This window comes from Lathyrus oleraceus, chromosome 7, assembly GCF_024323335.1.
Source record: "Lathyrus oleraceus cultivar Zhongwan6 chromosome 7, CAAS_Psat_ZW6_1.0, whole genome shotgun sequence".
Lineage (NCBI taxonomy): Eukaryota > Viridiplantae > Streptophyta > Magnoliopsida > Fabales > Fabaceae > Lathyrus > Lathyrus oleraceus.
In genome coordinates, this window is record NC_066585.1 from 403459922 (window position 1) to 403532010 (window position 72089).

General features: G+C 40.5%; 1 protein-coding gene across 1 annotated transcript; it reads left to right on the forward strand.

Annotated features, from left to right (window-relative positions):
- Window positions 1–24725: 24725 nt before the first annotated feature.
- On the forward strand, window positions 24726–36730 carry LOC127104035 (uncharacterized). Its single transcript, XM_051041253.1, has 2 exons — window positions 24726–26384; window positions 36701–36730. Exons 1-2 carry the CDS (start codon window positions 24726–24728, stop codon window positions 36728–36730), a joined length of 1689 nt encoding a protein of 562 aa, XP_050897210.1.
- The last annotated feature ends 35359 nt before the right edge of the window (window positions 36731–72089 follow it).

Below are 72089 nucleotides of genomic sequence, written 5' to 3' on the forward strand. Positions count from 1 at the left end.
TTCAAATCAATTCCATCCATCAAATCATTGATTAAATCCACAGTTGACCAAGTTTGACTTTTCTAGGGTTTTGGATGACTGAAGCATTTCTGATGAATTCCAAACCCTAATTCCTTGAGACCTTGACTTCAAATGATGTCCCAAGTCATATGAACTCTTGATTATTGATCATGGTGCCCAAATTCTGCAAGAATGGCCACCATCCACTGCTTTGACTGACTGTTGACTGTCTTTGACCTAATTGGCTGATGATTGCTTCAGCTGCAAGTAACAAGGTTAAACTGACAATATTTTTGTACTTTTTGGTTAGTAAACATATGAAAAGCAAAAATATACAAATGCAAAGTATGCTTGGTGATCAAGAATCAACCCACAAGGCAAACTACCCACTAGGAGGGAAGCTAGGGCATGCAATGATCCTCGAGGCCATGATATGATATGATATGGGCCATGAGGGATCTTAGGGCCCAAAATTGGGGTCTTACAGCCCGATTCCACCAACATTGTCCACTGCGGGATCTTTTATCTCAATTCCAGGTTCAGACTTCTGATCCTGCACCACTTCTACTTTCAGTGGCTGCTCCACTCCAGGATCGTGCGTGTACACACTCCCCCCGTAATGCCAAGGAATGGCCCTTTCGCTGGTGAAAGGTAAAGGACCAGGGGTCGTGATGGTCATAGTGGATTGATGCGGTCGCACTGGTGGTATCGGTTGCGCTACTGGCGCACTGATCTGAGCGGTCGGGTAGAAAATTGTGATAGTGGCAACGTCACAGTCATACTCAAAAATCTCATTCATTAAAGTACAAACATCCAAAACATCGGAATCAAGTTTAGCAAGTACATCAGAATCAAACACCATGTTTGGAATATCAGCAACAACATCAAAAAAATTAATTACATCATTGGGAATTACAAAATCAGCAGGAACAACATTTGTAAATTCTTCAGCATCTTCAGGAAAAAGAGGATCAACATCTGCATTCTCAACAACCCCTTCAACAACCCCTTCAACAGACCTTTGGGAAGATAGGTCTTCAGCTTGAAGGATACCATCGTCAAGCAAGGCCTGGATACCCTGTTGGAGCTTCACACAACCCCCACTCTGTGCAACACAACCCAAATAACCGCTCCCACAGCCGGGGAAAACATCTGCCTTTAGCAAGTATTCTTTGATTTCTAACAGCGGAGTCTTCAGTTTCAACACCTCCTTGACTAATCTGGCTTCTCCTTACACCATGTTAACATTTGCTCTACCATGCTGCAGCATAGGATTGTTGACAACATTAGGAGTCAATGCAAAGTTAATGTCCTTTGAATCAATAAGATCCTGAACTACGTGCTTAAAAGCTTTGCAGTTCTCAATAGTGTGGCCAGGTGCCCCAGAGTGGAAATTACACCTAGCATTGGCGTCATAACCCACTGGAAGCCTGCCAACGGGAGGAGCCAAAATGCGTAACTGCACAAGTTGCAAATGTTGAAGGTTGGGAAGCAACAAGGCATACGACATCGGAAGAGTGTCGAAACGCCTATCCATCATCCTCTGTCTCTGTTGATAAGCAGGTCTGTTACCCTGTTGTTGTTGGTATTGATTTTGTTGACGTTGAGGTTGTTGTTGTTGCACTAGTGCTGCAGTCGGAATGGTCACTGCTACAACATAAGGTTGTTGATGGTCACTGCTACAGAACATGGGTACCGGAGGAATAACTTTTAGAATTACCATCAACATAAGGTTGTAGGAATAACTCTCTCCAGCGTTGAGCATACTCTTTGAAGCACTCGTTGCTCTTGAGAGACAGATTCTGGAGCTGAGTCCTGTCAGGTGCCATATCCGTATTGTACTGATATTGCTTCACAAAGGCCTCAGCCAAGTCTCTCCAGCAGCGAATATGGGCTCTGTCCAGCCTCATATACCACTCCAAGGACGCCCCAGCTAGGTTGTCTTGGAAGAAGTACATGAGCAGCTTCTCATCATCAGAATACGCGATCATCTTGCAGAAGTAAGCTTGTACATGAGTCTTCGGGCAAGAGTTGCCATTGTACTTATCAAACACGGGGACTTTGAATTTTGGTGGAACTCTCACACCTGGGACCAACCCCAAGTCAGCAACATCCAGTCTCCGAAACATAGGATCCATACCATGGCCCATGCCAAAGTCCTCCTGAAGCAGGGGGAATTGATCCTCCTGATCATCATAGATGGGTTGTTGACCAAGGTTTCCATGTGAGATTGGGATAGGCTCCGGTCCATTGGGTCCATTAGCCTCTCCAGCGGGAGGATCAGCCACAACCTCCGGTTGAGTAGTAGGGGGATTCCCCTGTACCAAAAATCTAATCTCCTACTGTCCCTGAGCCATTCCTTGGACCACTTCCATGAATTGATTCATGCGAATCCTCATCTCAGCGAGCTCTGCTTGTAAACCTTCCATTGCTCTCTGTTGATTCCTTCGGGTACCGTATCGGTGAATGCCTGAGTCAGCTATCCTACTAATGGAATACCAAACAAGATGAGAACACTGCAGCGGTACCTGTTATGCAAGACATGCTAATGAATATGCAAATGCAATGACATGTTTATCAATTTCAAAGGGTATTCTACCCCTTGATTCCAGTCTCACATTAGATAAACAGTGTAAGAAAACCCCGACTAGAATCAAGAAGAAGATATAAACCCCTAGGAATAGATAAACATGATGCATGCAATGCTTATGATTTAATTTTTATATCAGAGGAACTTTAGAGTCTTATTTGCAAATTTTGGAAATATTAAACGTTTATCACATACGGAAATATCACGTCAATTAATATTTGGAAATGTTTTTACGCCAAAGAAGTACAGTCTTGGTAACCAAATACAATACAAGAGAGAAGGAAAATGAACATTCTATGGATCCCTAGAAGCAATCGTCCAAAGCCCTCGAGACCGGAAGATAAGCTGCACGAAGCCTCTTCACCTCCCTCTCATAGGCTGCCTCCATATCTGCCTTCTCTTTGGCGAGTCGATCATACTTCCTCTTCCAAAACTTGGAAGACTGAGGAAGTAGAGAAGTCAATGCATCATCAGGATCATCAATAACCTGGTGCTCAAGGAACTCTATCAAAGCATCCTTCTCTCTGATCTGCTGAAGCAACTCCTCTCGTTCACGGATCCAAGCACGCGAACGGTCTTTGTCTCTCAACTCCTCTACTCCTTGGCTAGGGAGGGTTGAAGGCCCAGCCACAACCAAAGGTGTGGGTCTTGGATACTCATAAGGCATGAGGTACTCAGAAGCTCTCCTCCTAACCCAAGAGGTATAGGGTTCCAAAGCGATACAGTTCTTCGGACCTAGCTCCTTCCTTCCTTTCTTATGGATCTTGCGCCAAGCGCGGACTATCCTGCCCTTCAAGCCTTGGGGATCTTTATCCTCCTGGAAGAACACACCCTCTAACAGAATGTTATTGGGTTTATCCTTTAGGGGGAACCCAAGCTGACGACGTGCCAAAATAGGGTTGTAGTTAATTCCACCGCATGTACCAAGAAGAGGTACATTGGAGAATTCACCACAAGAGTCGATAATCTGCAAACCATCATATACACGGTTGTACCAAAAGATATCATCATTAGTGAGAGACATAAGTCGGATTGTCTGAAACTGTACTTCTTCGTATTCCTTCTTTGCTTATCCATGTCTAAAAATTTGCAAATAGACCTCTTAAGTTCCTTGAAAATTTTCTCATTGTTGATGATATGGATGTGTATGAATGCATGAATGCATGGATGCAACAATCACACTCAAGGTTCAAGCAAATCACACCACACAAAGGTTATGGGATGGATCAAGTCATCCTTAATATCAATCATCCATTTTGGTGGATTATGGTTTACACCTTATTAACACCCAAGTTCCATTGATATTAAGGATACACAAGAACGGGTCAACCACGAATCAAGGGTTTGTTGCGAGTCGTGAGCATGGAGTCTTGGTTAAGAACCACCCAAAGGGAGTGTACTATGGTTAAACCTGACAATCATGTTCTACAAGAGGTTCCCATAGTCATCATCCCATCTTTCGGATATTATTGGATAAACGACTACTCGTATTCCAAAAATATTCTCAAGAGAGACTCTTATGAGTGTAGTATCACGTAACAATCGTATCAAATCTTACACTTGAACGATCTTCGCACTACGTCCTAAAAATAGGCCAAGATGGGCGTGGTAAACTAAGGTCCTTGGCTTCTAAGGCATATATTGGAAAGAGTAATGCCTAACCACGACTACTCGTGTGACATTATTGATCCCACATAACCTCCACCAAGTGAATGGGCTTGCAAGTCAACTTGCTAAGGAATAACTCCACACAAGTCAACAAGACTATGCCATTCTCCTATCCTTAGTGCACTCGAGTTCGGGTATAGAACTCATCTCACAAAGATCACTAAGCATACAAGGAATTAATATTCAAACAATTCAATCATTACATACAATACAGTAATCCTAAATTGCACAAAAATATGTCACAAAGCAATATACCATACAATACAACAAATATGAAAAGTAGGCAAAACCCACTAGGCAAATGATAGGCCCCAGCAGAGTCGCCACTTTTCTGTAGCGGGGTATTTGTTACCATTAGAGATATTGACTAAATCCAAGGTAAACCATACAAGTCGAGTCGCCACCGCACTTCTATTTATCCAAAGGAATGGTTAGAAAGCGAACAAAAACCTAAAAGTTTTATCGAATCAAAAACTAGTAAAAATGTCAGAGAACTGGGTAAGGAGGTTGGTTATGCAATGGGAAGGTTTTAAGCACCCAAAACATCCTAGGTACTCCTAGGGAGCCCTTTTCATAAGTGTTGTTCTAGTCTAAAGGGTGTAGGTATATCTAAAGTACTATTTACTAAAAGGAAGGTTAAAAGAAAATGACTTGCAAGGATGTCGCATCCACTGCCTACGTATCTCATCTGAGTATGAGAATCAGAGTCTTCGTAGCTCGGATACCTATGGGTTACAGATAAGTGTGCTCGGTAAGACGTCGCGTCTTATGCCTACGTATCTCATCTGGAATGAGAATCAGAGCAAAACGTAGTTCGGCTAACTACGGGAACAGGGGTCTCGATTGCAACTAGGGCAAGAGAAAGGGAAGGTCTCGATCGCAATGAGGGCGAGAGAAAAGAATCGCAATAAGGGCAAAAACAAGCAATGATTAGTTGTTAGTCGTCAATCAAACTCGGCAAGACATCGCATCTCGTGCCTACGTATCTCATCTGAACATGAGAATCAGAGTTGTCGTAGTTCGCCTAACTAGGGGTTAAGGATCGCCATCTGAACATGGACTTACAAAAGAGGACACCAGCTGTGTCAAAGGAGGGTGGGCAGTGTGTTCAACGTCCTAGCAGTAGGTGTCACAGCTCGCTGGATCGAGTCTTAGGCAGTTACCTCTTTGCAATAGAACGGACTGACATGCCACAAGATTGGAGACGCACGGAAGGTTTAAAAGTGGGGAAGCTCTGCTCTAGAGTTGTCATGCAATATGGACCTATGTGTTAGGATTTACAAAGGGGAACATCTACCTAATGTTAGCATGCAAAGAATAGGGGAATTCTACCTATGTTATCATACAAAAGGTTCTACCTAGTGCTACCTAAACGAAACAAGAGTCGACAGATGGAGCGCGAAGAGGAATTACGGATAAGGGTAGATGGCGATGCCGGAGGCAATCGACTTACAGGTAGATGGTGATGCCTGAGGCAATCGACTTACAAGAGGATGGATGAATGCGTGTTGGTTCTGTTAAGTTTTGAAAATGATTACTCGACGTTGGATCGAGCTTTTGATCTTATTTTGAAATGGTTATCGGATATTCGTTTTAATTCTTATATTAACAGGTGACTAAAGAAATATAGAAATAAATATTATACACTTTATGGGAGAGGAGTACATTTGTTATGAATGGGGATTGTTCATGGAAAACAAACAATAAGAATATATGCCTCATGTAATACCACAAAATTTACCCTTCATTTTTCCTGAAAAAAAAAAAAAACGAAAAAAGAAAGAAAAAGAAAAGTTAAAAATAAATAAATAAATAAAATTAATTAAATAAATAAATAAAATATAACAAATTTTTTTGGACTTGGGTCTCCCTCATTTGAGCCCACTACCCACGAAAATCAGTCTATAAATACTGAAGTTTCAGTAGAGGAAAACACACTTGGAGTTACACTTGGAGATTCACTTGAGAAAAGGAGGGAAGCAAAATACTCTGAGGTTTCCTTGGAACAAAACCCTGAGGAAAAAGATAGTGAGAGAAAAACTAACAGAGTTCAGAGCAGCCTCCAAACCCTGAAGGGAACTCAACTGCACAGAATCACCTCTGCCTCACATAAACCCTAAAGATTGTTTTGTAAACCTCACGGGTGCAACTCAATTTCAATCAAGCTCTCCAATCAGGTTTGCCATATATCCATCATCTTTATGCCTTTAATTTGAATGCTCTAAATGTATGAGGTATTATGGATGAATTTGATACCCTTTTGATGCATGTGTTTGACAAGAGGTTTAGGCCTCCTACCCTTGATTGCTTTTTGTGAGCTTTTTGTGAATTTTGATGGAATTATTCATGTGGTTACATTTTGATTTAGGGGCAACTCTTGGTTACCCTATTTTGTTTCTCTAACCTGTTTGTTGAGTTTTTTTTGTGAGGGCTCACATGACGTTTGCAGGGATAACTGGCGTGGTTTCCCACTTTATTTGTGGGATACCCCCTGGAGGTTCATTCCGATTACCTGTACTGACCCACTTTCTTTGATGATGTTAGCTTGGAAGGATCTCAGGGTTTATCGTTCCTTTAATTGCTGTTACTTCGAATCTTTATCCGTGTGGTACTTTTACATTTTTCCCGCATTTTACTGCTTTCCTAGCTGGAAGACCTCGATAGGAGGCAATGTTTTTGTGTTTACTTTATGCAGGTTCCTTTGTCCAGGGTTAAGAGCTATGAGGTCTTATCCTCATTACCCTTTTGCATGCGCGTTCCTACAATGCAAACAAACCCTTCATTGATTTTTCTTCTCCATAACACACGTTTACTCCTTCTACTACAGGTGAGTAAGTCTCCAAAGGTCGAGCATCCGGTAGATTGCGTAGTAATGTCGTTCATCCAAAACCCACTCCATAACCCCGTAGTTAGTCGAACTACGGCTTGCTCTGATTCTCATTCCAGATGAGATACGTAGGCATGAGACGCGATGTCTTAGCGAGCACACATCCCCCAACCCATAGGTCAGCCGAGCTACGAAGACTCTGATTCCCATATTCAGATGAGATACGTATGCAGTGGATGCGACATCCGCGCGAGTTATTTCTCTTAACCTTTTTAGTAAATAAACACATTAGGTAAACCCATACCCTTTAGACAAAAACCACAAAAGTGGATCCCGTAGAGTACTATGGATGCGTAGGGGTGCTAATACCTTCCCTTCGCATAACCGACTCCCGAACCCAAGATTTGGTTGCGAGACCCCGTCTTGTCCTTTCCTTTTTCAGGTTTACTTCGAGCGTTTCCTTTCCCTCCTTTGGGATGAATAACGCACGGTGGCGACTCTTCTGTCATTTTCTTTCGCCGGTTGTTTTTTTTCGCATTCCATTTTCCAGGTTGCGACAGCTGGCGACTCTGCTGGAGACCAAGAAGTTGACCTCTTGCTGGTCCATCTTCCCTAAGCGAGTCCCTCCTAGCTTTTGTGATTTCTTGTTCATTGGGTGTTCATGCTTTTGTACATTTATTTACTTACTTGCTTGCATTCATCTGCTGTATCTGTTGGAGCTGTTGTTTGTTTGTTTGTTGGGATGGGATGTTCTATGAGAGATAAGCCCATTACCCAGGCTTGAGTGTACACACAGGTTTTAGAGTGGATAATCATGAGGCTTGCGTGGCATGTTGCTACGTTAAGTCGTTCGTGAAGAACCACACCCAGACGAGGTTTCTCTTGGATATATTATGTCCTACGGATGTTCCGTAACGACATGATGTTCCTTTAGAAATCGTCGACTCTGGTGACCATTTCCCGAGAACTCAGTCGAGGCCTCTCCTCCGAGACGTGATTATGTTAGCTCTGGTGGGCGCATTCTCGCTGATCAATCCGAGGACCCTGAGACTGGGAACTTGCTTTAGGATGTCCTGTTGAGGGGAGTCAGTGGAGGTCTTTTATCCCGTAATAATGCCAAACCTTCAGTGGTAAACGTATTATTCGCGACTGAAGGGCTGAAGTTAACGAACTTCTGTTCTTAGAACCTACCAGTGAGGGGCGGGCTAAATTCAGGAAACCTTAACCTCCAACCAACCCGGTTTTCTGGAGCAGAGCTTTGATCTTGTATTATATTCCTCAGTGGTTTTCTCTTCAGACAGTGTAACCCGGCAGATGTTCAAGCAGATACAGCAATCCTGATTGACATGCCACTGCATTGCATTCACATCATTGCATCACATCATTTTGAATTCATATCATTTAACACATGTTTATCCATTCCTAGGGGTTTACATCTTCTTCTTGATTCTAGTCGGGGTTTTCTTCTTACACTGTTTATCAAATGTGAGGCTGGAATCAAGGGGGTAGAATGCCCTTTGGAATTGATAAACATGTCATTGCATTTACATATTCATTTGCATAACATGTACCGCCGCAGTGTTCTCAGTTGTTTGGTGTTCCATTAGCAGGATAGCTGACTCAGGCATTCACCGATACGGTACCCGAAGGAATCAACAGAGAGCAATGGAGAGCCTACAAGCAGAGCTCGCCGAGATGAAGATTCGCATGAATCAATTCATGGATTTGGTTCAAGGGGTGGCTCAAGGACAGTAGGAGCTTAGATTGTTGGTACAGAGGGATCCCCCTATTACTCAACCGGAGACGTTAGCTGATCCTCCAGCTGGAGAGGCTAATGGTCCCAATGGACCGGGGCCTGTCCCGATCCCGCATGTCAACCTAGATCAACAACCCATTCAGGATGGTCAGGATGATCAGTTCCCCTTGCTTCAGGAAGACTTTGGCATGGACCCCATGTTTAGAAGATTGGAAGAGAGGTTGAAAGCAGTGGAAGGATAGAATCTTCTGGGAGTAGATGTTGCTGACTTGGGGCTGGTCCCAGGTGTGAGAGTGCCACCGAAATTCAAGGTCCCGATATTTGACAAATACCATGGCAGCTCTTGCCCCAAAACTCACGTGCATGCCTATTTCCGTAAAATGGTTGCATACTCTGATGACGAGAAGCTACTTATGTACTTCTTCCAGGATAGCCTAGCTGGGGGCATCCTTGGAATGGTATATGAGGCTGGACAGAGCCCACATCCGTTGCTGGAGGGATTTGGCAGAGGCTTTCGTGAAGCAGTATCAGTATAATGCAGACATGGCTCCGGACAGAACTCAACTTCAGAATCTGTCTCTTAAAAGCAATGAGTGCTTCAGGGAATACACTCAACGCTGGAGGGATACAACTTCTCGTGTTCAGCCTCCTATGTTGGAAAAGGAAATGGCCAACATGTTCATGAATACGCTGCCTGGACCTTATCTGGAGCGTCTGGTGGGGTGCAAACCTTCCAACTTTGCTGATGTGGTCTCTACTGGAGAAAGGGTGGAGAATTACCTAAAGACCTATAAGAGCCAGAGTGGAGGTGGATCCTCATCAGGGGCGAAGAAGCCGTTCATTCAGGGACAGAAGAGGAGAGAAGGGGATGCAAATGCCATATCTTCTTATCAGAACAGGGATAACCGGAGGAATAATTTTCAGAATTATCATCAGCAACCGTATGTTGCGGCTGTGACCATTCCAGCTGCAGCGCCACTACAACAACAATAATCACAACGTCAACCAACTCAGTATCAACAGCAGCAGCAACCGGGTAACAGACCCGCTTATCAACAGAGGCAAAGGATGATGGACCGGCGTTTCGACACCCTTCCAATGTCGTACGCTCAGTTGCTTTCTAGTCTTCAACAACTACAACTTGTGCAACTGCGCACTCTGGCTCCTCCTATTGGTAGACTTCCGGTGGATTACGACGCCAACGCTAGGTGTAGCTTCCACTCTGGGGCACCTGGCCACAATATTGAGAACTGCAAAGCTTTTAAGCACGTAGTTCAAGACCTCATAGATTCAAAGGCCATCGACCTTGCACCAGCTCCAAATGTCGTTAACAATCCCATGCTCGAGCATGGTGGTGCGAACGTTAACATGATAGAGGGAAAAGCCAATTCCATTAAGGATGTGTTAAAGTTGAAGACTCCATTGTTGGATATCAAAGGATGCTTGCTGAAGGCCGATGTTTTCCCCGGTTGTGGGAAGGGTTGTTTGGATTGTGCCACTCAGAGTGGAGGTTGTTTGAAGCTACAACAGGGTATCCAGGCCTTGCTCGACAAAGGTATCCTCCAGGTTGAAGATTTGTCTGTCCAAGAGTCTGTGGAAGAGGTTAAAGCGGGTGCCTCTATCTCATCCTTTAAGCAGGCACGGGCCGTGGTGGATTCAGGTGTTGCTCCCGGTTGGGGGCGTCTGTTGGAATTACCAAGGAAAGAAGATAAGTTTGGGATTGGGTATCAGCCAGTTTTGACTTCAACAACACTTCAGGGGCCGATCACTTTCTCCAGTGCTGGCATCATTCAGTATGGTCAAGTCTCTGCAGTCAACGAAGAAGATGGGGATAGTGATTGTGACATCGACAACTGGGTGCGTCCGAGGATCCCGGGTGAAGTCATCAACAATTGGTCTTCTGAAGAGATTATCCAAGTCACTCTTCTTGAAGAGTAATTTTCTTTGTTTATTCATGCATATTCAAGTCTTACGTTCCGCCCAGGGCGCAATGACTCATTGTAGGGCCCGTTTATGTGACACTTGCATTTTTATCATAAATAAAGGTCGTATTTTTGCATTCAAATATTTCGTTCCCTGTCTTTCTATTTTTCCAGTTTTTCAAAATAAAAAAAATGGCAATGTTTTGTTTAGTTTTCACTTCTTGTTCACACTCATAAGCACATACCATCACTCATGCAGATGCACATCACCGGATCCTATTGATAACGTTTCTGCTACGGCTCGTTTCGACTTTGAAAATCCAATCTTTCAAGCTGAAGAAGAGGGTGATGAAGACTGTGAACTCCTTGAAGAGCTTACCAGGTTATTAAAACAAGAGGAAAGGGTTATTCAACCGCATCAAGAGTCTGTTGAAGTGATTAATCTCGGCACCGAGGACGCCAAGAGAGAAATCAAGATAGGGGCTGCTTTAGAAGACAATGTGAAGAAAGGGCTGATTGAATTGCTGCAAGAATATGTTGACATCTTTGCCTGGTCTTATCAGGACATGCCTGGGCTGGACACAGACATCGTGGTACACCGCTTGCCTCTCAAAGAAGGTTGTCCTCCGGTCAAGCAGAAGCTCAGAAGAACAAGACCAGAGATGGCTGTCAAGATAAAGGAAGAAGTGCAAAAGCAGTTGGATGCAGGGTTTCTAGCAGTCACCAATTATCCGCCATCGGTTGCAAACATCGTCCCAGTACCTAAGAAGGATGGAAAGGTACGGATGTGTGTCGACTACCGGGATCTGAACAGAGCTAGCCCTAAAGATGATTTCCCATTACCTCACATCGACGTTTTGGTGGATAATACAGCTCAGTTCTCGGTATTCTCCTTCATGGATGGTTTTTCTGGCTATAACCAAATCAAGATGGCACCAGAGGACATGGAAAAGACAACTTTCATAACCCCATGGGGCACCTTCTGCTACAAGGTGATGCCGTTTGGTCTGAAAAATGCTGGAGCAACATATCAACGAGCTATGGTGACTCTGTTCCATGATATGATTCATCATGAAATCGAGGTTTATGTGGACGATATGATTGCCAAATCTCAGACAGAAGAAGAACATTTGGTGAATTTGCAGAAACTGTTTGAGCGTTTGAGGAAATTCAAACTGAGACTTAATCCGAACAAGTGCACTTTCGGGGTGAGATCGGGAAAATTGCTGGGTTTTATTGTTAGTGGAAAAGGGATTGAGGTGGATCCCGACAAAGTAAAAGCGTTACAGGAAATGCCAGAGCCAAGAACAGAGAAGCAAGTCCGTAGTTTCTTAGGGAGGTTGAACTACATTGCAAGGTTCATCTCTCACCTAACAACCACGTGTGAGCCAATTTTCAAATTGCTGAGGAAAGATCAGGCTATCAGGTGGAATGAAGATTGTCAAAGGGCTTTCGAGAAGATAAAAGAGTATCTACAGAAACCTCCAATCCTTATACCTCCAGTTCCTGGGAGACCTCTGATAATGTACCTGTCAGTGACCGAGAACTCGATGGGGTGTGTATTGGGACAGCATGACGAGTCTGGTCGAAAAGAGCATGCCATATACTACCTTAGCAAAAAGTTTACCGATTGTGAAGTCAAATATTCGCAGCTTGAGAAAACTTGCTGTGCTTTGGCCTGGGCTGCTCGCCGACTGAGGCAGTATATGTTGAACCATACTACCTTGTTGATTTCTAAGATGGATCCAGTGAAATACATATTCGAGAAGCCAGCTCTCACCGGAAGGGTGGCTCGTTGGCGAATGGTACTGACAGAGTACGACATCCAGTATAGATCCCAGAAAGCCATCAAAGGGAGTATTCTGTCAGACTATCTTGCTCAGCAACCGATTGATGATTATAAGCCAATGAAGTTTGATTTTCCAGATGAAGACATCATGTTCCTCAAGATGAAAGACTGCGAAGAGCCAGTTGTTGAGGAGGGACCTGATCCAGAAGAAAAGTGGACTTTGTTGTTTGATGGGGCTGTCAATGCTAGAGGAAGTGGAATTGGTGTTGTCATTACAACTCCGAAAGGTGCCCACATACCTTTCACCGCTCGTTTGACTTTTGAGTGCACAAATAATGAAGCTGAGTATGAGGCCTGTATCTTGGGTATTGAGCAAGCCATTGATTTGAGAATCAAGACTTTGGACATCTTCGGAGATTCAGCTCTGGTGATCAATCAAGTAAATGGTGATTGGAATACTCTCCAACCCACTCTGGTCCCCTACAGAGACTACACGAGAAGACTGTTGACTTTCTTCACAACAGTAAAATTGTATCATATACCTCGTGATGAGAACCAGATGGCAGACGCACTTGCTACTCTATCCTCCATGATCAAGGTAATTCGCTGGAACCATGCTCCCAGGATCGATGTGATGCGCCTTGACAGGGCCGCATATGTGTTTGCTGCTGAACTGGTAGTCGATGACAAGCCTTGGTATCACGATATCAAGTGCTTTCTGAAGAATCGAGAGTACCCTGCAGGGGCATCCAACAATGACAGAAAGACTTTGAGAAGATTGGCAGGCAGTTTCTTCTTGAACAAAGACGATGTGCTGTATAAGAGGAACTTCGACATGGTTTTGCTCAGATGCGTGGACAGACACGAGGCGGACATGTTAATACAGGAAGTTCATGAAGGTTCCTTCGGTACTCATGCCAGCGGACATGCAATGGCTAAGAAATTGTTGAGAGCGGGTTATTATTGGATGACCATGGAGTCAGATTGCTTCAAATATGCTCGGAAGTGTGATAAATGCCAGATTTATGCTGATAAGGTGCATGTACCGCCAAATCCTCTGAATGTGATGACTTCGCCGTGGCCGTTTTCTATGTGGGGCATTGACATGATTGGAAAGATTGAGCCGACTGCTTCCAATGGGCATCGCTTCATCCTTGTTGCCATCGACTATTTCACGAAGTGGGTCGAGGCAGCGTCGTTCGCGAATGTCACCAGACATGTGGTTGCCCATTTCATTAAGAAAGAAATCATTTGTCGCTATGGGATTCCCGAAAGAATCATTACTGATAATGGTTCTAATCTCAACAACAAAATGATGAAGGAGTTGTGTCAGAACTTCAACATTCAGCATCACAATTCTTCCCCTTACCGCCCTAACATGAACGGCGCTGTTGAGGCGGCAAATAAGAACATAAAGAAGATTGTGCAGAAGATGGTCGTCACGTACAGAGATTGGCATGAGATGCTACCTTTCGCCTTGCATGGGTACCGCACTTCAGTACGTACATCGACCGGGGCAACCCCTTACTCCCTTGTGTATGGTATGGAAGCAGTCCTACCTGTTGAAGTGGAGATTCCTTCTCTAAGAGTCCTGTTGGATGTCAAGTTAGACGAAGCCGAATGGATTCGGACAAGGTTCAATGAGTTGAGTCTTATCGAAGAGAAGCGAATGGCAGCCATTTGTCATGGGCAGTTGTATCAGAGTCGGATGAAGAGAGCCTTTGATCAGAAAGTGCGTCCTCGTTGTTTCCAAGTCGGAGATTTAGTGTTGAAAAGGATCCTTCCTCCTCAGACAGATCACAGGGGCAAGTGGACTCCTAACTATGATGGACCGTATATTGTCACCAAGGTTTTTGATGGTGGGGCTTTAATGCTTGCAACTATGGATGGTGAAAACTTCACTTCCCCTGTGAACTCAGACGCAGTTAAAAAATACTTCGCATAAAATAGACCCGCTGGACAGTAAAAAGAATAGTCCAGGCAAAAAATGGGCATCCCGACGAATCAAGAAAATGAAAAGGTTCGGGCAAAAATTAGGGATTAAAAATGAAAAGATCGTACACCCGGTAAGTTGAAAACCTGAAAAGGCAACTTAGGCAAAAATGGGTATCCCGGTGGATTGAAAACCCGAAAAGGGCGATCCAGGCAAAAGTTAGGGATTAAGCGAATGACTGCGTTCTGAGTTAGTTCTGAATCTCATCTCATGTCGATAACTGGAAATTTTCGAAAGGTAGGAAACAGTCCAATCACCTTTTCAGAAGGCTGATCATCTGGAGGATCTTGAAGACGGGCAAGTCATAACAGAATTGGAACCCAATAGAAATCCATTTCACATTGCCATTAGATTAATTTTTGTTTTTATCTTTTGTGCGATTACCTCTTTCCATGGATTGCTTCCTGATGTAAATGCCTATTCAGAGGCCATTCAATCAATAAAATCATGTTATTCAGTATATCTCTGTTTTCATTTTCATTTTACTGTTTTATTTGCAAAAATGACGTCCGAATTTTTGATAAACATTGCATCATGACACATAAGGGCTTTACAGGTACATGCTTAATAAACATTTAAAATTGCTGTAAATTTTAAGTGCTTTGGATCGTCTATTCAGAACAGATACCCTCGGGGCATTTCCTTAAAATCCCCTGCAGATGATCGTGAATATCTTCCCCAGTGAAGTCGCCAACAGACGAATCTGGTATCTTATCCCTGCAGAGCTGATCAGAGTGTTGGATTCTTCAATCCCCAGCAAGTTCTCACCATTGTACTTCCCCAAGCGTTTGTTTCAGGACATACACTCCCCAGTAGAGTTGACAGTGCCAGACTATATATCCCCAGCGGAGTTGACAGTGCCAGACTGTATCTTCCCAGCAGAAGTGGCTGCTCCTTAGAGTTCGAGGCCAGATCGATAATCCCAATGCCAGATCCATGGTTTCTTTCCTTGAAGCAGAACCTCGGTACCGTATCAGTGTTTTCTTCCCCTGCTGAGTCATCTCTCGCAGATCGTGGTTACCAGAACCACTATCGCTTTCCCCAACAGCAGGTGTTCAGTGTCGTTCTCTCCCCAATCAAAATCTCGGTATTTCGTCATTGCTAGAACACCGTGTGGCGGGTCATTTCCCCACAGAATTCTTTGCGCTGTGCATCTCCAACAGCCTTGCCAGGGTCCAGAAGATGGTGATCATTTCCCCAGTAGATCCCCTTGCCTCAGCTTGGCATTCTACCCAGCATTTCGCATCCCTGCATGTAGAATCATATTGCATTGCATCCTCCCAAATCGCGTAGCATTTCCATTTTCATGGAGCATTACGCCATTGAAAGATTCAAACATACGCATGTAAGCATAAAACATTCTCGGTATCCCAAGTGATAAGCTAGAAGTTGTTTCCAGTACTCAGACTGAAGATTGTTCATGACCCACCTTGGTTATCCCCATCAAGTGTCATTGGCCCATGCGCCGCCTCTATTATCATTCCCTATTTCTGCCAATGTTGACAGGCATGAAATTTCCGATATTCAGATCGAAGTGGCGTTCAGGCTAGTTTTTCGATATTCAGATCGAAGTGGCGTTCAGGCCAGTTTCCGGTATTTAGACCGAAGTGGCATTCAGACCAATTTCCGATATTCAGATCGAAGAAGTTTCCGACGTTCAGGTCGATGCAACTTGTGGCATTCAGGCCAGTTTTCCGATGTTCAGATCGAAGAAGTTTCCGACGTTCAGGTCGATGCAACTTGTGGCATTCAGGCCAGTTTTTCGATGTTCAGATCGAAGAAGTTTCCGACGTTCAGGTCAATGCAACTTGTGGCATTCAGGTCAATTTTCCGATGTTCAGATCGAAGAAGTTTCCGACGTTCAGGTCGATGCAACTTGTAGCATTCAGGCCAGTCTTTCCGATGTTCAGATCGAAGAAGTTTCCGACGTTCAGGTCGATGCAACTTGTGGCATTCAGGCCAATTTTCCGATGTTCAGATCGAAGAAGTTTCCGACGTTCAGGTCGATGCAACTTGTGGCATTCAGGCCAATTTTCCGATGTTCAGATCGAAGAAGTTTCCGACGTTCAGGTCGATGCAACTTGTGGCATTCAGGCCAATTTTCCGATGTTCATATCGAAGAAGTTTCCGACGTTCAGGTCGATGCAACTTGTGGCATTCATGTCAATTTTCCGATGTTCAGATCGAAGAAGTTTCCGACGTTCAGGTCGATGCAACTTGTGGCATTCAGGCCAATTTTCCGATGTTCAGATCGAAGTCCTTTCCAGTATTCAGACTGATGAGTGGCATTCAGGCCATGGTTATTTCTGTGTTACCATTTATTTTGGTATCCAAGTTAACATTCTTTTTCGGTATTCAGACTGACTCTCACCGTACCAGACAGATTCTTCTTTCAAGACCACCTCTTTGCCGATTCTGACAGACATTGTTACTTCACTTCACTTCAGTGCAAATTTTTGGGCTTTTATTGTATTCAATCCCTTGATACCTCGAAAGTACGAAAGCAGCTGCCATCTTCTTTCCGGGTCTCCAGTTGATTGAATAGGGGCAGCTGTAATACCCCAAAATTTACCCTTCATTTTTCCTGAAAAAAGAAGAAGTTAAAAATAAATAAATAAATAAAATTAATTAAATAAATAAATAAAATATAACAAATTTTTTTGGACTTGGGTCTCCCTCATTTGAGCCCACTACCCACGAAAATCAGTCTATAAATACTGAAGTTTCAGTAGAGGAAAACACACTTGGAGTTACACTTGGAGATTCACTTGAGAAAAGGAGGGAAGCAAAATACTCTGAGGTTTCCTTGGAACAAAACCCTGAGGAAAAAGATAGTGAGAGAAGAACTAACAGAGTTCAGAGCAGCCTCCAAACCCTGAAGGGAACTCAACTGCACAGAATCACCTCTGCCTCACATAAACCCTAAAGATTGTTTTGTAAACCTCACGGGTGCAACTCAATTTCAATCAAGCTCTCCAATCAGGTTTGCCATATATCCATCATCTTTATGCCTTTAATTTGAATGCTCTAAATGTATGAGGTATTATGGATGAATTTGATACCCTTTTGATGCATGTGTTTGACAAGAGGTTTAGGCCTCCTACCCTTGATTGCTTTTTGTGAGCTTTTTGTGAATTTTGATGGAATTATTCATGTGGTTACATTTTGATTTAGGGGCAACTCTTGGTTACCCTATTTTGTTTCTCTAACCTGTTTGTTGAGTTTTTTTTGTGAGGGCTCACATGACGTTTGCAGGGATAACTGGCGTGGTTTCCCACTTTATTTATGGGATACCCCCTGGAGGTTCATTCCGATTATATGTACTTGTCGCACCCCAAAATTTGACTTTGGATTTGTTGACCATATCCTGATTAATCTCGTTGTCTCGTATTCATCTCAATTTCTTAAACTTCGCATGACAACTGGTTTGATTAGGTTTTGTGTGTTTTCGTTGCTTACCGCGTTGTATTTCGTTGTTTTAGCAAAACCTGGCCGATATCGTTGCCTCGTATTTATCTCGCTTATCTCTTTTGTGCGTGGCATCGCTTCAATTAGGTTTTGTGCGTTTTTTTAATTGTTTGTTTGTCGGTATTTTGACTGTATTTCGAATATATTAGAGTTTTCGTATGGTCCGATTATTTGTGATTGTGTTTGTCAGTGTTTTCGTGATGTCGTGTTGATTTTATTACTGCCTAGGGTTGTTTAATTAATTACGTGTTGTGCCGTGTGATTTAATCGAGTCTGTTTGAGTCATGTTGTTGATTTTACTGGTTTACCGGTTTACTGGTTTATTGGTTTTATCAATTTGTCTGTTTTGCTGTGCAAATTGTCATCGTTTTTATCGCGTTCGTGTCGCTCGATTTTATCGTATTTTAATCGTGTGTCGTTTAATATTATTTGTGCTTAATATTAATTGTGTTTAGTTGTTAATTAGTTTATTTAATTAGGATTAATATTATATTAGTTTATTATTATTATTATTATATAATATATAAATTATATTATTAATTTATGTTAGATATTTTTTTAGGTTTCCTATTGTTTAAGTAATCTAAATATATATTATTAATTTATGTTAGATATTTTTTTTAGGTTTCCTATTGTTTAAGTAATCTAAATATATATTATTAATTTATGTTAGATATTTTTTTAGGTTTCCTATTGTTTAAGTAATCTAAATATATATATATAGATGTTGTTAGTAAGAAAAGAAGAGGGTGGATCAGTAAGAAAAAACGTGTGGTGAGAGAAACAGAGAATTGAAAAGAAATATTTTTCCAAAAGCATTACCGTATTTCACTTGTTGTTCATTTTCGGTAACCCAAAATCGTCCCGATTATTCACCGAAACACAAAACCGATTTCATATCTTTGAAGTTCGTTGAGTCCAGGTCACAAATATCCAAGGTTCATTTCATTCCGGCGTCGTTTCACCGATCAAAAGCGACGTTAAAGTCAGGTACTCACGAAGGCAGCCAGCACTGCGTCGGTGACAGTTTCCAGCTTTCGGTCGATCATTTGGACGATCAGAAGTTCATCCTCTTCACACAAGGTAATATTCTTCACTTATCTCTAAAATCGGCAAAGTTCCGGCTTGCCGACATGTGTTTTAATATATTATTTATCTATATATATATATATATATATATATATATATATATATATATATATATATATATATATATATATATATATATTATTTTTGTCTATTATATATCTAAATATATATATATATATATATATATATATATATATATATATATATATATATATATATATATATATATATACATACATATATATATATATATATATATATATTTTTGTCTATTATATATTATTTGTCTAAATGTACATATATATTATTTTTGTCTACTATATATTTATTGTCTAAAAATAAATAAATAAATATATATATATATATATATATTATATATATATATATATATATATATATATATATTATATATATATATATATATATATATATATATATATATATATATATATATATATTATATATATATATATATATATATATTATATATATATATATATATATATATATATATATTACTTTTGTTTACTAAATATTGTTTATCTTTTATTATTATTTTGCATATATGTTTTATTTAAGTGTTAGTTAAATTAATTATTTGTTTAAATGTTTATTTTAAATTAAATGTTTATTTATATCAAACGTTTATTTTGTCTAAAGTAAATGTTTATATTGTTTTTTTATATTTGTTTATGTTGTTACTAACCGTTTCGTTTCAGTTTCAACTCGATTAACTCCACTAACTATTCGTAATACTAACTATTCATAGCTAACTGTGTTGTAATAATTTACTTTCTCGCATTTTTTATTTTCTGTATTGTGTGTTTAATCGTATTGTTCACGTTTTATGTTAAAAAATCGAAAAATCCAAAAAAGAGAAACCCGATGCGATTCCAACGGTCGCCGTTTAAGAAACCCCTTTCACACACTCATAAGCTTACTCTTGGGCTTTCCTGTAATGAGCCCATTTATTTATTTCTTTAGGGTTTAGGCTCGTTCAAATCTAAAATCAACAAAACAGACTTTCCCCTTTTCTTTTGGGAGAACTACGTGGATTCTGATTTCTCCATTGCGCATTGGAGATACGTAGGCATGAAGTCTACGACTTTATCGAGTCCAAAAACAATAAAATCAAGTTCTTTTCTCATATCCCCAATCAAACGATCAAAGCGAAAAAAGCAAAGCATTCACATAAACATAAGCAAAAAGGTTCCTGTGGAGTACCACAGATGTAGAGGGTGCTAATACCTTCCCTTTGCATAACCAAACCCCGAACCCGTAACTCTAAAGGGATTTATCGTTATTTTTCCCTTCCTCTTTTTTGGATAAAATAAAAGACGGTGGCGACTCTTGCATTTAAAATATTTTTCAAACGGGTTAAGTTCAATCAATACTTAATCTCGTGAAAAATCCCGCCGCGACAGAATGGCGACTCTGCTGGGGAATTACATGATTAAACTTATTTGAGGGTTTAGCCTATCTTTGCTTATTTATATGTTTGCTTTGTGAATATTTGCTAAATTGTATTGTTTGTAATGTTTATTATTTTGGGTTTTGGGGGATACTTGTGATAAATCCTATACCCGGATTTGGGGCACATTTGAGATAGGATGGATGATAATTCAGGTTGACTTGATAGGAGACAATCCTTACCGAGTTGACTTGAGCCTTTGTCCGCTTGGTGGAGGCCTCTTTGAGGGTGATAGTGCTAAACAAGTCATTTGTGAGGCATTGTTGCTTTCGACGGGCCCGTGAAGCCAAGGACCTTAGTTTACCTTTACCCCATCTTGGCCTTACTTAGGATGTGATGCGGTGACCACTTCGGACCAAAAGTCTGGTTTGGTTGATACGCGATATCACACTCAAGCGAGATTCTTTTGAGAATAATATTGGAAAGCGAGCAGTTGCTTAACCCGGTATTATCCGAAGAAGGATCCATAACCTTGGGAACTTTTAGAACCCGTTTGGCAGGTGAACCTTATAACTTATCTTGGGGCTTTGTCCTAAACTCCATGCTGGTGATGAACTTTGAGCCTTGTATTGTTTGACCATGTTTGTGTTTGTTGCATTCATGCATGACATGCATTCATTCCCATCATTTCAACCTTTTTCCAAGGAACTTAAAGTGAGGATTGCAAATATTGCAGGAAACATGGATTTTGGATGGAGAAGTGTGAAAAAGTACAATCTCATCAATCCAAAGATAGATGAACTAAAGAAACTGGTTTCTTCGATCGCAGATCCTATTGGTTTCAGAGACAGATATGGGGAACTTATATCTTTATTGACACTTAGGATGGAAGAAGGGTTATTGCAGACATTAGTACAGTTCTATGATCCAGTCTATCACTGTTTCACACTCCCAGACTATCAACTCATGCCTACATTGGAAGAGTATGCCCAGTTGCTTCACATCCCAGTTGCTGATACAGTACCTTTCTCTGGTTCAGAAAAGTTACCCGAGCACAGTTCTCTTGCAAAAGTGTTGTACATGAAGAAGTCAGAATTCAAGAATAACTTCACCACCAAAGGAGGACTTTCAGGTTTCACTGCCAAGTTCTTAATGGGGAAGGTTTCTTATTTTGCCAGTCAAGGTTGTGATATTATTATGGAGCATCTGTTCGCCTTGTTGATCTACGGTTTGTTACTATTTCCTAATATTGAAGGTTTTGTGGATTCATATGCTATACGCATCTTCCTAAGTGGTAATCCTGTTCCAACTTTGCTCGGAGACACCTATCATTCCATCCATTACCGTACTTTGAAAGGAGGAGGAACCATAGTCTGCTGTATACCGTTACTCTACAAATGGTTTGTCTCGCATCTTCCTAAGTTAGCTACTTTTTGGGATCGCAAGTCAGGACTTCAGTGGTCACAGAGGATTATGTCTCTTACCCAGTCAGATATTGCATGGTATAGTTGAGTTTTAGATGATGTGAAGATCATTGATAGTTGCGGGGAGTTCCCCAATGTGCCTCTCATGGGCACAAAGGGAATCATTTCTTATAATCCAGTACTTGCTAGGAGACAACTCGGTTACCCTATGAAGGACAAGCCTCCTAACATTCTTTTAGAAGGTATTTTCTTGAGGGATAACGAGGAGGACCCTACCATGAAAGAGAGAGTAGTAAGAGCTTGGCATCGTGTTTGTCGCAAAGGGAGACTTGAATTGGGTAAGAAAGATTGTACCTCCTATGAGCCGTACCTCTAGTGGATCAGAGCCAAAGCTATACAGTTGAAAATGCCATACCCACATCATGATCCTATCAAACCCGCTCCGTTGAAGACCCCCTACCTTCCGCTAGATGACAAAGAAGAACTCCAAGCCACCTTGGAGAGGGTCAAGAAAGAGAGAGACGCTTGGAAGGATAAGGCCCAGGTGCTCGAAATGGAAAATGAAGAACTTCAGAGACAGTTAAAGGAGCAGAGTGGAGAAGATCGTGCAGGTAAACGTCCAAGGGTGCAAGAGGATTTATTTTCCTCAGGCACAACAGATTACTCCCAGATTCCACAGTCCTCAGGTGCATGGAAAGGTCTTGTAGACAGTTTGGTGAAGGAGAAAGCTTTTATGCAGAAGGCCTATGAAGAAAGAATTGAGAGACTTGAAGGACAACTCCTACTTGTTTATGCTCGTCCTGATGACACATGTCCTTAAATGGTTTTCTTGGTTGTATTTTGGGTTGATAACTTTGTATATTTTGATAAAAATGCTTAAAATGAAAAATTTTGTTTTGTTATCAAAAATATTTGCAATTCTATCTTTTCCTTCACTTAGAGTTCCTTGGAAAATCATTCATTTTGCATATCCATGCATCACGTGCATACAGGTTGTCTGTCTTGGTCCAGTCTTCTAACAGTTGCTTCCCGCCAGTAGATCCATTTCAAGCTGACGCATAATTACAACACAAGAGCCAACTACAAAAGAAGAATGGAGATAACAGATAACGAGAATCGAGAATTGAAAGCTCAGGTTGACCGCCTTTCTGCTATGGTCGAGACATTGATAGCAAACCAAGCAGCCCAAGCTGCTCAACTTCAAACAGCACAAGCTCAGGTTGCCGAAGCACAACAGATCCAGGCGCAAGCACATGCAGCAGAGATGTGCAACCAAATGTTAACCGCCCGTCTATAAGCAGAGGAAGCCCAGGCTAGGGCTCAAGTTCATAATTCAGGACAGACTTCGGCACCGAATCAACCTCAAATTCAGAATCAGACAACAGCAGCACCCGTCACTACAGTCATCGCTTCAGAAATCAACGCTGTCCCAGTCACTTCTGTTACCATCACAGCATCCCGTCCTTGGGAAATACCCAGGGATCTTAATCAAGATAGATATCAACAAGAGTTCGTTCCACCAAATGCTCCTGTCTTCACTAATGTGCCTCCCGTTGTTCACTATACTCCTCACCTAGGAGAACCTGTCTATCACGGCCCTACCCCAAGTGAGGATCCTGGTCTCAATGATAGAATGGATGAATTCCAGGATCAGTTTGCGGAATTACAAAAAGAGATAAAAGCTCTTCATGGGAAAGAACTGTTTGGCAGAGATGTAAATGATATGTGTTTGGTTCCAGACGTAAGGATGCCAGCAAAATTTAAACTACCAGAATTTGAAAAGTACAAAGGAAGTTCTTGTCCACAGACCCATTTGGTTATGTACGTGCGAAAGATGTCAATGTACACCAACGACCAAAGGATGCTCATTCATTGTTTTCAAGACAGCCTTACCGGTGCAGCTTTACGCTGGTATATGGGATTAGACAGTTCTCAGATCAAGACTTTCAACAATTTAGGCGAGGCCTTTATCAAACATTACAAATACAACCTTGATAATGTGCCAGACCGAGATCAGTTGAGGTCCATGCAACAAAGAGAAAAGGAGACATTCCGTGAATATGCGCAAAGGTGGCGCGAAATTGCAGCACAGGTTGTTCCACCTATGGAAGAAAAGGAGATGACGAAAGTGTTCTTAAAGACTCTTGATACTTTTTATTACGAGAGGATGATTGCAAGCGCTCCTATAGACTTTACTGACATGGTAAACATGGGAGTCCGTTTAGAGGAAGCAGTTCGAGAAGGGCGTCTAGTCAGAGAAGGAAGTTCATCTTCAAGCGGGGCAAAGAGGTACGGCGGTTTTATGAAAAAGAAGGAACAAGAAACTAATGCTGTGTCCTATAATCATCCAAGAAGGATCAATTATCCTTAACATTCCCAACACCAATATATAGCAGCCGTGACTCCAGTAATCACTTCCGCTCCAGTTCAAGTCCAATACCCTCAGCAGCGTACCAACCGCTTCCAACAGAATACTCAGTATCAGCAACAACATCAACCTCAACAACATCAACATCAGTTACAACAACGTCCACCACAGCAGCAAAGAAGAACCAATTTTGATCCAATTCCAATGTCATATGCAGAATTGTATCCAGCTTTGATCACTAAAAACCTTGTGCAACCACGACCACGACCTCCTGTACCAGAAGTGCTACCTTGGTGGTACAAGCCAGAGGTATCTTGTCCCTTTCATCAGAATGCTCCAGGTCATGACTTAGACAACTGTTTTGCTTTAAAGTTGGAAGTACAGAAGTTGACAAGAGCAGGTATCCTGATCTTCAAGAACATGGGTCCCAATGTGAAGGACAATCCAATGCCAAGTCATGGTCCTTCATCAGTGAACAATATAGAAGTTTGTCTCAATGAACAACGTGTTACGAAGATAGAGGAGATTCGACAGTCTTTGGTTGAAATTCATTCTGTTTTATGTGCTCATGGTCTATTCCAACATGACCACCAGATCTGTGGTACATGTTCAATCAATTCAAGAGGTTGTAGAAAGATTCAAAATGATTTGCAAGGTGTCTTTGATCAGGGTTTGATTCAGATTTCTAGACAAGTGAGTTCTCCAGAATCACAAGAACAAGAGGTGAATGTCATCATTCCTTGCTTCAACATTCCAGAGAAAGTAGAGATAGCTTATCATCCGAGGGAGCCAGTAGTGATTTGCCCTCCGGGCCCAATGCCTTACACTTCAGATAAAGCGGTCCCCTACCGCTATGCAGCAACTATTATTGAGAACGGTAAAGAGGTCGAGATTAAAACCTTAGCCTCAGTTACCAATATCACAGCAAATAGCCGAATGACGCACAGTGGCCGCGTGTTCGCTCTGCCGGTTATCCCAAGTAGAAATGTTGAGAAAGATCCAGTAGTCGTGGTACCAGTGACAAGAGAAGCAGAAGGGAAAACAAGCAATTCAACCCTTGACAAAGAAACAGATGAACTACTCAGAATTATCAAGCTCAGTGACTACAAAGTGGTAGATCAGTTGCTACAGACACCGTCAAAAATCTCGATCCTATCCTTATTATTGAACTCAGTTGTCCACAGAGAAGCACTACTGAAGGTGCTTGATCAAGCCTTTGTAGAACAGGATATAACAGCAGAGCAGTTCAACAATGTTGTAGGCAACATCACTTCGTGCAATGGCTTAGGCTTTTGTGATGAAGAACTGCCAGAGGAAGGAAAGAATCACAATTTCGCTCTCCATATCTCAGCCAATTGTCAAGGGGATTCTTTGTCTAATATCCTAATTGACACCGGTTCATCTTTGAATGTCATGCCCAAGTCTACCTTGTTGAAGCTAAAGTACAAAGGGGGGCAAATGCGGCACAGTGGAATTATTGTGAAAGCGTTCGATGGATCAAGAAAAACAGTCATTGGAGAAGTTGATTTGCCTATTGGTATTGGACCACACGTATTCCAGATCACTTTCCAGGTTATGGACATAGTGCCAGCTTATAGCTGTCTGCTCGGACGCCCATGGATTCATGAGGCGGGTGCCATTACATCCACGTTACACCAAAAGTTAAAGTTTGTCAAGAATGGGCAAATAGTGATGGTTAATGGGGAGCAGGCTATGCTGATTAGCCACCTTTCATCGTTTAGTGTGATAGAAGTAGACGAGACGGCTGTTCAAACTCCATTTCAGGCCCTGACCATCGATGATTACAAGAAAAGTGAAGGTTCAATCACGTCATTCAAAGACGCCCAGCAGATTGTCAAGACAGGTCCTACAGAAATGTGGGGGAAGGTGATAGAGTTGCCAGAAAATGTTAACCATGCAGGATTAGGCTTTGTTGATGGAAAACAAGTGCAGACTTCAGTGGTGCGACCTTTCAAAGATATCTTTCACAGCGGTGGGTTTATCAACATGGTAGCAGTTGAAGAGGATACTTTTGAGAAAAAGACAGAAGACGAAGGGCCCAGATTTGTGACACCAGGAGTAGTTATGAAGAACTGGACCGCAGTTGACATCCCACATTGTGTCCACATATCAAAGTAATTAAGCTTTGCAGTTTTCAAAAATCTTCCGCTTTATGGACACTTTTGTCAAAAACGTACTATCCATGAAAAAGATCTTTTGTGTTCCTATACACTTGTGTCCTTTTATCTTTTCAGCTTTTTCGGAAAATGGTAACACAAAAAAAAACCTTAAAAAGAACACATTTTTGCATGTCATGGTCAGTCCTCTAAAAACAATTGTTTGTACAGGTTACTTAAACCCGTTGAACACAATGACATCATGCCCTCTCCAAACTTTGAACATTCTGTATTCGAAGCTGAAGAGGAAGAGTGGGATGAGATTCCAGAAGAGGTCGCCCGCCAGCTTGAAAATGAAGAAGACACTATTCAGCCATACAAGGAGCCTTTGGAAACAGTCAACTTGGGTTCGGAAGAAAATGTGAAAGAAGTCAAATTTGGAGCATTGTTATCCCCACAGGTCAAGGAGCAATTGATCAGCCTGTTGAAAGAGTATGTAGATGTGTTTGCTTGGTCTTATCAAGATATGCCTGGTCTCGACACTGACATCGTAGAGCACAAGCTACCTTTGAAGCCAGAATGTCCACCGGTCAAACAGAAATTAAGAAGAACACATCCAGATATGGCCGTCAAAATTAAAGAAGAAGTTCTGAAGCAAATAGATGCTGGTTTTCTTGCCACTTCAGTGTATCCATAGTGGATAGCAAATATTGTGCCAGTTCCTAAGAAGGACGGGAAGGTACGAATGTGTGTCGACTATCGTGACTTAAATAGAGAAAGCCCAAAGGATGATTTCCCCCTGCCTCACATTGACATGTTGGTAGACAATACAGCAAAGTTTGACATATTCTCCTTCATGGACGGATTCTCCGGGTATAACCAGATCAAAATGGCTCCCGAAGACATGGAAAAAACTACATTCATAACACCATGGGGAACATTCTGTTATCAAGTGATGCCGTTTGGGTTGAAGAGCGCAGGTGCTACTTACCAGCGAGCCATGACAACGCTCTTTCACGACATGATGCACAAAGAGATTGAGGTTTATGTGGATGACATGATCGCGAAGTCTCGTTCAGAAGAAGGTCACTTAGTAGATCTATTGAAGCTGTTTCAACGATTGAGGAAGTTCCGTCTTCGCCTCAATCCGAACAAATGCACATTTGGCGTCAGGTCAGGTAAACTCTTGGGCTTCATTGTCAGCCAAAAAGGCATTGAAGTTGATCCAGATAAAGTAAAAGCTATCCAAGAGATGCCCGCACCAAAAACAGAAAGGCAAGTGAGAGGTTTTCTAGGACGATTGAATTACATATCCCGGTTTATTTCTCACATGACTGCCACTTGTGAACCTATCTTCAAATTGCTGAGAAAGAGTCAGAATTGTGTTTGGACAGAGGATTGTCAGAAAGCATTTGACAGTATCAAAGAGTACCTCATGGAGCCTCCTATCTTGTTACCACCTGTTGCTGGAAGACCGTTGGTTATGTATTTGACAGTGCTTGAGAATTCTATGGGCTGTATTCTGGGTCAACAAGACGAAACTGGAAAGAAAGAGCATGCCATTTACTACTTAAGCAAGAAATTTACTGACTGTGAATCACGATACTCCTTACTCGAGAAGACATGTTGTGCATTGGCTTGGGTTGCTAAGAGATTGAGGCAGTATATGTTAAGTCACACCACTTGGTTGATATCCAAAATGGATCCAATCAAGTACATTTTTGAGAAGTCTGCACTCACTGGTAAGATTGCAAGATGGCAGATGCTGTTATCAGAATACGACATTGAGTATCATACCCAGAAAGCTATCAAGAGCAGTGTGTTGGCTGAGTACCTTGCTCACCAACCCGTTGAAGATCACGATGATAATGAGGATGAGTTTCCTGATGAAGATGTCATGTTCCTAAAATCCAGAGATTGTAAAGAGCCACTTCCTGAAGAAGGGCCTGAACCAGATTCTCAATGGGGTTTAGTATTTGATGGAGCTTCCAACGTTTATGGACATGGAGTAGGTGCAGTCATTATCACTCCAGAAGGTTCTCATATTCCTTTCACGGCAAGAATTTTCTTTGAATGTACAAACAACATTGCTGAATATGAAGCCTGTATCATGGGTCTTGAAGAAGCCATTGACCTCCGCATCAAAAATCTTACTGTTTATGGTGACTCAGCGTTAGTTATCAATCAGATCAAAGGAGAATGGGAAACACGCCACCCTGGCTTGATCCCATACAAAGACTATGCAAGAAGATTGTTGACTTTCTTCACCAAGGTTGAATTGCATCACATTCCTCGGGATGAGAATCATATGGCGGATGCTCTAGCTACGTTGTCTTCAATGTATCAAGTGGGTTTTCCAAACGAAGTACCCAGAATTGTGATCAAGCGACTTGATAGACCAGCACATGTGTTTACAGCTGAGGCCAGTTTTGATGATAAACCATGGTACCACGATATCAAGCATTTCCTTCAGACTCAGGAGTATCCTCTTGGAGCAACAGAAAAAGATAAAAAGACTTTGAGAAGATTGTCAGGAAGTTTCTTCCTTAATCAGAATGTGCTCTATAAGAGGAATTATGACATGGTCTTACTCAGATGTGTTGACAAAAAGGAAGCAGAAATGTTGATGAAAGAAGTTCACGAAGGGTCCTTTGGTACTCATGCAAACGGCCACTCTATGGCAAGAAAGATGTTGAGAGCTGGTTACTACTGGTTGACCATGGAATTAGATTGTTGCAAATTTGTAAAGAAGTGTCACAAATGTCAGATCTACGCTGATAAGGTTCATGTACCACCAACCTTTTTGAATGTGATTTCTGCTCCTTGGCCATTCTCAATGTGGGGCATTGACATGATCGGTATGATTGAACCCAAAGCTTCCAACGGACACCGTTTCATTCTCGTGGCAATTGATTACTTCACCAAATGGGTGGAAGCAACTTCGTATGCAAAGGTGACAAAGCAAGTGGTGGTCAGATTCATCAAAAATAATCTCATTTGCCGATATGGCATTCCAAACAAGATCATCACTGACAATGGCTCCAATCTGAACAACAAAATGATGGATGAATTATGTGAAAGTTTCAGGATCGAGCATCACAACTCTTCTCCTTACCGTCCCAAGATGAATGGGGCAGTTGAAGCTGCAAATAAGAATATCAAGAAGATCATTCAAAAGATGGTTGTTACCTACAAAGATTGGCATGAAATGCTGCCTTTTGCACTACACGGATATAGAACATCAGTCCGTACTTCAACTGGGGCAACCCCATTTTCACTTGTATACGGTATGGAAGTTGTGTTACCGATAGAGGTTGAAATTCCATCAATGAGGATACTAATGGAAACTCAGTTGTCAGAGGCTGAATGGTGTCAAAGCAGATACGATCAGTTGAATTTGATTGAAGAAAAAAGAATGTTTGCCTTGTGCCATGGACAGTTATATCAAAAGAGAATGAAGCAGGCATTTGATAGGAAGGTTAAGCCGAGAGAATTCAAAGAGGGTGACCTTGTGCTCAAGAAGATGATACTATTTCACAATGATTCTAGGGGCAAGTGGACTCCTAACTATGAAGGACCCTATGTTGTCAAGAAAGCCTTCTCAGGCGGTGCTTTAATTCTTACAAACATGGATGGTGAAGAGCTTCCACGTCCCGTGAATACAGATGCAGTCAAGAAATACTTCGCCTAAAAAATGAAAAGAACAGCTCGCTAAGTTGAAAACCCGAAAGGGCGGCTTAGGCAAAAATGAGCGTCTCGGTGGACTGAAAACCTGAAAGGGCGGTCCAAGCAGAAATTAAAGACATAAAAAAACAAAGAGAATATTATCCCGGTAGATTGAAAACCCGAAAGGGCAATCTAGGCAAAAGTTAGGGATTTCAGGCAAGTAACTGCATAACAGAGATAAGATCATTGAAGTATCAGAATATTTTCAACAGTTCTCCAACTTTCTCAAGGCTGCAATACAGGTCAAAAGTGGAAGAGAGAATGATGTCATTGTAGTTCAACGTACCCTTTTTCCACGAAATTACCATTTTCCAATTTGTAAAGATCTATGGAATCACGCTGTTGGCTGATTACCATCCTATCAAATCAATTTGAGCCTTTCTATATTTCTTGGCACTCTTAATTTTCATTTTAATTTACGAAAGTTCTTTTACTTTGACAGATATGTTTTGAAACAAAAGTTTTGAATTAAAAATAGTTTTTGAAAAATATAAAGATTATTTATTTTGATTTGTGGACATCAATAAAAGGATTGAGACATGTGGTCCCAGTAATTCTGAAATCATGTGATTCCAACTAGACATGTTCATATTACTATCCTTATATGTATATGATGAAAAAATCTCCACAGGTGTCTTGGCAGTAATATTTCTCCAGCAGAGGTTGTGATTCTGGATATCCCCAGCTATGCTTCCTAGTTTTCCTCAAGAGATCATGCAAGAAATATTTCAAGAAGTTTATTCCCTTCACTTGGGGCATGAAGACTCCCCAGTTAATTGATCATGAAGACTCCCCAGTTTAATTGATCATGAAGACTCCCCGGTTAATTGATCATGAAGACTTTGATCCAGGTTTTAAGTTACAGATTTGGCCTATGGGATTACTACAGGTATTTCCCCAGTAATTTATTAAGGCGGGATCAGCAATGTCCCCAGCAGAGGATGAGAAGGAAGATTTGATTTCCCTGAGCAGGAGTAATACAGAGGTCTCCATCCCTCAGCGAGTGAAGAAAGTTGATATTCAGAAACTACAGGGAATCTCCTGTTGTTCTCTGTCCATTCAATAGAAGGATATGTCTCCTCCTCAGTAATGTTTTGTAGTAAAAGAAGAGTGTGTTATGCATTTTAAGCAAATTCAAGAATTGCAGGATTTCTCCTGAATTCTCATTTATATTCAAAGGTCAGACATCACTGTTCCCCGACAGAGTCTCCTAGAGGAAAGATCTCGTAACCAGATATCAGACACCATAATCCCCTGCAGAGTCTTCAGATACAGAAAGTCTCCATGATAATTAAAGCAAAAAAATCAAGGATAGATTTCCCCTATATTCTTATTCCCTGGAAAGATACCACCTATCCCCAGCGGACTTTATCCCCAGCGGAGTCTTCCAGAAGAATAATCCCTTCTGCATTATCAGCAAATTCAAGAATTGCAGGACTTCTCTTACAATATCATCTTATTTCCAGAGGATAACACCTTGTATCCCCAGCGGAGTCCTCAGAAAGGTCCAATCCTCATATACCTCACAAATTCAAGAACCACAGGGAATCTCCTGCATTTTTGAAGTAGAAGGCTTCTCCATTCTTCTACGGAATCCTCAACAGAGACAGACTTTTAAAGAAACCTGGATATGGTGCTCTTGTACCAATTCCCCAGCAAATCTTTGTACTACTCCCTAGCGAGTCTCAGTGCAAATCTCCAGCAAGTCCTTATGCAGCTGTTAACATTTTTAGTTATTCCTAGTTTTGTCTGTCCATCATGCATTCATTACTAAATATTCATGCATATCTATGACATATCATGCTTGCATTAATATGCACCTTGTTTCCTTGTTTATATTGTGGGTTGAGTCAATCTCTCCATATAGAGTATCCTCATAAGCAGCAAAATACCTTTTATTGGTCATGTTCCCCACAAGAGATCTATGCCTCGTGGAAGATGGTTTTTTCAGTTGTAAATCCTGATGAGTTCATTCCTCTTCAGTTGAAGTCTTGTTTGACCGTTTCATTCTAGTTCTATCCTAGTTTGAACCTCGTGTCTCCAGATAAAGCTCAGAAATTGCCAGTAAAAGAAGGCAACAATATAGTCTTTGTGACTCTCATTCAGTAAAACAGACATGACAGATATTGTGTCCAAGTCCTTTATACCTTCACCTTTGAGTTGGTACCCGTTACAAACTTGAGTTACCTACATCCATGAGTGGTAACCTTTGTTATCCCTCGGATAAATTAAGTACTATCTCCATCTATGAGTTGATAACATCCTCACAGAAAGTTCCATGGTTCTACCTGCAACTTTGAGCTGGTAGCGTGCTTTCGTCTTTGAGTTTAGCACAGATTCCTTTTGATTCCACCTTCGTCTTTGAGTTGGTGAAGTACCTGCAACTTTGAGCTGGTAATATGCATTCATCATTGAGTTCGCACATTTTCCTATGATTCCATCTTCGTCTTTGAGTTGATGGAGTACCTTCATCTATGAGTAGGGTATGTTTGATCCTTGTTGAACTGATAGTGTGCTTTCATCTTTGAGTCTGCACAAATAACTTCTGATTCCATCTTCGTCTTTGAGTTGATGGAGTACCTTCATCTATGAGTTAGGTACATTTTGTCCTTCCACCGTCATCTTTGAGTCGGTAATGATAAACATCTCCAGGAGAATATGTTCTAAATTCTTTTAAACACCTTTGTCAATGAATCGGTGGTTGCCTTCAACTTTGAGTCGGCATTTCTCTGTCTACCTCATCAATGAGTTGGTAGTGTGCATTCAACTGTAAGTCTGCACAATGATCCTTAGATCTGATTCTTCATCTACACCATCATCAATGAGTTGGAATTTGATTTCCCTAGCAGTGTTATTATCAATCTTTTGAAGCTTGCCTTCAACTTTGAGTTGGCATGTCCTGTTTACCTCATCAATGAGTGGGTAGTGAGCTGTCAACCATGAGTTAACGCAGTTCGATTCTTATTATGCCCTTGTTATACCTTCATCCTTGAGTTGGTATTCATCTTTTCTGTTACCTCCATCTTTGAGTTGGTAATGTACTGTCACATCAGTACTCTTGTATATTGATCTTTTCCCACTTTCATCTATGAGATAGTGATGTATCGTCAATATTGAGTCGATATCTCTTTTCCTCCTATTTTCCATCTATGAATAGGTAGTGAATCTTCCCCAGCTGAGTATTCTCAGTGTTTACCTTCATGCATTGAGTCGGTGTATGTCCTTCCCCAGTAGAGTTTGCACTCCTGTGTCTGTCTGTCTTTTGCATCATGCATACATGCATTTGCGGTCAAATTTTATGGCGTTTGTCATATTTAATTACCTTACGCCATTTGATAGCCTCCGGCTATCTGGCCTAAGTAAATTAAAGAGGGGCATCTGTCGCACCCCAAAATTTGACTTTGGCTTTGTTGACCATATCCTGATTAATCTCGTTGTCTCGTATTCATCTCAATTTCTTAAACTTCGCATGACAACTGGTTTGATTAGGTTTTGTGTGTTTTCGTTGCTTACCGCGTTGTATTTCGTTGTTTTAGCAAAACCTGGCCGATATCGTTGCCTCGTATTTATCTCGCTTATCTCTTTTGTCCGTGGCATCGCTTCGATTAGGTTTTGTGCGTTTTTTTAATTGTTTGTTTGTCGGTATTTTGACTGTATTTCGAATATATTAGAGTTTTCGTATGGTCCGATTATTTGTGATTGTGTTTGTCAGCGTTTTCGTGATGTCGTGTTGATTTTATTATTGCCTAGGGTTGTTTATTTAATTACGTGTTATGCCGTGTGATTTAATCGAGTCTGTTTGAGTCGTGTTGTTGATTTTACTGGTTTACCGGTTTACTGGTTTATTGGTTTTATCAATTTGTTTGTTTTGCTGTGCAAATTGTCATCGTTTTTATCGCGTTCGTGTCACTCGATTTTATCGTATTTTAATCGTCTGCCGTTTAATATTATTTGTGCTTAATATTAATTGTGTTTAGTTGTTAATTAGTTTATTTAATTAGGATTAATATTATATTAGTTTATTATTATTATTATTATTATATAATATATAAATTATATTATTAATTTATGTTAGATATTTTTTTAGGTTTCCTATTGTTTAAGTAATCTAAATATATATTATTAATTTATGTTAGATATTTTTTTTAGGTTTCCTATTGTTTAAGTAATCTAAATATATATTATTAATTTATGTTAGATATTTTTTTAGGTTTCCTATTGTTTAAGTAATCTAAATATATATATATATATATATATATATATATATATATATATATATATATATATATATATATATATATATATATATATATATATATATATATAGATGTTGTTAGTAAGAAAAGAAGAGGGTGGATCAGTAAGAAAAAACATGTGGTGAGAGAAACAGAGAATTGAAAAGAAATATTTTTCCAAAAGCATTACCGTATTTCACTTGTTCTTCATTTTCGGTAACCCAAAATCGTCCCGATTATTCACCGAAACACAAAACCGATTTCATATCTTTGAAGTTCGTTGAGTCCAAGTCACAAATATCCAAGGTTCATTTCATTCCGGCGTCGTTTCACCGATCAAAAGCGACGTTAAAGTCAGGTACTCACGAAGGCAGCCAGCACTGCGTCGGTGACAGTTTCCAGCTTTCGGTCGATCATTTGGACGATCAGAAGTTCATCCTCTTCGCACAAGGTAATATTCTTCACTTATCTCTAAAATCGGCAAAGTTTCGGCTTGCCAACATGTGTTTTAATATATATATATATATATATATATATATATATATATTACTTTTGTTTACTAAATATTGTTTATCTTTTATTATTATTTTGCATATATGTTTTATTTAAGTGTTAGTTAAATTAATTATTTGTTTAAATGTTTATTTTAAATTAAATGTTTATTTATATCAAACGTTTATTTTGTCTAAAGTAAATGTTTATATTGTTTTTTTATATTTGTTTATGTTGTTACTAACCGTTTCGTTTCAGTTTCAGCTCGATTAACTCCACTAACTATTCGTAATACTAACTATTCATAGCTAACTGTGTTGTAATAATTTACTTTCTCGCATTTTTTATTTTTTGTATTGTGTGTTTAATCGTATTGTTCACGTTTTATGTTAAAAAATCGAAAAATCCAAAAAAGAGAAACCCGATGCGATTCCAACGGTCGCCGTTTAAGAAACCCCTTTCACACACTCATAAGCTTACTCTTGGGCTTTCTTGTAATGAGCCCATTTATTTATTTCTTTAGGGTCTAGGCTCGTTCAAATCTAAAATCAACAAAACAGACTTTCCCCTTTTCTTTTGGGAGAACTACGTGGATTCTGATTTCTCCATTGCGCATTGGAGATACGTAGGCATGAAGTCTACGACTTTATCGAGTCCAAAAACAATAAAATCAAGTTCTTTTCTCATCTCCCCAATCAAACGATCAAAGCGAAAAAAGCAAAGCATTCACATAAACATAAGCAAAAAGGTTCCTGTGGAGTACCACAGATGTAGAGGGTGCTAATACCTTCCCTTTGCATAACCAAACCCCGAACCCGTAACTCTAAAGGGATTTATCGTTATTTTTCCCTTACTCTTTTTTGGATAAAATAAAAGACGGTGGCGACTCTTGCATTTAAAATATTTTTCAAACGGGTTAAGTTCAATCAATACTTAATCTCGTGAAAAATCCCGCCGCGACAGTACTGACCCACTTTCTTTGATGATGTTAGCTTGGAAGGATCTCAGGGTTTATCGTTCCTTTAATCGCTGTTACTTCAGATCTTTATCCGTGTGGTACTTTTACATTTTTCCCGCATTTTACTGCTTTCCTAGCTAGATGACCTCGATAGGAGGCAATGTTTTTGTGTTTACTTTATGCAGGTTCCTTTGTCCAGGGTTAAGAGCTATGAGGTCTTATCCTCATTACCCTTTTGCATGCGCGTTCCTACAATGCAAACAAACCCTTCATTGATTTTTCTTCTCCATAACACACGTTTACTCCTTCTACTACAGGTGAGTAAGTCTCCAAAGGTCGAGCATCCGGTAGATTGCGTAGTAACGTCGTTCATCCAAAACCCACTCCATAACCCCGTAGTTAGCCGAACTACGGCTTGCTCTGATTCTCATTCCAGATGAGATACGTAGGCATGAGACGCGATGTCTTAGCGAGCACACATCCCCCAACCCATAGATCAGCCGAGCTACGAAGACTCTGATTCTCATATTCAGATGAGATACGTATGCAGTGGATGCGACATCCGTGCGAGTCATTTCTCTTAACCTTTTTAGTAAATAAACACATTAGGTAAACCCATACCCTTTAGACAAAAACCACAAAAGTGGATCCTGTAGAGTACTATGGATGCGTAGGGGTGCTAATACCTTCCCTTCGCATAACCGACTCCCGAACCCAAGATTTGGTTGCGAGACCCCGTCTTGTCCTTTCCTTTTTCAGGTTTACTTCGAGCGTTTCCTTTCCCTCCTTTGGGATGAATAACGCACGGTGGCGACTCTTCTGTCATTTTCTTTCGCCGATTGTTTTTTTTCGCATTCCATTTTCCAGGTTGCGACACCTCATACATCATACAAGTAGGCAACAATTATCAATCAGATCGGATAAATAAACAATATATAATCAAACCAAAGAATCAAATAATTGAGCATTTAAACAATGCATGGGAGTATGAACATGTTAAATAAACAAGCAATAGAAAGCATGAATGAGAGAAACAAGTATAAAAGATAACAGATGAATCAAACAGATGAAAATATGCACACGAAGGGTCCACTGAATAATTTAATCAGGAAATAAAGTAAGGACCAAATAAAATCAAGGTAGAAGGCCTCTAATACATGGCATATGAGATGAATGAGGGAGGATCAAAAGATCTCTTCAATTGCCATAAGCAATCCCTAAGTCAAACATCGATCATAAAGAAGTCAACTGAAAATTCTAGTCAACTTAAAAAATAACAAATAAATAGTAAATTAATCAAGAAAATTATGAAAAATTAAACTAAATAAGGTGGGGTCAGGACATCATCATCCCCCAAAAAGATTTTAAAAATAATGAAAATTGGCACGTGAACTAATTAAAACAAAACATAGGTCAAACCAAAAGTCAATTAATAAGACTAGGTTAGAAATAAATCAAGAATAAATAGTAAATTAATCAAGAAAATTATGAAAAATTAAACTAAATAAGGTGGGGTCAGCACATCATCATCCCCCAAAAATATTTTAAAAATAATGAAAATTGGTACGCGAATTAATTAAAATAAAACAGAAGTCAAATTAAAAGTCAACCAACCAAACTAGGTCAAAAATAAATCCAAAATAAATTGAAAATGTGAAATAAAATTCCAAGAAAAGGTGCTAACAATATTTTTAAGTCATAAAAATAAAATCAATAAAAAAAAGTGTGTTAAAATGGACCATTTAGAATAAATAATTAAAATAAAATATTAATATTAAAAAAATACAAAAATAAAAATTATATAAAATTAAATAAAACGTTAAGAAAAGTGAAAAATATTTTTGGGTAATTTTATGGACGAAGAAAATATTTTAAATAAGAAAAAGAAATATGAAAATGGAAGGATTAATGGTGATGAACATGGTAAGCAAGCGTAGATATATCAAAACATGGTCATGGAAGAGATGATTACCTAATGGAAAATAGAAGTGGAATGGAATCTGATATGTGATGAAGCTTTGCCTCCTTGTCACGAAATTCAAATGCTCCTTTAGGGTTAGGGTTTCAGCTTCTTAAATAGGGTGGATTAGGTGTTCTCATGGGCTTTTTAATAAGTGATTTATCCATAAGAATAAAAGTGTGAAGTGAGGAGTAAAATGTTGTTATTTTGGGCCAACCTTAAGTGAATGGATGTCCAATGCATGTCCAAAAAAGGTAAAAAAATGTGACTGGTTTGTGCAGCATGCTTAGAAAATCTGATTGGGCCAGCCAGACCCAATATCTGCCTAGAAAATCAAGTCATGATGCCTACTTTAAATGAATGTATCTCTCAAACCATGGATCCAAATGAGATGATTCCAAAAGGATGTGAAATAGGACATGGCAAGGTACAATTGTTGTGAAGAAAGTATTTTCAAATAATGCCTTGAAGTGCAAGAAAACTGGCCAAGAAGTCTTGACAAATTTTGAAGATTTTGGACTTAGAAATTTTTCTAAGTGTCCTAAAAAAATATCTCACTTTGACTAAGCATAACTTTCTCAATTCTAATCCAAATGGAGAAAACTTTATATCTCTAGAAAGCGTGGAACAAGAGGAACAACTTTCGTGTTGGAGAAATTTTGAAATAGAGCTTTGTTCTTGATGCAAAATAGGCTTAAAGTGAGTGCAACGATCATGAAAACTTGCCTAAATGGAAAGCCAACCATTTCCAAATTAAGTAATTTTTCCAATTCTTGATTAAATGATGAATCCATGATCCAACCTTGATCAAATTTCACATGTAGGATCCCCTAGGCATGGATTTTGAGATTCCACTCTCAAATTGTCAGGAGTTGACTTTTCTGGCCCCATAGTTGACTTTTCCCAAACTGTGTGATTCCCGATTCCATTGATCAATTGAAGCACTTCTAGCTCAAATAAAGAGCTGATTTTTTGTATGTAGACCTTTGTGGACATATGGAGGGCCATGGAAAAGAGTTTCACCCAAATAATCAGAATTAAACTGATTTTATACCAAACCCTAGTTTTAGGGCAAAATGATCAGGAACTGATTGCACTGATTGCCAATGGATCTTTCTGAGATAATTGTGAATATTCCTAGGCCAAGATGCCTCTCTAATCATGACATGGATGAGCTCCTCTACTTCCAACCAAACATTGCCTGTTGCAGGTAGCCATGAAACCCTAATTTCTGATTAAATCCAGATGAACCCTCTAATAGCTCTGAATCCTTCACTGATGAACTGAGGACCATACTTGGACCCCCCTGAGACCCTTGAGACTTGTATACTTAGAAAATGAAGTCCAATTCTCAATCTTGCTTTGTGTGGGCTCCTTCTGTTAAGGAGTGATCAATCAAAACCTGATCTCCATGTCACTAATGCAGTATGCAATGAGTATGACCTAATATGATGCTAATGAAGTGTAAAACATAATCCCATGCTTCCAGGAAAAATGAAGGGTAAATTTTAGGGTATTATAGTCATTTCCTTCTCTTCTAACGTTGGACCGACCTGCGTAATAATTTCATGCCATCTTTGTGTGTACTCCTTGAAAGTTTCTTTATCCTTTTGGGACATAGCACGGAGTTGATCTCTTTCTGGTGCCATGTCGACATTATACTTGTACTGAGGAACGAAAGCCTCACCTAGGTCATTGAAGGTTCAGATTTGAGTGCTATCGAGTCTCATGTACCACTTCAAAGCGGCACTAGTCAAACTGTCTTGAAAATAGTGGATCAATAATTCATGGTTATCAATCTGAGTTGACATCTTACGAGCGTACATCACCAAATAACTTAAAGGAGAAGAGTTTCCCTTATACTTCTCGAAATTCGGTACCTTGAACTTGTGAGGAATCTTCACATTAAGAACTAAACATAAATCATGAGCATTCTTCCCAAACAAATCTTTCCCCCTCAAATCCTGAATCTCTTTTTGCATAGCTTGAAACTGATCTTGAAACTCGTCCATCCTTTCATAGATGCCAACAGTTTCACTCTGGTCAAAATGAAAAATAGGTTCTTCGACATAGGGTGCAGCATGAACCACGGGAGGTGGTACTGACATAACAGCTTGAGCCATAGGAACTTCAATAGCAGGTTGATACCCTTTAGGCACAAAGTTAGGAGGCATGCCTCAAGGGAAACCAAAAGGCATGTGGTGCTGCGGAGCAATGACTAGAGCCACAAAAATGGGCGTAGAGACAATTTTGGAAATCAAAGTCCTCTAAAGTGGAGTCTGAGGAGGAGGAGGTGGCTGTTTCTGAGCAGCCACCAGAGTTTTCATCATAGCAGTAAGCCTCTCATAACTTTCCTTCAAAGTAGTCACCTCTTCATGGAGTTCACGATTCTCTTGCTCTAGGCGATCCATCTTCTTAAGTTGATTAGCTCGAGTATTGTACTAGTGAGACATCTTGTCTGGATAAAGACCAAGAAAGAAATAAGACTCCTGGAAAACTTACTCAAAGCAAGGCCAAGATGATGCATGATATGCAAATGTAAATGTGAATGTTATTATTATTATTTTTCAAGGAACTTTAAGACATAAATTAAAAACATCATAAAGGGAATAATGTGTTTTTTGAAGTACTAAAAAACCTCATTTTATTAATAATGTAAAGGATCACAATCAGAAATACAATTTCAATGATTATAAATGGAAAGAAACTAGCTCTATGGAATCACGTCCGATGATGACCCAACTCCAAGCTGATACTTCTTGTGAAGCCTTTTGATCTCTCTTTCATAGTTACTTTTCATATCATCCTTCTCTATTACGAGTTGGTCTATAATGCCTTTCCAAATGCCGAAAGTAGGAAAATGAGTGGACGATGAACTTTTAGAGGAAAATAAATCCTCTTGGTCCCTTGATCTCTTCATAGCACGTTGCTCAAGAAACTCTATTAAGTCATCCTTTTCCTTTAACTGCTTCTGCAATTCTATTTTCTCAAGGTGTGAGGTGTGAAATTTGTCTTCCCAATAATCCCTCTCTTGCTTCATCTTATCCAAAGCCTCTTGCAACTCCTCTATACCTTTAATAATGGGCGATTTGGCCATTACTAAAGACATAGGTCTTTCATAAGCGTATGGCATCTTGAATTCTTTTACTCTCTTCTTCACCTAACTAGTATAAGGTTCCAAAGCTATACAATTTTTCAATCCAAGCTCACTTTTTCCTTTCCTATGAATATCGTGCCGAGCATGCACCATTCTGGCTTTCAACCCTTGAGTGTCTTTCCCTTCCTAGAAATGTAAACCTTCTAACAAAGTGTTATTAGGTTTGTCCTTCATAGCGAACCCAAGTTGACGTCTTGCAAAAGCCTAATTGTAGTTGATTCCCCCTTGTGTACCAAGAAGAGGCACATTAGGGAACTCCCAACAACTATTAGTAATCTTGATGTCGTCGTAAAAAGAAGAATATAAAGCTACGCCATCATTGGTGAGAGACATAAGTGTTTGAGACCACCTTAAACAATCTTTGTTTTCTCTAAAGATAAGGGACTGCAGCAAGTGCGAAATAAACCACTTGTGCAGTAAAGGCGCATAACAGACAATAGTTCCACCTCCTTTAAAGGTCATATGATGAATGGAGAAATAGGTGTCACCAAGCAAAGTTGGAACTGGGCTCTTAATCAAGAAGATCCTCATAGCATTAACATTAACAAAGTTGTCAATGTTGGGAAACAAAACCAAACCATAGATGAGTAAGGCAAGAATAGTTTCAAAGGCCACCATGCTATTAGCATTTGCAAAAGAAAAATCTTTCTCAGTCAAATATTTCAAAGTCAACCCTCTGATACCCTCTTTGACAGTGAGATTAGCATCTATGTTAGACTTCTTCAGATGAATGGCTTCGACAAAAACTCGAGACTCAAGAATTCCTTCCATCCCACTAAAAGGAACTCCATCAGAAACTGGCATACCCAAAAGATAAGCATATTCCTCCATGGTCGGTAACAACTAATAATCGGGGAAAGTTAAACACCGATAAACAGGACCATAGAACTGAACCAAAGTATAAATAAGACCATACTCAACATCATTAGATAGAACAAATAAAAGTCTCCCAAAATGGTCTCTAAAATCCTTAGGATCATCCACAAAATATGCTAGCTCCCTTAATTCCATGAGATCGAGACATCTGAAACTGTATTTCTGAGTATTCCTTATTCCAATATGCATAGTCAAAATATCTGTGATGTTTGCAAAGAGAGTCTCTAAGTTCCTTGAAAATTGAGAAAAATTCTTATGAATGCAATGAGTGCATGATGCAACAACGACAAACAAGATCACACAAAGCACACAAACAAGGTCCAAACGTTCAGAGTCACGAGCATGGAGCCAAGGGTAATAATCAACCAACAATGTGTGTACTAAGGGTATAATCACCTGTAGAACAAGGTTCTAAAAAGTTCAAAGAGTCATAATTCCATATTTTGGATACTACCGGCTTATACGACTACTCGTCAACCAATAATATTCTCAAGAGAAACTCGTCCAAGTGCAGTATCACATAATAACTAATTCAAGTATACCCCTGAATAGCCATCACACCACATCCTAAAAGGAGAAGATGGGTTAAGGGTTCTAAGGTCCTCATCTTCTCGGGCTCCCAGGTCGAAAAAAATAATGCCAATTACAACTACTCGCATGACATCAGTAATCCCAAATGGGCCTCCACTAAGTGGGGGATCTAAAGTCAGCCTATTAAGGATTAACTCCATGTAATCCAAACAAGACTATACCACCCTCCTATCATAAGAGCTCTCAAGTCTGGGTATATCACTTATCTCACCATAAAGAGATCACCAAGCACCATACAGAACAAACAATAATATAACAACAAATATAATATATACACATAAACAAAGATGAGCTTAACCCACTAGGGACTACTCCCCAGCAGAGTCGCCACTTTTCTGTAGCGGTAAAAGTTTTGAGACTAACTTAACTCATAAAGCAAGAGTCGCCACCACGCTTTTATTTTTTCCAAAGGAAAAGGGAAAAAGTACAATCAAAATCCGAAGAAGTTTTAAAACAAAACTAATAAAATAGATAAGGGTCTAGGGGTTAGTTATGCAAATGGAAGGTATTAGCACCCTAAACATCCATGGTACTCCATGAGAACCTCTTTTAAAATATGTACATTTTAGTTTGAAAATTATGTTATTTGCAAAAGATTGGAGTGATGGGAAAAGTTTTTTTTTTAATGATTTTTGGTGTTTGCCAAGACCTTTTGAAGTCTCATGTCTACTGTAAGACCCCAATTTTGACCCTAAGATCCCTCATGCAATTTCATCATAAGCATTAGCATTGGGATCATACCTTGGCATCCTCCTTACCCCTCCTTCATTGGGTTTGTTTTGGGAGAGATCACCAAGTACTTTGTGATTGTATCATACTTGTATATTATCATTTTACTAACCAAAATACCAAAAAATATGTCTTTGCATTTGCCTAACTCTTTTGTAGGTAGGGCATGATCTCCATTGATCTATCAAGTTCATATCTAGGGTTTGAGACCCCTGATGCGTGCTTTTCGCAAGTATACGAACGCGTCAGAGTAATATAAAAGATTGTCGAATCCACAGAGACCAAGTGTCAAGCTATCGTTATCTGTTGTTATGGTGTTTATCAAAGGAAATCAAAATAGGTGTTTTTGTAGTGTGCAATGAAAAGTAAAATATTTAAATAGTTTTAATTAATAAAGACAAGGTCGAATGTAATTCACGTAACGAATTGATAATCCAAGTACTTGCTAATAGAACTACTTATGGGCAATGTTTCCTACTTTAAAAAGAACTAATTTAATGGGAACTGTCGCTTTTGCGTATTCAGAACCGAGTTGTACTCCCTAATCAAACCCTCTTATTGTCACTTATAAAAAGGCGCGCATTGCGTTAGAGTAGTAAACCTATTTTTAAGAAATATAGTATCTTGACTAAGTTGAAAAGTATTATAACCTGGACTTCTTAACCAAAAGAGGTTCTTACGAACCAGACTCTAAACTTATAAACGCGTCCGAAAATAGTTTTAAAATCTCTTTTCTTCTTAATGTTAAAAACTCCTAATGAACTAGACAAAACGCTTTCGCTGTTTTTGAAATAGTTAAAAACAATTAAGTTTAAAAAGACGTTGGACGGCTTTCGATCTTACCCAACGGAATTGAAGTGCGGGAAAACTTAAGTTGAAAGTTAAAATAGCCCTCAAGTGTTTCTACAAACAATTGTACGGATTATCGGTTCAATTACGATCCTTACATTCTAACCTTTTAGATTTAGTTAGACATGGTAAAATAAAAGTGCATTAAAGTAAATAAAAGTAGTGCGAGTGCGGAAAGTAAATAAAAGTAGTGCGAGTGCGGGAAATAAATAATTTAAAGCGAGTGCGAGGAAATAAATAAAGTAAAAGCGAGTGCGGGAAATAAATAAAGTAAAAGTGAGTGCGAGGAAATAAATAAAGTAAAAGCGAGTGCGGGAAATAAATAAAGTAAAAGCGAGTGCGGGAAATAAATAAAGTAAAAGCGAGTGCGGGAAATAAATAAAGTAAAGGCGAGTAATAAAAACCTGCTCCAATCGGAGGGCTGAGTAAATTGCAATGCGGAAATGTAAATGGCGGCAGGATTAACTTCCTTCCAAAGTGCTCCAAACTCGATTACAGACTCTATCACAGAGTTGATGACACAATTGTGGTAACACTCCAATGCGAAGCGATTACCACTATAAAATACTGAATTTATGCCTAAGTGAAACAAATTTGCTTCTGAGTTTGCCTTTATTCTAAGTTTGGATCTTCGTCTGCTCTAAGTTTGGATGATTGTAAAAGTGAATTCGCGTTTCTATTTATAAGCAAGTAAAAAGATGGAAATGACTTGGATGCCCTTCAACTTGAAAATAGGAGGGAACCGTTTTTCCTCTTGTGGCGCCCGCCACAAGGCCATGGCGCCCGCCACAAGGCCAAAGTGAGGCGCCTTAGTGGATGTAGTGGGGAAACGTGGGAGTTGAGGGAAGTTGAATTTGACACGTCATGGCTTGGTCTGTGGCGCCCGCCACTGGGTAGGCCATAAGCACAAAATGCTGAATTTTAGGGTTTTTAGCCCTTTTTCACTCCTTTTCTCGATCGGGGCTCCGATTAAAGTAAAAACCTGAAAACAAAGGAAAACACAGTAATAACACAACAAACTGACAATAAAACAACTAGAATGCATGTGAAATCGGAGTCAAAAATACATAAGTTTTAGTGTTATCAAACTCTCCCACACTTAAACTTTTGCTTGTCCTCAAGCAAAACATGATAAAGCTCATGAAAGAAAATCCGGTGTAAACGAGTGCTTCAGGTAGAAAGTCTAAGTTGAAGTCGGGATGCAGTGATAGGTACTAACTGAGTGAACTAAGGGTATCTTGATGACACTAATCTGCAAATACGGACATAAACTTCATTCCTATATTAACCAACCCATATTATCCCACAATACCTAGGCCTGCCTCTTCATCTCTTTTTGTGTCCTTTTCATTCAGACGCAATCACATTAAGCTTGTTATCCGTACATGCTTCATAGTAGAGTGGCCTGTTAGTGATTATGATCTGAGCTTGGGGTTTCCGGCACATAAACATGTGTAAACCCTTTTATTGGACCCAACTGGAGTTGTGGGGGATCGGATCGTAATCCGCCCTACCGAGTTCAGTGCCAGATACCTCTGAACCAACTAGTAGTGGGTACTGCTTTTCTTTTTCTTTTTCTTTTTCTTTTTGTAACAATTTTTTACAATTCTTTGGTTTAAATGACTTTGTGAGGGTCACCTATACCGGAGTTGCCTTTTTTTCTTTCTTTTATTTTTTTGTTTTTCTGGATCATTCACTTATTTGCATCGGTCCCCTACGTAGAGGATGCGTAGGCCGGAGCTGACTGCTGAGATAAACTACTGAGGACTTATACGGAAATGATGATTAAGGCCATGGTATATGGGGTTTCGGGAATGATTCCTATATTTATGAAGTTTATGGTGCTAAAATAATACTGATGTTTCGCAAAGTTCTCCCAAGTCACCGCATCCTTACTCAAAACATGTCTTTAAAACCTGAAAACTTTCGGAATAACACTGTTTTCTTTTGCAAAAAAAAATTGGTGGGGCTAAAAGGTATGGGGAGATTAGATTATGCTAAAGATCTACTATATTCGGTGACTCGTCAGACTCATGCATTATATACAAAAAAGAAAAATAAACAACTAAAAGGAAATAAACTATCTAAAAACAGCAAAGAAAAAGCGATAAACGAGAAAAACAATAAAGAAAAGACGATAGAGTCTCCTCCCACACTTAAATCGAACATTGTCCCCAATGTTTCGAAATAAGATAAGGAAGAGTTACCTGGCAACCTATTGCTGACCACTAGTGCCCTCGCCATCCTGAGGTGGACGACGTGATCGGGAACGATGACGGTCTCTTTGGTCCTTTGGTTTGGGCTTCTCTTGTCTTTTGGCTTTGAGGGGTCTGGATAGCATTTGTCTTGTGATTCTCCTAGTTTCTTCGACTTTCATAATTTTATAAAAGTAAAGACGAAAGTAAAAAATTCTGCCTGAGCTTTGCGATCTCCTGATATAGACAATCGGCTTCAGTAGCATGGGTGAGATCAGACACTCTTATCTGTAAAGTTAGGTCCGCCACTTCCTGTCTAAGCTCTGCAATCTCTCTACGGCACTCAGCAATCTGGGTGCGTATGTCGGGTGTCTGCAATGAATGATTATTAGAGAAAACAGTGATTCTAGGAGATGGTGGTGTAGGCGTGTATTAAGCAGCGAGTGGTGATCTCGGTGCCTCGATGGTCTCTCCCTGGCCCTCTAGAGCATAACTCCAATTCGCTGGATCATGCACACTGGTCATCATAGGGTCTGGCAGTGTGAAATAATGGATAGCCTCACTGTCGACTAGCAATCGGAACTGACATGGGTGGAAAGAGGCTCTCCTCATCAATCCTCTGGTCAAACAGAAATCGATGTCCATGGTAGTGTGTCCACAGTAGATCCGAAGATGTGACAGCTTGCGAGACAGACCTAAGGCGACAACAATCTGTGTGATGATTCCACCAACATGGATGACTCCTTCGGTGGATCTAGAGATACCGCTGAGATTATTCAATAAAAAGTTCCCACATGCTACTGGGCGAGACTGGGATGTGCAAAATAATAGGAAGATCTCCTCTTCACTCAGTAGTGTCTCTGCATCCTGTCTTCCCAAGAAGGAATGTGCTAATATCATCTGAAAATATCTGAAGGCTGGGTTATGTATGACATAAGATAACTGCGTAGATGGATCCTGTCTTCCTCCACCTGATATATCACTCCAAAACTTCTCCACCTCCTTACCCAAAAAATATCCCATATGTGTCTCCGGGATAGCATCAGGAGTGGTCTGGAAGCCCAATAAGTCGTCGAACTCTTTCTGGCTGAAGGAGTATTCAACTCCAAATAGTCTGAAAGCAGCATACCCATCTGGTCCAGAATATGGGTCATAGTCGAATGAACTCAGAAACTCCAAAGTCAGGTTCCTGTATGTGTTATTCAAGTCATCAGCAAATTCGTCCTAGTGAAGTTGGTGGCTAAGGAATCTGATACTCGCCTCGATACCCAGTGCCTCCATACAGTGCTGATCAGGGTAACGTGTGGGTGCCATAGGGCGCTGGTACAAAGCAATGTAGCACTCCCTCTGAGCATTGTCTCTATAGGCAACATGCATGTCATCAAAACCCTGCATCCTATAAAAGTTAGGAAAGTGATCGTGAAAATGCAAACCATTCAAACTTTTAGTCTCTATGCAAAATAAGATAAAATAAAATAAAAATAAAAATAAATGTAAATAAATGCGAAAAAAAAAGTAAAATGAAAAGAAAAACCATGGGTTGCCTCCCACGTAGCGCTCGTTTAACGTCATTAGCTTGACGATTAGAATTTATACACCTGTAGTTTGAGGAATTGGTGGATCAATCAGGGTGTGACTTGAGTAGTATGCTGGAATGTCTCCTCCTTCGTAGAGCTTCAGTCTTTGTCCATTTACAATGAATGGACTACAGGCATCGTTCTTGATTTCTACGGCTCCGGATCTCAGAATCTTGGATACTTCGAAAGGACCAGTCCATCTTGAACGTAGCTTTCCAAGGAAGAGTCGTAACCTAGTGTTGAAAAGGAGAACAAAATCGCCTACATTGAAGTTTTTCTTTACTATTCTTTTGTCATGATAGGCTTTTGTCCTCTCTTTATATATTTTTGCATTTTCATAGGCAGATTGCCTAAGTTCTTCTAATTTTAGGATACGCTTTTCTCTAGCGGCTATGTAGTCTAAATTCAAAGTTTTAATGGCCCAATAGGCCTTATGCTCTAACTCGAATGGTAAGTGACAAGATTTTCCATAAACTAGTTGGTAAGGAGTAGTTCCTATAGGGGTTTTGAAAGCGGTTCTATAGGCCCATAATGCTTCTTGAAGCTTTTGAGACCAGTCTCTCCTAGAAATGGAAACAGTTTTCTCTAGGATTTGTTTTATCTCCCTATTAGATACTTCTACTTGGCCACTAGTCTGTGGGTGATATGGTGTTGCTACTCTATGCCTAACTCCATATTTTATTAAAAGTTTGTAAAATATTCTCGATATAAAGTGTGATCCTCCATCGCTTATGACTAAACGTGGTGTTCTAAATCTAGGAAATATATAGTTTTTAAATAGTTTGATTACTACCCTAGTATCGTTTGTGGGTGCGGCTATAGCTTCAATCCACTTAGACACATAGTCTACAGCTACTAAGATGTACCTGTTTCCTAAGGATGGTGGAAAAGGTCCCATGAAATCTATACCCCATACGTCAAAGAGTTCTACTTCCTGAATGTTTCTTAAGGGCATTTCATCTCGTCTTGAAATGTTTCCAGTGCGTTGGCATCTATCACATTTGACAATGCAAGCATAGACATCACGCCACATGGTAGGCCAGAATAGGCCAGCTTGAAGAATCTTGGCGTATGTCTTAGAGGTGCTCGCATGTCCACCATAAGGTGCAGAATGACAATGCTCGATAATACTATTTACCTCTTCTTCTGGAACGCAACGGCGAAAAATGCCATCTTTACCCCTTTTGAAAAGGAGTGGTTCGTCCCAATAGAAGTTTCTCACATCGTGGAAGGGTGAGAATAGCACGCTCAGGGAGAAAGAATATCTAAGACCGATATAAGGGTGAGAGATATCAATCATCCGAGGAAAACCTAAAATGCATATTTCAACTCAGGAAAATCTGACTCCACATGGGACAAAAAGTCATAATAGGGAGCAGAAGGAAGGAACACCAGGGATACCGGTTACTGGGCATATAATAGGTGACCAACCAGGCGTGAATTGGGAACATATCCAAGACACTCATCATCCGAAAAGGAGGGCTGAAAAAGCAAACTCAATTTACAGGATTGGTATTCGATTCTACAAGGAAAAACGAATCTTACTCAACTGGGGAAGAAAAAGACTTCAACTGAAGAGCGCATGAGATATATTACCTATTACCGCCAGAACGTAGATAACACACTCGCGTGGAAGATTATCCACAACCGGTTACTGGGTTAATAAAGGATAAATCAACCGAAAAGAAAGGACATCGGGATACCAGTTACTGGGTATAAAATGATGACCAATCCAAAGGAGAAACAATCATTACCAAACAAGGGTAAACGAAAGATGACTCGCGGGGGATGAATTTCTTAACAAAAGAAACTATCCAGGAGATATATCACCGGTTACTGGGTGGTATACTAAAAAACGAAGGAATATCAATACCGAATATTGGATAAAGATAACCAACAAAGAGGGAATTACATCTACCGGTTACTGGGTAGAAAACCACATAAATATGACTTAAAACTACCGGATACTGGGTAGAAGGCCACAAAGTCCGCTGGGGAAAGATGGACAATTACTGGTTACTTGAGCAATTGAACAACTAAACTACAGAGAACTGCAAGGGAATAACAAGATAGGAGTCAGTCTAGGAACAAACTAGAAAGTCACAATCAAACAAGACCCAACCCAATGAGGATATAACTCAGGGGAGTAATTCCGTCCAGATACACAACTGGGGAGGAAACTGAAACAAAAATCATCCACGAGGATATAACTCAGTGGGGAATATAGAAGGAAAGATATACACTTTCTGCCTATAGGGGCTGACTCTATATGGAGAGATCAGACACAAACATCTGCTTGGGGAAGAATATTTCACCAACAGCAGGAGATAACAAGCAAAGATATATGGCAAAGAATGCAACATGAATATCTGAATGCTATAATTATGCATGTATATGCATGGTTTATGTATGATTAATGATGACAGACAGACATATCTAACACAAACAAGTCCGAGAATCAATGAACGGACACCCGATATAACATATCAAAAGAGAAAGGCCTGGCCCATAGGAGAAATCAACTCTGGCGGGGATAGTCCAAATACCAGAAGATACCAATCACCGTTGGGGACAAAGACAACTACTGGAGATAAGCAAAGGTTACAGCTATCAACCGTCGGGGATAGGCAAAGACTCAGCTGGGAAACATGCAGAGATATCAATAAGATATGATGTAGAACATTCATAAGATCCATCATAGAGGAAAATCTACTAGGGAGCTCAACACGGATAAGATCCGCCGTAGAAGAAACTCTACTGGGGAACTTATCAGGGGATGATATAAAACTCTGTGGGGAACAACCACCAAACAGAAACACATCAATCAAGCATTCTCTTCTAACTGCTGAAGAGACATCTCTGCTGAGGGGAGAGAGAAACATTTTCTCCGCTGGGGAAGGACACAACATCTTCACCACCAGCTCAACTCAGAGGAAAATTTCCAATACGGAGGGGAAGACAAATTACCAGGCTCTGGTCAGGCCACTCCACTGGGGATAGACTGTAGGTGACCATACCGGGGATAGTCTGCAGTGAGCGGCCCTACTAGGGAGTGAGCTGTAGGCAAACCTGCTAGGGATAATTACAAGCCAACCTGCTGAGGAGATATCTGAAAGATAGCCTTGCAGGGAACACATGCTTACTCTGCTGAGGACTTCTACTCAATGCTGGGAATTTCCGCTCACTGGGGAAAGACAAACTTCCTCATGAACAGATAGCATATCAACTTTTATCAACCTATAAGGGATTTTAGGTTAGTCCACACAAGGGATGACAACCATATGATTGATAAAACACAAATGCTAGACTCAGACTCTCTGGGGAGTTGAGGATGTTTAATTCTTTATGTGCTCGCTGAGGAGACAACCTGAAAGATGATGAAGAGGATACAAACATGCCAGAATGTGAACAAATGTCTTACCCTTTTGGAGATCGTACTATCGTTGGGAGAGCACTGAAGACATTCCATTTATCCTTTCAGTCATTGTGAATGTTCACTTTGTTTAAGAACAACTTATAAAAACTTGATTTGTTTAAAACAATGATATTTATCAATTAAAACATGTAAATATTTATTAAACAGAAACAAATAAGAGTGCAAAGAATTGGATAAAGGCTCAAATTTATTTGATAGGAATGGTAGTCCGCAAATGGCGAGACTCCATGGATCTTTACAAATTTGAAATTGGTGATATATATTAGAAAAAGGGCTACATTGAACATAATGACCATTTCTCCACCAACTCTGAATCCAATGTATTTGAAGCTTCAGTTGACAATGACTGAGCGAGAACCTTTGACAGATGATAGCTTGTAGAATAAAGTCTTGTCAGGATGCAGTTACTTGCCAAATCCCTAATTTTTTTCCTAGATTGCCCCAGGGTGAGGCACTCAATCCAGCGGGATATATTTTTTTTTGTCTCTAACTTTTGTCTGGATCGCCCTTTCGGGTTTTCAATCCACCGAGACGCTCATTTTTGCCTAAGCCGCCCTTTCGGGTTTTCAACTTAGCGAGCTATTCTGTTTTTATTTTAGGTGAAGTATTTCTTGACTGCATCTGAATTTAGAGGATGAGTGAAATCCTCCCCATCCATAGTTGTAAGTAACAAAGCACCGCCTGAAAAGGCTCTCTTAACAACACATGGACCTTCATAGTTTGGAGTCCACTTGCCCCTGGAATCGGGTGCGAAAGACAAGACTTTCTTGAGCACGAGGTCAGCTTCTCGGAACACACGAGGCTTGACCTTCTTATCAAAGGATTTCTTCATCCTTTGCTGATACAACTGGCCATGGCACATGGAAGTTAATCTCTTCTCTTCAATCAAATTCAGTTGTTCAAAACGACTCTGAACCCACTCAGCCTCAGTCAACTTGGCTTCCATCAAGACTCTCATTGATGGGATCTCAACCTCCACGGGAAGCACAACCTCCATACCATATACAAGAGAGAAAGGGGTTGCCCCTGTTGAAGTGCGGACAGATGTACGATAGCCATGCAAAGCAAATGGCAACATCTCATGCCAATCTTTGTAAGTAACAACCATCTTCTGGATAATCTTCTTGATGTTCTTGTTGGAAGCTTCAACAGCCCCATTCATCTTGGGTGTACAAGGAGAAGAATTATGATGTGCAATCTTGAACTCGCTACACAGCTCTTTCATCATCTTGTTGTTCAAGTTAGATCCATTATCAGTAATGATCTTATCTGGCACACCATACCGGCATATGAGTTGGTTCTTGATAAACCTCAAAACCACCTGCCTAGTCACTATCGCATACGATGCCGCCTCAACCCACTTGGTGAAGTAATCAATAGCTACGAGAATAAAACGGTGATCGTTTGACGCATTTGGCTCAATCATGCCAATCATGTCAATTCCCCATATGGAGAAAGGCCACGATGATGAAATAACATTCAGAAGTGTCGGGGGAATATGAATCTTATCCTCATAAATCTGACACTTGTGGCATTTCTTCACATATTTGCAGCAGCCAAACTCCATTGTCAGCCAATAGTTGCCTGCTCTCAACATCTTCTTTGCCATGACATGTCCATTGGAATGAGTACCAAATGAATCCTCATGGACTTAAGTCATTAACAGGTCTGCTTCGTGTCAATCCACGCATCTAAGCAAAACCATATCAAAATTTCTCTTATTGTAGATGTTTGATTGGCTGCATTTTATGGTAAAACACTAGCTAGATTCTAATGTCTTGACTGATGTCATGACATGCTGTGGAGATGTTTGTTTGACTGCATTCTGTGTTAGATCATCTAACTGTACTCTGATGTCTTGACTAATGTCATGACATACTTGAGTAGTATGCTGCAGGTTTAGCTAATACAGGACTTACTGAATGTCAAACTAGATGTTATGACATTCATCCCTGTCAGCAGATACTGAGAAATAGAACAGTTGGTGTTCTTCTATAACTCAGTATTTATTTTCAGTCTGTTTATCAAGGGAATAACAGACCTGGCACAAGGCCTACTGTCTGAATGTCAAACTGGATGTTATGACATTCATCATCGACATCATATACTGAATAATTGGTAGATTGGTTTTCTGCTACACTTCAGTATGTATCTCAGTCTGTTCTTCAGGAGAACAACAGACCATGGCATAAGGCCTTATGTGTAAATGTCAAATTGGATATTGTGACATTTATTAATGTAAGCTGATACTAAAATATGGACGGATTGGTCCTATACAGTACATCAAATTTGTACAGTCTATTTTCAGGAAAAACAGACTAAGCATATGGTCTATGATGTGGACGTCAAACTGAATGTTGTGACATTCATTCCTGACAGCATATGCTAAATTGTAGGTTGTTTAGTTTTTCTGTTTCAGTATTTTTCTCAGGCTATTCTTCAGGAAGTCAACACCTGAGCTAAAATCTAGGAAACTAACAACTAAGCTACAATTAATGAACCTAACAAATAGCCTATTTGTTAGTACCCTAAGATGTGGAAATTAGGTTAACTTGCTTGACCTTAATTTCAGGAAATACAAGTACAAGGCCCAAGTGCTACAATATAAAAGGATGGCTATCCTTCATTCAGGGGATATGTGGCGTGAAGATTTTATTGTTTCATATACTTCACTGCTGTATTTTTGTGTGTGTCTTGTATTAGGTGTATCTTGTGAGCCAAGCAATTATCACCTAGATGATTGCATTGGACTAGGGTGTTCATTGAGTTGTAAGTGTTGTGTCACTCTAAGCTTTTAAGCGTGAGTGCTATGTATCTTGATTAAAGTTGTTAAGCACAATCAAGAGTTGTTTGAAGTGTGACTTCATAATTATCTTTAATCTTAATTAAAGGTTGTAATCACTGAGGTGATTGAGGGGGAGTGAGTAGGAACTCTGATCTTAGTGTAAGATTGAAATTGCATTGGGTAGGTATTAAGTGATAGGGTTAAACAATTGGTTTAAGGTCTGAATTAATACTACTAATAGTGGATTTCCTCCCTGGCTTGGTAGCCCCCAGACGTAGGTCATGTTGGACCGAACTGGGTAAACAATTCCTTGTGATTATTTACTGCACTTACTTTTTAAGTTCTGCATAATTCTTGTCTGCGCAGAATTGGATGTCATAACATCCCGTGTGACATCGAAAGTCTGTTAACTAGAATTTCAATTGGTATCAGAGCAGGCACCCTTCCTGTTAATTTCTGGGTGAGATCTAGGGAAGTTACTTTCTAGTACCATGGACAAGGATGTAGGATACTCAAATAGACCACCCATGCTGGATGGTTCTAACTATGATGACTGGAAGCCTCGTATGATAGCCTTCTTAAGGTCTCTAGATAGCAAAGTCTGGAGAGCTGTCAACAAAGGATGGGAACATCCAACGAAGACAGGTAAAGATGGAGTCAGTGTGCAAATTCCTGAAGAAGAGTGGGACAAGGAGCAAGAGGCATTAGCTCTTGGAAATTCTAAGGTCTCGATGCATTGTTCAATGGCAGTACTCATTAATCCTAAAGGTGCACACATACCTTTTTCTGCCAGATTGACTTTTGAAGTAACCAACAACGAAGCTGAGTACGAGGCCTGTATCATGGGGATTGAGGAAGCCATCGATCTAAGGATCAAAACTATGGACATTTATGGAGATTCTGCTCTAGTGATTAACCAAGTCAATGGAGACTGGAATACTCATCAGCCGCATTTGATTCCTTATAGAGATTACACCAGAGAGATCCTGACTTTCTTCAAGACAGTAACGTTGTATCATGTACCCCGAGATGAAAATCAAATGGCTGATGCCTTAGCCACATTGTCTTCCATGATTAAAGTTCATTGGCAGAATCATGTGCCACACGTTGTTGTGAATCGACTCGAGAGGCACGCGTATGTGTTTGCAGCCGAGTCTGTTATTGATGAGAAGCCGTGGTTTTATGATATTAAGAATTTCCTCAAAAGCCAAGAGTATCCTGAAGGAGCGTCAAAGAATGACAAGAAGACATTGAGAAGGCTAGCTGGAAGCTTTTACTTGAACAAGGACGATGTGTTGTACAAGAGAAACTTTGACATGGTTCTGCTCAGATGCGTGGTTAGACACGAAGCAGACATGTTAATGCAGGAAGTACACGAGGGATCTTTCGGTACCCATGCTGGTGGTCATGCAATGGCCAAGAAGTTGTTAAGAGCCGGTTATTACTGGATAACCATGGAATCTGATTGTTTCAAATACGCTCGGAAGTGCCACAAATGTCAGATCTATGCAGATAAAGTGCATGTACCACCAAACCCTCTGAATATTATGAATTCTCCTTGGCCATTCGCGATGTGGGGCATCGATATGATTGGAAAGATTGAACCTACTGCTTCTAATGGACATCGCTTCATCCTAGTCGCGATTGATTACTTTACCAAGTGGGTGGAAGCAGCTTCCTATGCCAATGTAACCAGACAAGTGGTTGCTCGATTCATTAAGAAAGAAATTATCTGTCGTTATGGGGTTCCTGAGAGAATCATCACTGATAATGGTTCGAATCTCAATAACAAGATGATGAAAGAACTTTGCAAAGACTTTAAGATCGAACACCACAATTCTTCTCCTTACAGACCAAAGATGAATGGTGTTGTAGAGGCGGCAAACAAGAACATTAAGAAGATTGTGCAAAAGATGGTTGTGACGTACAAGGATTGGCATGAGATGTTGCCTTTCGCTTTGCATGGGTATCGTGCCTCAGTGTGTACGTCAACCGGGGCAACTCCGTTTTCACTTGTGTATGGCATGGAGGCAGTCTTTCCAGTAGAAGTTGAAATCCCTTCTTTGAGGGTGATGATGGATGTAAAACTTGACGAGGCTGAGTGAGTTCAAGCCAGGTTTGATGAGTTAAATTTAATTGAGGAAAAGCGATTAGCAGCTGTGTGCCATGGACAACTATATCAGAGAAGGATGAAGAAGGCCTTTTATCAGAAAGTGCATCCTCGAAGCTATCAGATAAGTGACTTAGTTTTGAAGAGGATCCTTCCTCCCGGTACAGATAACAGGGGCAAGTGGACTCCGAATTATGAAGGTCTGTATGTTGTTAAAAAGGTCTTTTCTGGTGGAGCCTTGATGCTTACAACTATGGATGGTGAAGATTTTCCGTCCCCTGTGAATTCAGATGTAGTCAAAAAATACTTCGCATAAACTGACCCGCTGGAAAAAAAAAAGTCCAGGCAAAAAAGGGCATCCCGGCGAACCAAGAGGAAAAGAAAAGAAAAAGGTTCGGGCAAAAGTTAGGGATAAAAAAATAAAAATAATATGTACACCCGGTAAGTCGAAAACCTGCAAAGGCGGCTTAGGCAAAAAGGGGTATCCCGGTGGATTGAAAACCTGAAAAGGTGGTCCAGGCAAAAGAGGGATTAAAGCGAAGACTACAGTCTGAGTTATATGTACTTCATCGCGTTTCAGTGTCTACCATCTTGAAGGATATGATCGGTCCAATCACTCTTCTCAGAAAGCAAAGAATTTGGGGGAAATCGAAGATCTATGAGTCATAACAGAATTGGAAAATAGTGGAATGTCGTGTTCACATTGCCAATAGGATAGTTTACTTTCTCTTTTGGCGCAATTACCTCTTCCTAGGAATTGCTTCCTGATGTATTTGCCTTTATAGGCCATTTTCAATCAATAACAGTCGTTATTCAGTCAAATTGCTCTCTTGTTTTTTTATTTCTACTGTTTTGTTTGCAAAAAACGTCCGAATTTTTGATAAACATTGCATCTAAAAACATGAAGGCTAGACAATGACGTGCGGAAAGATAAAACATCTGAAAATCATTTTGAATGTTGAGCACACTTGAGTATATTCTGTCCATACGATCCCCTGGGGCATGTATGTCCTGTCGTTTTGTAGGTTACTATCTTTGATTGATGGCTAAAGCAGATGAGCCAAAGTTTGTTCGAAGGAAGGCCCTGTTGTTTCAACACTGTCCAGTCATGTAAGAAGTTGGGTCGTCTAAGTCGAGTTCAGAATTTGTTTCCCCAGCATGGTCGAGAGGTTGGTGTTTTCCCAACAAGTGACTCCCCAGTTGAGTTGGTTTCTCTACCGTTCCGAGAATGTCAGACCAGTAAGTATCCTCAGCAGAAGTGTTGTATGTCCCCACAGAGTTGGAAGATCGAATCAGAAATTGTCTACTCAATAAAGTGATCATTTGCTTTCCCAGCAGGAGTTTTCCTCCCTTTGCATCTTGCATGTAGTAATCATCATTTGCATTCGCATTCTCAAATCGTGTAGCATTTCCATTCAGTATGGAGCATTACGCCATGAAAAATTCAAACATATGCATACATGTATTAAACCAAATTGGGTCATATCCCCCGCAGAGACAGATCATTCTTCAACATCAGTGTAGCACATTTGCAGCAGTTGCTCTTGGAAACATTCAGAATCGATAATCCCAGTGAGATTTATTTTCTCACCAGTCCGTGAAAGGAAAGCTTGATTCTCTTCCGATTTAGTCATCAGTAAGTGTCTGCCTTACTTTTGACATATGTAGATGTCATCCTTGCGATACCGGTAAGTGTCGTGTTGATCCCCGTAAATGTTTGTGCTTTTCTTTGATGTCGGTGAACATCATCCTTTGATGTCGGTAAACATTATCTTTCGATGTCGGTAAACGTCGAATTCCAATCGTTGGCCATCAGTAAATGGCATGTCTCTCACGGTGTCTACAAAACATCGTTCTGTCAACACCCGTGTGTGTCCTTTCCTTTCTGTGGTGTCGGTAAACATCATGATTCGATGTCGGTAAACATCAGCCACTTGTTAACCATCGGTAAATGGTCTTGTCATTCAAGATTCCCCAGCATCTTCGCTATCCGTAAATATCAAATACCTCATGTTTGCCATCGGTAAATGGTTTCGTTCCATAAATGTTTTCTTTCCTTGGTGTCGGTAAACATCATTGATTCGATGTCGGTAAACATCAAGTTCCTTCCCAGGCATCGGTAAATGTCTGGTCGTGAAGCGCTTTCTTTGATATCGGCGAATATCAATTCCCCAGTAGAGTCATCGGTAAATGTCTGGTCTTGTTTCACTTTTAAATATTTGTTCGATGTCGGTAAACATCGAGTTCCTCCCCAGTGAAGCCGCCATCGGTAAATGGCCTCGCTTTCTTTGATATCGGTAAATATCAAATTCGTTTTGAAGCCGCCATCGGTAAATGGCCTCGCTTTCTTTGGTATCGGTAAATATCAACTTTGTTTTAAAGCCGACATCGGTAAATGGCCTCGCTTTCTTGGGTATCGGTAAATATCAACTTTGTTTTGAAGCCGCCATCGGTAAATGGCCTCGCTTTCTTGGGTATCGGTAAATATCAGTTTTGTTTTGAAGCCGCCATCAGTAAATGGCCCCGCTTTCCTTAATTCGTCACCTACAAAGTGCAAATTCTCCGGTTCTTTTGGTATTCAATCCCTGTTTACCTTGAAAGTCTGATAGCCGCTATTTTCATCCGTTCAGGTTCACAGTTGATTGAATAGGGGCATCTGTAGCACCTCAAAATTTGCCCTCCTCATTCATGCATTCATTTTTAGGTCATTTTGCAGTTTCATATTGCATTTCATCATGTCAATCAGAATTAGCTCCAAGAAGCCTGAATATCATCCAAGACACTTTGTGGGTCCTATCTGGGTGATCAGTCAACACAAGGGAATGACTTGGGTTACTTCCAACATGTTCAAATGAGGTCTATTCACCATGCCAAACGCCAAGCTTGAAGGAGAAAAAATCCATTCCTGAGCTGTCATGCTCGCTAGGCGAGCAGATTGGTTCGCCTAGCGAAGAGCGCTGTCATGCTCGCTAGGCGAGCAAATCCTTCGCTAGACGAAGAGCACGCGGTTTCAGAAAATAACAGCAAGTTTTTGGCTTGAACTGACCTCATTTTAAGCCCACCACCCACAAAATCAGTCTATAAATACTAAAGTTTCAGTAGAGAAAAGAGCCCGGCTGGAGAAAAAGAGAAAAAGCTTGAGAGAAGGAGACCTAGGAACTACTCTGCAGCAACCCCCAGACAGCTCTGAAAGGTTCACTCGGACTCACACACTTTTTCGCCCCATCTCCCGCAAACCCTAAACATTGCTTTGCAAACCCATCCGTGCCCTTCGATTTTAATCGATCTCTCCGATCAGGTTTGCCCTTATTCCCATTACTCTTACACTCTCAATTTGAATCCTATGAATGTATGAGGTGTCGTTTGTTTTTCCCACGGGTTTAGATGTGCATGAATGTATAAAACAATACTTTGAATGTTTAATCATTTCGTTTCTGAGATGGATACCACAGGGTTTTGGATTATGGAGATCGAACTGTTATCAAGGGAGAATCCCAAACCCGCAGGCCTTCGCTAGCCGCTTCGCTAGGCGAGCCTGTAGCGAAGCTTCGCTAAGCCTTCGCTAGGCGAAGCAATCGCGAACGTGACAGTATTTGTTTTTTTATTCTGTTTGTTCTAACCTGTTTTATGTTCACCATGGCATTGTTTTCTTTTGACTCCATCCTGCTGCTCTAACCCTTTGTTGAGTTTTTGTGAGGGCTCACGTGACTCTTGCCGAGATAGCTGGCTTGGTTTTCCACTTTATTTGTGGGATACCCCCTGGAGGTTTATTCCGATTACCTGTACTGACTGGCTTTCTTTGATGGTGTTAGCTTGGAAGGATCTCTGGGTTTCTCGTTCCCTTAATTGTTGTTACCTCGGATCCTCATCCGTGTGGTACTTTTACGTCTTTCCTGCATTTTACTGCTTTCTTAGCTAGAAGACCTCGATAGAGGCAATGGTTTTATGTGTTTTACTTTATGCAGGTTCCCTCGTCCAGGACTCCTTTTGCATGCGCGTTCCTAAAACGCAAACAAACCTTTCATTGATTTTTCTTCTCCTAAGAACACATACTCCTTCTACTACAGGCGAGTAAGTCTCCCAAGGTCGAGCATCCGGTAGATTGCGTAGTAACGTCGTTCACCCTAACCCATAACCCTTAACCCTGTAGTTAGTTGAACTACGTTTTTCTCTGATTCTCAGGCCAGATGAGATACGTAGGCATAAGACGCGATGTCTTAGTGAGCACACATCCCCCTAACCCATAGGCAGCCGAGCTACGAAGACTCTGATTCTCATATTCAGATGAGATACGTATGCAGTGGACGCGACATCCGTGCGAGTCATTTCATTTTCACTTTCTTTTAATAAATAATACATTAGATAAACCCACACCCTTTAGACAAAAACAACAAAAGTGGATCCTGTAGAGTACTACGGATGCGTAGGGGTGCTAATACCTTCCCTTCGCATAACCGACTCCCGAACCCAAGATTTGGTTGCGAGACCTTGTCTTTTCCTTTCTTTTTTTCCAGGTTTACTTCGAGCGTTTCCTTTCCCTCCTTTGGAATAAATAACGCACGGTGGCGACTCTTCTGTCATTTCTTTTTCGCCGATCTTTTTTTTTCGCACTGATTTTTCAGGTTGCGACACTGGGTAATAAGCTCAAGGAGACATGTGATCTGAACGCCAGGTATGAGGGTGAGAGATACAACGTGCTCAGGAAGAGATGAATATCCAAGACCAGTATAAGGGTGAGAGATATCAAAACTTCAAAACGTCTGAGGAAAACCTAAAAGGTATACTTTAACTCAGGGATTCTGACTCCACAGGGGACAAAAAGTCATAATAGGGAGCAGAGAGGAAGGAACACCAGGGATACCGGTTACTGGGCATATAATAGGTGACCAACCAAGGCGTGAATTGGGGAATATTCCCAAAACACTCATCATCCAAAAGAGGGCTAAAAGCAAACTCGATTACAGGATGGATATTCGACTCCACAAAGGGGATACGAATCTTACTCAACTGGGGAAGAACAAAAGGCTTCAGACCCGAGAGTGCATGAGATATACTATCTATTACCGTCAGAACGTAGATAATATACTCGCATGGACGATTATCCACAACCGGTTACTGGGTTAATAAAGGATAAATCGACCGAAAAGAAAAGGCATCGGGATACCGAAACTAGGTATATAATGATGACCAATTCAGGGGAGAAACAATCGTTACCAACAACAACAAGGTAGACGAGAGATGACCCGCTGGGGATAAATTGCGTAATCAGGGCAATTATCCAAGCAGATGAGGGGATATCATCACCGAATATTGGATGAAGATAACTGTCACCAATTAAAGATGAGCAAAAATAGTTACTCTGTAAAAAGGGAAGAAATAAGGTTTACAACTACCGGTATGAGGGTAGAGAAACACAGACTCCGCCGGGGATAATAATTACTAATTATTGAGCAATTATTCATTTACCACGGGGAAATAGGAAAAGAGTCTCAAGAGACCGATCTAGGATCAAACTAGATAGGCACACCAAATCAAGACTTGTCCCGGTGAGGATATAACTCAATCGGGAAAACCATCCCAGTATATGTGTTGGGAAGGAACAAAAACAATCAACATCCACGAGGATATAACCCGGTGGGGAATATGGAAGAAAGGATAGACGCTTTCTGCTTATGGAGTTGACTCTATATGGAGAGATCAGACACACACATCTACTCGGGGAAGTATACCACCAAATAGCAGGAGACAACAAACAACGATATATGGCAAAGAATGCAACATGAATATCTGAATGTTATAACTATGCATGTATGCGCGTGGTTTATGTATGATGTATGTTGACAAACAGACATATTTAACACAACCAGGTCCAGGAATCAACCACCCAGTACTACATCTCAAGAGAGAAAGCCAAGTTCACCGGAGAGTATCCAATCTGCTAGGGATCAGAGATACCAGGAAGCAAAGAACTCTGCAGGGGATGAATCATCAATCATTCCAGCTGGGGACGAGAGTTATCACAGACAAGGTCCACCACACCAACAACTCTACTGGGGAATCTATCCGAGGAGATAAAGGATTTATCGGGATCAACCACCAAATACTGCTCTTGCCCAAAGAGATCCAAGCTGCTGAGGAAAAAAGATTGCTACTCTGCTGAAGGGAAGAGAGGTGACTCTTAACAAGCAATCCACTTGGTAGGATAAACCACAAGGGGTTCCGGAGGGAGGAGATACAGTCATGCCAGGAATATGGACAAAAATCTTACCCTGTTGGGGATCGTACCACCCTTGGGAGAGCACTGAGGATCTCCTAAGTATCCTTTCGTCATTGTGAATGTTCACTTTGTTTAAAAACAAATTATAAAAAATTTGATCGTTTAAAACAATGATATTTTCTTAATCAAAACATGTAAAACATTTGTTGAATAGAAACAGATAAGAGTGCCAATAATTGGATAAAAGGCTCAAATTTATTTGATAGAATGGTAGTCTGCGAATGGCAAGACTCCATAGATCTTTACAAATTTGAAATTGGTGATATATATTGGAAAAGGGCTACATTGAACATAATGACCATTTCTCCACCAATTTTGAATCCGATGTATTTGAAGCTTTGGCTGATAATGAGCAAGGATCTCTGACGGACGACAATTGTAGAACAAAGTCTTGTCAGGATGCAGTTACTTGCCAAATCCCTAATTTTTGCCTAGATTGCCCCAGGATGAGGTACTCAATCTAGCGGGATACATATATCATTATTATATATTTTTTGTGTCTCTAACTTTTGCCTGGATCGCCCTTTCGGGTTTTCAATCCACCGAGACGCTCATTTTTGCCTAAGCCGCCCTTTCGGGTTTTCAACTTAGCGAGCTATTTAGTTTTTATTTTTTTAGGCGAAGTATTTCTTGACTGCATCTGAATTCACAGGACGAGTGAAATCCTCCCCATCCATAGTTGTAAGTATCAAAGCACCGCCTGAAAAGGCTCTCTTAACAACATACGGAGCCTCATAGTTCGGAGTCCACTTGCCCCTGGAATCGGGCGCGAAAGACAAAACTTTCTTGAGCACAAGGTCACCTTCTCGGAACACACGAGGCTTGACCTTCTTATCAAAAGCTTTCTTCATCCTCTGCTGATATAACTGACCGTGGCACATGGCAGTCAATCTCTTTTCTTCTATCAAGTTCAGCTGGTCATAACGACTCAGAACCCATTCAACATCAGTCAACTTGGCCTCCATCAAGACTCTTATTGATGGGATCCCCACCTCTACTGGGAGTACCGCCTCCATGCCATAAACAAGAGAGAAAGGGGTTGCCCCTGTTGAAGTGCGGACAGATGTACGATAGCCATGCAAAGCGAATGGCAATATCTCATGCCAATCTTTGTACGTAACAACCATCTTCTGGATAATTTTCTTGATATTCTTGTTAGCAACTTCAACAACCCCATTCTTCTTGGGTCTGTACGGAGAAGAATTATGATGTGCAATCTTGAATTCACTACACAGCTCTTTCATCATCTTGTTAATCAAGTTAGATCCATTATTAGTAATGATCTTATCTGGCACACCATATCAGCATATGAGTTGATTCTTGATAAACTTCACGACCACCTGCCTGGTCACATTTGCATACGACGCCGCTTCAACCCACTTGGTGAAGTAATCAATTGCTACGAGAATAAATATGTGTCCATTGGACTCTTTCGGCTCTATCATGCCAATCATGTCAATTCCCCACATGGAGAAAGGCCATGGTGATGAGATCACATTCAAAAGTGTCGGGGGAATATGAATCTTATCAGCATAAATCTGACACTTGTGGCATTTCTTCACAAATTTGCAGCAGTCAGACTCCATTGTCAGCCAATAGTATCTTGCTCTCAACATCTTTCTAGCCATGGCATGTCCATTGGAATGAGTACCAAATGAACCCTCATGGACCTCAGTCACCAACAGGTCTACTTCGTGTCTATCCACGCATCTGAGCAGAACTATGTCAAAATTTCTTTTGTAAAGCACTTCGCCATTGAGGTAGAAACTGCCTGACAATCTCCTCAAAGTCTTCCTATCTTTTACAGATGCCCCAGGCGGGTAAATCTGGCTCTGAAGGAAACGCTTGATATCATAATACCACGGCTTATCATCTTTTACTTCTTCTACTGCAAATACATGAGCTGGTCTGTCCAAGCGCATCACGGTGATATTGGGGACTTCATTCCACAATTTAACCACAATCATTGAAGCAAGCGTAGCAAGAGCATCTGCCATCCGGTTCTCATCTCGAGAAATATGATGGAAGTCAACCTCAGTAAAGAACGTTGAAATCCTCCTCGCATAATCTCTGTATGGAATGAGGCTAGGCTGATTCGTTTCCCATTCACCCTTAATCTGATTAACAACGAGGGCCGAATCACCATATACATCAAGATGCTTGATCCTTAGATCAATACATTCCTCCAATCCCATAATACAGGCCTCACACTCAGCCATATTATTTGTGCATTTGAAAGTTAGCCTTGCTGTAAAAGGAATACGCGCGCCCTGAGGAGTAATAATCACGACCCCAATACCATTTCCATACTGGTTTACAGCGCCATCAAACACCATACTCCATCTGGAACCAGGCTCTGGCCCTTCATCAAGTGTAGGCTCATCGCAATCTTTCACTTTCAAATACAGAATTTCCTCATCCGGGAAGTCATACTGAACTGACTGATAATCTTCAATAGGCTGATGTGCCAAATGTAACACCCTTCTAAAATACCCCAACAAATAATTAAAACAACCAAACATAAATCAGAGTAGATATGCAATTTAAGGGTGTCACACTTGACACTTCACACCATGTTCCAAATTAACTCGTCATGCTCATTTATTCATCAAAATAAACCTTTGCATAATTCGCAGCGGATAGAAATCTAATCAACATGCAAAACATGTAACACATTACATGTAAACTGTTCAACCACAATCAAATAAAACAAGGTAAAACATCCCGTCCCGATGTTACATCTACCAGAGCATGACCCACTAAGGAACTACACTAGACTCCAAGCACTAGCTTCTACTCAATCACTGCTCGTTACCTGAAACATAGTTGTAAGGGTGAGTTCCTCAATCGATATAATAAGCATTATAAAATATCATGTAATGCTAAGTAAATGAACACATCTCATCACCCTAATCATATCACACATTCAGTAACGGCAACATCAACTCATACTCATAATCATGCTCAACATAAACATCAAAACACACGTATAATATTGGAACACATCCATTCATATTATACACAATACATACATTATGCAATGAGACTCCATGCATGCGGTACCGACTATTCGTGAACATATAGTTCAACCTCACCGATCAAATCCAGATATGGCTACCAAGCTCACTAGTCCCACTCATTTGAGACCTAGTGACTCACATCACTAATTCCTCACCATGGGAATTAGCTACCACCCCAAGGGCTATGCTATGCACGCTAAATCACCTAGCATGCAAACATCAACAACAATCCACAATAACTCATCACTAATTCCTCACCATGGGAATTAGCTACCACCACAAAGGCCATACTATGCACGCTAAATCACTTAGTCATGCAAACATCAACAATCATCCACAATGGACATATGCTCACACTCTAAGCCATAAACAGTCCATTCACAATTGCATACATAATAGATACCTCCACAGCATTATGCATACAATCATACATCATCCACATATTTATCACATAATCATATCATGCCACATAATCAATCACAGTATTAGCACGCTCTACTAATACCCCTACCGCTCAAAACAACGGGAAATGATCCCTATTATATCATACGCCAATATAGGCCAAACATCAAACATGTACACCATATTTAAATATAAATTTTTCACTTTTCACACAGTGTTAACCGGTTAACGCCCTGGGTTAACCGGTTAACGCAACACAGAACACGCTTCCTGGCAATTCACAACAGTGTTATTCGGTTAACACCCTGGGTTAACCGGTTAACGCAAGACAGACAACAATATTTCACAATTCATAACAGTGTTAACCGGTTAACACCCTGGGTTAACCGGTTAACGCAAGACAAAAAGCTGTTCCTGTGCTAACACGAAGCAGAATGCAGAATTCTCCGCATTTTCCGCCGTTGGAGGACTTCCGGACCTCCGATTCCAATTCCGTAAAAAGCTACACTTTCAGAAAATCAAGACTCATCCAATTACAGATTCAATTACAGCTTTAACATAACTTATTCATCTCAATTTTTCAGTATTCAACATCCCAATTAGGGTCAATTCAACGGCTTATTACTACCCATTACATGTTAATCCATAATACCCATTAAACGACGATAAACCCCCCTTACCTGAGTTAATCCGGCAAATCCTTTAGCTTCAAGCTCTTCCTTCTTCAACCTTCTTCTCCTGCTCTTCCTCTTTGCCCTTTTCTCACTTTCTGTCGCTCCTCTGGTTTTCACGTGAAAACCCTTCTTTTCCAAATGAGACTCTTTTCTGATTCCAACCTTATATTCCAATTTATATTATTCCAATAATAATAATAATTCCAATAATATTCCAATAATAATCCAATTATTTAATTAAATTAATAAATATACTATTAACTTAATTTAAATAATTATCATATTTTATCGGGGTGTTACAACTCTCCCCCACTAAAAGAGTTTTCGTCCTCGAAAACATACCTCAAGCGAATAACTCTGGATAAGACTCCTTCATCTGACTCTCAAGTTCCCAAGTCACATTGCCACCTGCTGGTCCTCCCCAAGATACCTTTACCAAAGCAATCTCTTTACCCCGCAACTGCTTCAACTCTCGATCCTCTATCCTCATAGGTGATGTTTCAACAGTCAGGTTATCTCTCACCTGTACATCATCTACTTGGACCACATGCGACGGATCAGGAATGTACCTCCTCAACTGAGACACATGAAAAACCTCATGCAAATTCGCAAGTGACGGCGGTAAAGCGATACGATAGGCTACCTCCCCTATCCTCTCCAAAATCTGATAAGGACCAATAAATCGAGGTGTCAACTTCTTCGACTTCAAAGCTCGACCAACCCCAGTTATCGGAGTAACACGAAGAAACACATGATCTCCCTCTTGAAACTCAAGTGACTTCCTCCTCTTGTCGTGATAACTCTTCTGCCGACTCTGAGCAATCCTCATCTTCTCCTGAATCATCTTAATCTTTTCCGTAGTTTGTTGAACAATCTCCGGTCCAACTACAGCACTCTCACCGGACTCATACCAACATAAAGGTGTCCGACATCTCCTACCATACAAAGCTTCAAACGGTGCCATACCAATGCTCGAATGAAAACTATTGTTGTAGGTAAACTCAATCAAAGGTAAATAATAATCCCAAGCACCTCCCTTTTCCAAAACACAAGCCCTCAAAAGATCCTCCAGTGATTGAATCGTCCTCTCAGTCTGACCATCAGTCTGCGGATGATATGCAGAACTCAATCTCAGCTTAGTTCCCAAAGCCCTCTGCAAACCTTCCCAGAACTTCGATGTAAATCTAGGATCTCTGTCCGAAACAATACTCGACGGAATACCATGCAAACTTACAATTTTCTCAATATACAACTCAGTTAATCTCTCTAACGGATAATCCATTCTGATCGGAATGAAATGAGCCGATTTTGTCAATCTGTCAACAATCACCCAAATAGCTTCAAAATTCTTAATTGTCCTCGGTAAACCAGAAACAAAATCCATACTGATACTATCCCACTTCCACTCTGGAATAGCCAACGGTTGCATTAGCCCAGACGGCTTCTGATGCTCAATCTTCGACTTCTGACAAGTCAAACAAGAATAAACAAAACTCGCAATTTCTCTTTTCATTCCCGGCCACCAAAATAACTTTTTCAAATCATGATACATCTTCGTAGCCCCAGGATGAATACTCAGGCCACTACGATGTCCTTCCTCAAGAATACTCTTCCTAAGTTCGGTAACATCCGGAATACACACCCGATTACCAAATTTCAAAACACCATTCTCGTCAACTCTGAATTCACCACCTTGACCTTGATTCACTAGAGTCAACTTATCAACCAAAAACACATCAGATTTCTGACCCTTTCTAATCTCATCCAGAATACCACTCGTTAACTTCAACATTCCCAATTTAACACTATTGTGAGTACTCTCACACACCAAACTCAAGTCTCTAAACTGCTCAATTAAATCCAATTCCTTAACCATTAACATAGACATATGCAATGATTTCCGACTCAATGCATCAGCCACTACGTTTGCTTTACCCGGATGGTAATTCAAACCAAAGTCATAATCCTTCATAAACTCTAACCATCTCCTCTGTCTCATATTCAGCTCTTTCTAATCAAACAAATACTTTAAACTTTTATGGTCACTAAAAACCTCAAATCTTGACCCGTACAAGTAATGCCTCCATAACTTCAGAATAAATACCACAGCTGCCAACTCTAAATCGTGTGTCGGATAGTTCCTCTCATGAACCTTCAGTTGTCTCGAAGCATAAGCTACAACCTGCTTATTCTGCATCAAAACACCACCCAAACCCAACAATGAAGCATCACAGTAAACCTCAAATGGTTCCAATGGACTTGGTAATATCAGAATAGGAGCAGTAGTTAACCTTCTCTTTAACTCTTGGAAACCTTCTTCACACTTTGAGTCCCAAACAAACGCTTGCCCCTTTCTAGTCAACATCGTCAACGGTAACGCCAACTTAGAAAATCCCTCAATGAATTTCCTATAATAACCTGCAAGTCCAAGAAAACTCCTTATCTCAGAAACTGACTTCGGAGCTTCCCACTTAGATACCGCTTCTATCTTAGAAGGATCAACAGCAACACCACCTCTTGAAACCACATGACCAAGAAAACTAACCTCTCCTAACCAAAATTCACACTTAGGCAGTTTAGAAAATAACTTCTTTTCTCGTAGAACTCCTAAAACCACTCTCAAATGTTCAGCATGCTCTTCTTCAGATTTCGAATACACCAAAATATCGTCAATAAACACCACAACAAACTTGTCCAGGTACGGATGGAAAATCCTATTCATATACTCCATAAATACCCCAGGCGCATTAGTCACACCAAAAGGCATTAAAGAATACTCATAATGTCCATACCTTATTCTGAAAGCAGTCTTCTGAATATCCTCAGTTTTCACACGTATCTGATGATACCCCGATCTCAAATCTATTTTGCTGAACACACTCGCACCAACCAACTGATCCATCAAATCATCAATCCTCGGCAAAGGATACCGATTCTTGATCGTCACTTTATTCAGTTGCCTGTAGTCCACACACAACCTCATAGTACCTTCTTTCTTCTTAACCAATAACACTGGTGCACCCCACGGCGACACACTCGGACGAATGAATTTCTTATCCAACAGATCTTCCAACTGACTCTTCAATTCAGCTAACTCAACAGCAGACATACGGTACGGAGCCATCGACACCGGCCGAGTACCAGGTACCAAATTAATCGAGAACTCAACTTCACACTCTGGCGGTAATTCATTCACTTCTTCAGGAAACACATCAGGAAAATCACACACCACGGCTAGATCGCAAATCACCAGTTTATCTTTAGCTTCCAAAGTCGCTAACAGCATAAACAACTCTGCCCCATCTGCTACTACCTCATTCACCTGCCTTGCTGATAGAAACAAACTCTTTCCTTCCTCAATCTCGGGAAAGATCACAGTCTTATCAAAACAGTTGATAGAAACTCGGTTAAACACCAACCAGTTCATACCCAAGATAACATCAATCTGCACTAGTGGAAGACACACGAGGTCCATCCCAAAGTCTCTACCAAAAATACTCAAAGGACAATTTAAACAAACTGAAGTAGTAGTCACTGAACCCTTCGCAGGAGTATCAATCACCATACCCCCATGCATCTTAGATATCTCTAATTTAAGTTTCACAACACAATCCAAAGATATAAAGGAATGAGTCGCACCTGTGTCAATAATAGCTACAAGAGGAAAGCCATTAATATAACACGTACCTCGGATCAAACGATCATCTGCAGAAGTCTCAGAACCCGATAAAGCAAAGACCTTGCCTCCCGACTGGTTCTCTTTCTTCGGCTTAGGACACTGTGGGCTAATATGACCCACCTCTCCACAGTTGAAACAAGTCATAGTCTTCAACCGGCACTCTGCAGCCAAGTGACCACCTTTGCCACACTTGAAACACTTCTTCTCATTACTGGTACACTCATGGAAACGATGTCCAGCCTGACCACATCTGTAACACTTAGCAGGGGCACTGGAGTCTCCCCCACTAGATCTCTTCATCCCACTCTGTCTCTGGAAACCTTTGCCAGCTGCATACGGCTTCCCACGATCATTCTGATTCTTGCCTTTCCTATCAACCCTCTGCTGATAGTTCTCCGCTCTGGCCTTGGTATCCTGTTCAAAAATCCTGCAACAGTCAACCAAGCCAGAAAACACTCTGATCCGCTGATACCCAATAGCCTGCTTGATCTCGGGACGTAACCCGTTCTCAAACTTCACACATTTTGAAAATTCCCCAGTAGCCTCATCATAGGGAGTGTAATACTTCGACAGCTCTGTGAACTTAGCAGCATACTCAGTAACAGACCGGTTGCCCTGCTTCAATTCTAAGAACTCTATCTCTTTCTTTCCTCTGACATCCTCTGGAAAGTACTTCCTCAGGAATCTCTCTCTGAACACCGCCCAAGTGATCTCAGCATTCCCAGCAGCTTCCAACTCAGTGCGGGTAGCAACCCACCAATCATCTGCTTCCTCTGACAGCATATGCGTACCGAACCTGACCTTCTGGTTATCGGCACACTCAGTCACTCAGAAGATCCTCTCGATCTCCTTCAACCACTTCTGAGCACCATCTGGATCGTATGCTCCCTTAAACATTGGAGGATTGTTCTTCTGGAACTCACTCAGTTGACGAGCAGCTCCCAGTCCCACAACATTCGGATTCCCTCCAAGTACTCCAGCTAGCATACCCAGAGCCTCAGCAATCGCAGCATCGTCTCTACCTCTTCCAGCCATCTCTATTCTGAAAACCCAACAAGCTAAAACAATAAGTACTGATAGGGTTACACAACACCTATCACGTACAGGGAAACAGAATAATTACGACTCGACTCGACCGACTATGCTCTGCTACCACTAATGTAACACCCTTCTAAAATACCCCAACAAATAATTAAAACAACCAAACATAAATCAGAGTAGATATGCAATTTAAGGGTGTCACACTTGACACTTCACACCATGTTCCAAATTAACTCGTCATGCTCATTTATTCATCAAAATAAACCTTTGCATAATTCGCAGCGGATAGAAATCTAATCAACATGCAAAACATGTAACACATTACATGTAAACTGTTCAACCACAATCAAATAAAACAAGGTAAAACATCCCGTCCCGATGTTACATCTACCAGAGCATGACCCACTAAGGAACTACACTAGACTCCAAGCACTAGCTTCTACTCAATCACTGCTCGTTACCTGAAACATAGTTGTAAGGGTGAGTTCCTCAATCGATATAATAAGCATTATAAAATATCATGTAATGCTAAGTAAATGAACACATCTCATCACCCTAATCATATCACACATTCAGTAACGGCAACATCAACTCATACTCATAATCATGCTCAACATAAACATCAAAACACACGTATAATATTGGAACACATCCATTCATATTATACACAATACATACATTATGCAATGAGACTCCATGCATGCGGTACCGACTATTCGTGAACATATAGTTCAACCTCACCGATCAAATCCAGATACGGCTACCAAGCTCACTAGTCCCACTCATTTGAGACCTAGTGACTCACATCACTAATTCCTCACCATGGGAATTAGCTACCACCCCAAGGGCTATGCTATGCACGCTAAATCACCTAGCATGCAAACATCAACAACAATCC

What these genes read in the sequence shown, in the direction of transcription:
- LOC127104035 (XM_051041253.1), top strand. Translation starts at nt 24,726, where the DNA reads ATGGGTCCCAATGTGAAGGACAATCCAATGCCAAGTCATGGTCCTTCA. An exon ending in CCAGATTTGTGACACCAGGA is followed by an intron (nt 26,385 to 36,700) that starts GTAGTTATGAAG and finishes TCCATTTTCCAG; the next exon opens with GTTGCGACACCTCATACATC.